Source organism: Muntiacus reevesi, chromosome 12, assembly GCF_963930625.1.
Source record: "Muntiacus reevesi chromosome 12, mMunRee1.1, whole genome shotgun sequence".
Taxonomy (NCBI): Eukaryota; Metazoa; Chordata; class Mammalia; order Artiodactyla; family Cervidae; genus Muntiacus; species Muntiacus reevesi.
Window position 1 is genome coordinate 41,057,691 of NC_089260.1, and position 72,089 is coordinate 41,129,779.

The window sequence follows — 72,089 nt, forward strand, 5'->3', positions numbered from 1 at the left end:
CTATTTCCCATGAAGTGATGGGACCAGATGCCATGATCTTAGTTTTCTGAATGTTGAGCTTTAAGCCAACTTTTTCACTCTCTTCTTTCACTTTCATCAAGAGGCTCTTTAGTCCCTCTTCACTTTCTGCCATAAGGGTGGTGTCATCTGCATACCTAAGGTTATTGATATTTCTCCCGGCAATCTTGATTCCAGCTTGTGCTTCTTCCTGCCCAGCATTTCTCATGATGTACTCTGCATATAAGTTAAATAAGCAGGGTGACAATATACAGCCTTGACGTACTCCTTTTCCTATTTGGAACCAGTCTGTTGTTCCATGTCCAGTTCTAACTGTTGCTTCTTGACCTGCATACAGGTTTCTCAAGAGGCAGGTCAGGTGTTCCGGTATTCCCATCTCTTTCATAATTTTCCACAGTTTATTGTGATCCACACAGTCGAAGGCTTTGGCATAGTCAATAAAGCAGAAATAGATGTTTTACTGGAACTTTCTTACTTTTTCAGTGATCCAGCGGATGTTGGCAATTTGATCTCTGGTTCCTCTCCCTTTTCTAAAACCAGCTTGAACATCTGGAAATTCATAGTTCACATATTGTTGAAGCCTGGCTTGGAGAATTTGAGCATTACTTTACTAGCGTGTGAGATGAGTGCAATTGTGCGGTAGTTTGAGCATTCTTTGGGATTGCCTTTCTTTGGGATTGGAATGAAAATGGACCTTTTCCAGTCCTGTGGCCGCTGCTGAGTTTTCCAAATTTGCTGGCATATTGAGTGCAGCACTTTCACAGCATCATCTTTCAGAATTTGAAATAGCTCAACGGAAATTCCATCACTTCCACTAGCTTTGTTCCTAGTGATGCTTTCTAAGGCCCACTTGACTTCACATTCCAGGATTGCCAAATTCAGACTTAAATTGAAGAAAGTAGGGAAAACCACTAGACCATTCAGGTATGACCTAAATCAAATCCCTTATGACTATACAGTGGAAGTGAGAAATAGATTTAAGGGACTAGATCTGATAGACATAGTGCCTGATGAACTATGGACAGAGGTTCATGACATTGTACAGGAGACAGGGTTCAAGACCATTCCCATGGAAAAGAAATGCAAAAAGGCAAAATAGTTGTCTGAGGAGGCCTTACAAATAGCTGTGAAAAGAAGAGAAGCAAAAAGCAAAGGAGAAAAGGAAAGATATTCCCATTTGAATGAAGAGTTCCAAAGAATAGCAAGGAGAGATAAGAAAGCCTTCCTCAGTGATCAGTGCAAAGAAATAAAGGAAAACAACAGAATGGGAAAGACTGGAGATCTCTTCAAGAAAATTAGAGATACCAAGGGAACATTTCATGCAAATATGGGCACAATAAAGGACAGAAATAGTATGGACCTAACAGAAGCAGAAGATATTAAGAAGAGGTGGCAAGAATCCACAGAAGAACTGTACAAAAAAGATCCATATCTTAAGTTAACCATTTAGACTGCATGGATCTATTCCCCAAAAGACATTAATTTATTTTTTTTTTTTTTAATTTTATTTTATTAGTTGGGGGCCAATTACTTCACAACATTTCAGTGTGTTTTGTCATACATTGACACGAATCAGCCATAGAGTTACACGTATTCCCCATCCCGATCCCCCCTCCCACCTCCCGCTCCACCCGACTCCTCTGGGTCCTCCCAGTGCACCAGGCCTGAGCACTCGTCTCATGCATCTCACCTGGGCTAGTGATCTGTTTCACCATAGATAATATACGTGCTGTTCTTTTGAAACATCCCACCCTCACCTTCTCCCACAGAGTTCAAAAGTCTGTTCTGTACTTCTGTGTCTCTTTTTGCTTTGCATATAGGGTTATCATTACCATCTTTCTAAATTCCATATATATGGTTAGTATGCTGTAATGTTCTTTATCTTTCTGGCTTACTTCACTCTGTATAATGGGCTCCAGTTTCATCCATCTCATTAGAACTGATTCAAATGCATTCTTTTTAACGGCTGAGTAATATTCCATGGTGTATATGTACCACAGCTTCCTTATCCATTCATCTGCTGATGGGCATCTAGGCTGCTTCCATGTCCTGGCTATTATAAACAGTGCTGCGATGAACATTGGGGTGCACGTGTCTCTTTCAGATCTGGTTTCCTTGATGTGTATGCCCAGAAGTGGTATTGCTACAAGTGGTGCTGGGAAAACTGGTCAACCACTTGTAAAAGAGTGAAACTAGATCACTTTCTAACACCATACACAAAAATAAACTCAAAATGGATTAAAGATCTAAATGTAAGACCAGAAACTATAAAACTCCTAGAGGAGAACATAGGCAAAACACTCTCCGACATAAATCTCAGCAGGGTCCTCTATGACCCACCTCCCAGAATATTGGAAATAAAAGCAAAAATAAACAAATGGGACCTAATGAAACTTAAAATCTTCTGCACTACAAAGGAAACTATAAGTAAGGTGAAAAGACAGCCCTCAGATTGGGAGAAAATAATAGCAAATGAAGAAACAGACAAAGGATTAATCTCAAAAATATACAAGCAACTCCTGAAGCTCAATTCCAGAAAAATAAATGACCCAATCAAAAAATGGGCCAAAGAACTAAACAGACATTTCTCCAAAGAAGACATACAGATGGCTAACAAACACATGAAAAGATGCTCAACATCACTCATTATTAGAGAAATGCAAATCAAAACCACAATGAGGTACCATTACACGCCAGTCAGGATGGCTGCTATCCAAAAGTCTACAAGCAATAAATGCTGGAGAGGGTGTGGAGAAAAGGGAACCCTCTTACACTGTTGGTGGGAATGCAAACTAGTACAGCCACTATGGAAAACAGTGTGGAGATTTCTTAAAAAACTGGAAAGACATTAATTCTGATTTTAGCTTCAGATTTTTTAAAGTCATTTAAGAGATAAAAGATATTGCTTTTCTGAGACAATGGGGTTGGTTAATTGCTTTCGTGGTAAACTAATTATGTTAGCACATACTTGCTAGGGATAGAGAACCCATAGATATTTTGTCATGTTTAAGAACACCATGAAAAAATTATAGTGATGGTCAAATAATGATTTTTTTTGTTTATTCCTTATCAGGAAGAGTGTGCATGCAGTTCTTTACATAATTACTTCATTTAACCTTTACAACTGCATTCATTCATTGGTCTGCCTAAAAAATATTTATTGGTCACTTACCTAGGGTCTGGACATACATCAATAAATATAGCAATAAACAAGCAAGTTTCCTTCCTTCAAGAGGCTTACATTCTGTTGGGAGAGATATGGAGGGCAGAAAAGTGTCAATTGAAAGGGGCCCCATATTGAAGTGAGAGAGAAAGAAACCCTTGTGACTGTCTGGGAGAATAATGTCCCAGTATGTTGGTAGAACAAGAGGAGTCTGAGGTGGGGATGAATTTGGCCAAAGGGAAGAAAAGTCAGTGCAGAGTGAGCTTCAGGGAGAATAGGAGAGAAGGATGTTGGAGAATGAGGTAGAAGCCAGCCAAGTCAGAAGTGGTGATAAAGCACTGTGTTTTATTAAATGCCTGGGATGTCTTTGGAAGGTGTTGTGTAAGAAAGTCATTAGATGTTCTTTATTTTCAAAAAGAGCAATGCAGATGCCATATTGTGGTGGGCTATCAGAGAGAAAGGTAGAAACAGAGAAACATGCTGGGAAGTTGCCAGCCTTTAGACCTGTTTCCTCCAAACTGTTTGGTTGTGCACCCTTATTTGTAGAAAGTTCTGGATCTTGCACTCCCACTATATACAATATAAATACACCACATGCTAATAGATATTAGACAGTTTTCTATGCACTAGTATGTGTGCACTATGAAATAAAGATAAGTAAAATATTTAAACAAAATAGGGACCAGAAATCAAGTCGCCAACATTCGCTGTATCATGGAGAAAGCAAAGGAATTCCAGAAAAACATCTGCTTTGTTGACTGCACTAAAGCCTTTGACTGTGTGGATCACAACAAACTGTGGAAAATTCTTAAAGAGATGGGAATGCCCGATCACCTTACCTGTCTCCTGAGAAACTTATATGTGGATCAAGAAACAACAGTTAGAACTGAACATGGAACAACTGGTTCAAACTTGGGAAAGAGTACAACAAGGTTGTATACTGTCACCCTGCTTATTTATTAATAACTTATATGCAGAGTACATCATGTAAAATGCTGGGCTGGATGAATCATGAATCACAAGCTGCAATTAAGATTGCTGGGAGAAATAACCACCTCAGATATGCAGATGATACCACTCTAATGGCAGAAAATGAAGAGGACCTAAAGAGCCTCTTCATGAGGGTGAAAGAGGGAAGTGAAAAACTTGGCTTAAAATTCATCATTCAAAAAACTAAGATCATGGCATCTGGTCCCACCACTTCAAGGCAAATAGAAGGGGAAAAAGTGGAAGCAGTGACAGATTTTATTTTCTTAGACTCCGAAATCTCTGTGGATGTTGACTGTGACCATAAAATTAACACACTTGCTTGTTGGAAGGAAAGCTAGGACAAACCTAGAGAGCATACTAAAAAGCAGAGATATCACTTTGCTGACAGAGGTCCAAATAGTCAAAGCTATGGTTTTCCCAGTAGTCATATATGGATGTGAGTGTTGGACCATAAAGAAGGTTGAGCGCTGAAAAATTGATGCCTTCAAACTGTGGTGCTGGAGAAGACTCCTGAGAGTCCCTTGGACTTCAAGGAGATCAAACCAGTCAACCCTAAAGGAAATCAACCTGAATAATCATTGAAAGGACTGATGCTGAAGCCTAAGCTCAAATGTTTGGACCAGCTGATGAGAAGAGCCAACTCGTTGGAAAGACCCTGATGCTGGGAAAGAGTGAGGGCAGGAGGAGAAGGGGGCGGCAGGGGATGGGATGAGATGGTTGGATGACATCACTGACTTGATGAACCTGAGTTAGAGCAAACTCCGGGAGACAGTGAAGGGCAGGGAAGCCTGGCATGCTACAGTTGAGGCTGCAGACTTAGCAAGTGAACATCAGTGGTGAACTGGCCTGGGAGCTCTCCCGTCTCACCAGAGGGAAGATTTGCCTGCTGCAAGGCAGAACCATCTGTAAAACACCAGCCTTCTTGGTCAACTAGTGACCAGACATGGTGCATCCCCCTGCAGGAATGCCTATGGTTTCTCTTCTTGCCCTCAGTATGAAACATGGAAATATTTATGTTCAACTACTGCAGTTTTTCTCAGCCAGAACTTCTTAACGTAGTGTTATTCTCCTCTTTCTCCATGAAAATGTCTTTTACATTGGGATCTCAAAATATTTTGTGGAATTAAATACAAAAAGAATGGAAGAAGGAAGGAGGCAGGGAAGGCAAGAAAGCTTTACTATTGTAAAACTATTGAAAATCAGGAAACAAATTCATCATTATTAATTAAAATATTAAACACAAAACAATTAATTATAATATTTTATTGAAGGAAAAATAATACAGTGGGGCTCAAAAAGCTACACTTGTTATGCTTTATAAAGTCAGAGGTTTACACAGGCTTTATGTATGTACATATTCATGGCATTATATCACAACATCAAAGGCACCTTCTACTGCCACAGTATTAGGTAATGAATAAAAAATATGAAATTAATCTTTTAAAAAATCTAAAATGATACAATCTATTTTAGGATTATGTACATATTTGAAACATTCAGATATTTTTAAACACGTTCTATGTGCATCACAATTATCTCTAATTCTCAAAATATTATGGTACCAAAATTCTGTTTGTCAAATAACAAAGCACAAGTTACTGTAGTCTATAACCAAGCACCAGTTAGAATCAGTGTTAAATGCTCCACCAATTAGTTTGACTTCTAACACATGCAAAGTGAAGTGGGTGATTAATAATTTAGATAACCATTGCAAAACTTTTAGGGTCTCCATTTTTTTTTTTTTTGTCTTTAATTAGTTGATTTCTTTTGAGAAAATGGGGAGAACTGGATGACTTTGATCAATGTTTTCCTAGTGGTTTTATGGAATCCTAGGGCTCTTAGAAGAAACTTCCAAGGCACTGGAGAAGGTTTAGTCCATGTTATGCATATTATATATTGGAGCTTTGTATAGGATTGAGATCATACAAAGGGTTTATTGCTTTAAAATAAATTTGAAAATACTAATATGGGAAACTGCTTTAAAGTATATTTCATTTGGTTATGCTAACACAGTTTAAGAAATATCTTTGTCAAAACAGATTATCACACTTAGTCAACTGCACAACTCAAGTGAAAGGTTATCTAAAAATGCTGCCTTCATTAGTTACAGGGGATATAATCCTAAGTTTTTAGGTATATTTTTAAGTCCAAAAGGAATTTGAATGGAACAATAAAATGTCATCATTAGCTCAACAGTATGACCAAAGAGCATTATCAAATTATAGATCAACAAGTAAAAGTGGAGAGAGAATCTTTTGATATATGAAATTGTTTTAATATATAAAAATAAATGATCACTTCTGAAAGTGAAACACAGAGTTCTGTTCACTAGTTTTACCTATTATCATATTTATGATGTAAACAAAATTAAAAATATATTTTATTAATACCTAGTTCAAAAAAAGAACACTAATAAGCACCTCAGGACTAGAATGCCATAAAATATTATTATTATTTAGGAAAATGGATGTCAAGATATATGTATTAGTCTCCTAGAAAATTATGTAAATAGAATCAAGCATCTTTAATGCCATCAGGGTTACAGAGTATCCAAGAATTTAATATTATGCAACTTAAATTTTTATTGAACTGAAGAAATGGTTTTATTGGCAGGCCAAGTTGCCATCAAGAATTTGTCCTTATAACCACCAGAGGGCGCCAGTGCCTGAAGCACGCTTGGTGTAGGTGTAATCTAACCTTTAGTTGATAACTTGAATTTTACATTCCAAGGTTAAAAGTGCTTTTTAAAAAGATGGATAACTTCTAAGAAATACATTTAGATTCTTTAACACCCAAATGATGTTGGGTTATTATATAAAAACAGAGCGCACTGGTTTATTTTGTTTAAGATTCACTCAACAGGACGTTATTAATATTTCTAAATCAGAAATTGAAAGGACAACATTTGTAACTATGAATAAGAAGAGACTTCTTAACCTACTAACACTAACAATTCATTTAGCACCACATATATAGCACCAGAATAGATACTGATAGTTCACACTTATTAAAAACTTTAATTGCAAAGAAACTTCAAAATTAAAGCAAGTATATGGTGGTTGTAATGACTTTTCAGCACCATTAACCAGTGAACTGTGTAACTTTCTAAGTTGTTGACTGACCTCTCATAAGTCAAAGTTAGAAGATAAAATAATTTTTAAAAATCATTTTGCATGTGTTTAAATGTCTTCCCTCACACATATAACAATACAAAAATATGCAAGTATAAAACAAAGATAATATTAGATGTTGATAGAAATCTAATTTTACTCTCCCTAAACACCCGTAGGAAACAGCCTCCTCCCATCCAAGATTGGCGTCCTATGCTCCTGCAGAACATTGGGAATGTTGTTATACAAGGGGAGAAAACAGACCCCAGTGTAAGCTTGACTGTTCCTTCCCGAACACACTCAGATGATCTGTTTAACTTATGTATTCACTTAATAAGCAGGATGTGAACACAGAACACTTGAACTGGCCTAAATATGTTTTCGATTGCTTATGTAGGTGTTATAAGTTGATCTAACACAAGCATATACTAATGAGAAAAATATATATTGCTTCAATTCAAATATTCTGAGTAAATTATACTGATTGAATTTTCCCTACTGTTTGGTCAGCTCTGTGCTAAAACTTCATGGAACTTTCAAATGAGTATTTCCACGAAAGTTTCAGATGAACTGCCAAGTGAACTTGGTAGGGAAGTCCTAACGGACCGCGGAAGTGATGCTTCTTAGACTACTGGACAGGAAAAAAAGCAACAAAACATGATAACAATGAAAATTGTTTCTGCCACATTTTAAAAGCAAACTTACCTACCATAACCAGGAACATTAAGAGTGTGCCTACACAACTCAAATACAATTCTGTAAAGGAATCCATCAGTTTAACAGCTCAACTCGTAATTTTTCCAGTCTTTTGATGACATGGAAGCCAAAAAACTGATGTTATGACAGATTTTTAAAAAAATTTTTCTACTGAATAAAGGATGTAATGAAAAATCCATACCAAAAATAAAAATCAATGCTGTAGAATATGTATGCCAATCACCATTTCAAATGAAACCTATTGAAATGAAAACCTCATTACTATTTAAAGCTGCTCTTATGAAATAGCTTATGCCCAGACCCTTTTTCCCTCTGGGAGTTACAGTGAGAAATAGCTATCCTAGCACCATTGTTGCATGCTGTGAAAAGTATGACACTATGGGTTGATTCAAGCAAATGTTCATTTGCTTTAGCCTAGAAAATAAAACATTTCACATGGCCACTTTATATTACTAACTTTAAGAAGCACAGATAGAATAACAAATATACCCGTTACATTTTCAGCTGAGTTGTTAAGTTATAAATAAACTTATATTTGGAAAGGACTGTTGTGTACAAGTTTATGAGTATATGGTTCCTAGTCTTAATCTGTTATATTTGGAGCTTTATCTGGATTGTTGATGCACTCAAAGCTTTGTACTTAAGACATTTTTGTCTTAATGAAACATGGAAAGGTGAGGTTCTTCTAATTCTTGCAATACTAGACTGTTGTGTTAATTCTAAAAACCCATTCATATAAAAACTTATTACACTGTAGCCATTATATAAGAAGCTGGTATAAGCCCACAAAGATAAGACAGAGTTTCTGCCAAAGAGGAGCTCATGAAAGACTTAATTTTATCGCAAATAAAGGCTTCACAACATTAATGATAATTTTAATATTCTTGATTTTCTATTAATATGGTAATTTTACCTTCAAATGAACTTCTGTGAATCATGTGGCAAATATCATCATTCTTTTTCAGACCTGAGAAATCAAGCCACACAGGTAAACCAGCAATAGATTGGAACTGATCATAGCCTTTTCTTGGTTTGATAGTTATTTTAGTACTTCTGTAGAACTAGTTTAGGAAACTCAAGAAATACTATCTAGATAAAGCAAACAAATATCTCACTAATGAGCTTTCTCTCCAATTGCCTGTATATATTAGCTAAAAGTTGATTTGAGACCTGACTCTTCCTGTTGTTTCTGTTCTTCACATTAGTCTCCAAAATTACTTATTTTTAATAAAATCTATATATGTTACCACAAAAGCCAAGTCATTTTATAGGAAAACATTTGGTCAGATTCAATGTGTGAAAGAAATCTGGCCAATTATTTGTCATCATGAAAACCTGAACTCCAGATGCTGGATAATCCCCCATTGGATTTAATTAATTATCTGTCATCTTTCAATGAATCTACTCTAAGCAACTGCAAATGTGTGTGGAATTTTAAACAAGTAGCTTCCTTCTGTTATTTGTACTCTGGAACTAACTGTGTTTACTGATTCTGTAATTCTAGTGCAGCATTATATAACTTGAAACACACACACACACACGCACACGCACGTGCGTGCACATGTAAAATGTAATGTGTTAAGTGTCTTGATCCATGTGTTGAATTTCTCCTCTCTGAAAGTGATTTGGAAATAAGCATTTCCAAAATCACATGAGTGAAATTTTCACAGTGACTTTGACTTGCTTTCCACCATGCTTCACTTTTGGGGCTTCCCAGGTGGCACCAGTGGTGAAGAACCCGCCTGCCAATGCAGGAGACACAGGAGATGCAAGTTCAATCCCTGGGTCAGGAAGATCCCCTGGAGAAGGAAATGGCAGCCCACTCCAGTATTCTTGCCTGGAGAATCCTATGGGCAGAGGAGGCCGGTGGGCTACAGTCCATAGGGTTGCAAAGAGTCAGACACTACTGAAGCGACTGAGCATGCACACATGCAAACTTAATGGAGAACTGAAAAATATTCTTCTACTTAGATATGGTAATAAACTTTGGTAATTAGTGCTTAGAAAATCATCTGAAGAGGCCCCTTTCACAAAACCATAGCTGTTTGTGGTGTGTACATGGGATTTTCCACATGATGCTCCAGGACCACCATGCTGAATAGACTGATTCTCATCAAATAAGGACAAGCAGAACGATGGAGAGCAGGAGATATCCTTGGAACCTGCACTGTTTCTTTCTGGTATCCCTCACCTCCTGCTCACAGGCTTCAAGGTATATTAAACCTTCAGGATCTGCCTTTCTGAGGCTCTCCGTGTGTGTGTGTGTGTGTGTGTGTGTGTGTGTGTGTGTGTGTGTGTGTGTGCGCGCGCGCGCGCGTGCGATAATGCTATTTCCGTGGGTTTGCATGCCTGTCTCCTGAATCTTACTTCTCTTGGACCTTGTCAGTTCACTTAGGCCTTGCTTTCCACCTCCCAAAACAACTCTTTACACTCACAGTTGTTCATTCTTCCCTGCCTCATTTAGTTCCAAACACTATAGCTACAGTTCGTGCTAACCAGGAGACTTACATATTACATGGCGTGGCCTATCACCTATTCCACCTACATGTGAACATCGTTGGGTTCCCTTCCTCAAATTTACATGAAAAATCAATTTGTTAACAAATAACATTTTTACAGCAAGATATTTGAGTTGGCCACAGAGTTCACTTGTTTCCCCGTAACATCACAGAAAAACCCGAACAAACTTTTTGGACAACCCAATAATTAGGCTGCATTATTTCCTGAATATTTTTGTGAGCTTCTTGAAGACAGAAATTTTGTCTTATTATCCTTGCATGATCAGAACGTAACTAGCAGAGTTCCTTGCCCATCATAACCACTCCACACATGATTACTGGTTCAATAAAAGAGGTTAAGCAAAATAAATGCGTTCAACCTTACAAAAATTGAGAATATCTTTTGGTGGACCCAAATAAAACAAAATATTTCCAGAATGAAATCTGTGGTTCTTAATTAAATTATTAAATCTAGATATCATGGAGTTTTATTAGTAGTTTGCAAATGATCAGTTTTGGGTTATTAAAGAAATGGGTGCAGGAGATGTCCTACCACCTAACATATTGTTTAGGATTTTAAAAAAATTCCTCCAAGATAACTACAAAATCATATTATCTATGTATTACATCATCTATGTATGTGTATTTATAGGCCAAATATATGTTCTATTTGCTAGAAATGTAAGATAATTTCTTTGGAAAACAAGCTTTGGAATTGGATGCATCAACTATGTCAATACTACATACACAGTATTTTAATTTAGACTTAGAGTTCAGAAAATAGACATGGATGTTTGATTACCTCAGAGGATTAAACAAACATACAAGATAAACACTAATCTTTACAATGAATAATAAAAGGAAAACAAGATTATGATAAAATATGTATAATATGTGCAAAACTCAATATATATATATGCCTATGATTCCCAGAAACCATTGTATTTCCTGGAGGAAAAGATAAGCTTATTTAAACCAATACAGGTAGTTTGACGTTACACCTGGAAAGCAGAGATTGTCAGTACAAGACCCTCCGTAACTTGGAGGGCAAGCTGAACATGGTACTCCTACTTTATACGGTGCTTCTCCGATCCAGTTGCCCCTAGGAAAAAAAGAAGACAGCATAAGTGTTACTTGCTCATTTTTTAAAGTTTGATTGTCCTTAAGCGCATGATCACACATTGACGTGTGATGACATTTTCAGAAGTGTGTCATTTTTAGAAAAGCACTGAAAGTTACATCCATTTCTTATTTCTATAGCAATTTATTCTATATATCTTACTTTTAAAATTCTTTCTTTCTGAGTAAGTTACTATCATGTTAATTTACAATAATTTACAAAGCATGGCAACCTTATTTGTCAACCCACATCTGACTTGATGCTCTATCCATCACCACCGCTGCCTCTTTCTTACCGCAGCCTTCCAGAACACATACGCTGTGTCCTCTTAAATGTACTTTTAAAAAAGTCATGCTAATACTATTATAAAGATGGTAAAATATATACAAATACATATATATATATACACACATATATAGGTGTGTGTGTGCTCAGTCACTCAGTTGTGTCCAGTTCTTTAGGACCCCATGGACTGTAGCCCACTAGGCTCCTCAGTCCCTGAGATTTTCCAGGCAAGAAAACTGGAGTAGGTTGTCATTTCCTTCTCCAGGGGACCATCCTGATCCAGGGACCAAACCCTCCTCTCTTATGTCTCCTGCATTGGCAGGCGGGTTCTTCACCACTGGTGCCACCTGGGAAGCCCATATACAGTATATATACAATTCGGGGAGGCTTAGAAACGGTGACATGAGCAAGAAGTTGTCATAAGCACAAAAAATAGGTTTTAAGTGTTCAAAGGATTTCTATCTAAAGTTGAATAGATTCTCAATATTCATAAAATGAGACACAGAAAACTCAGTAAGAGAATAATGGCTTACAGAAACAACCATTAAAGATGATTCCAAAACATTTTCCCATATGTAAACTCAGTTATAATTTTTAGCGATACTGTTAATTTTTTAAAATAATGCTGAACACATTTAACTGAATGTTGTCAATATTTTCCTTCATCTTGATGGCCATAATGAAACACCAAATTCAGCATTTAGGATAAAAACAGTCACAACCTCTTACTGTTACTAAGCTCTTTTAGTTATGACAGAGGAAGCAATGAATTTATTTTCCATAGCATGGTGACTAGTAACTACAGTGCTAACAGATAACCACAGAGCCAGAAGTGTGAAGGAAACTGAATGGTCAGGAGAAAATGCGGTGTGTTGATAGTAAAAAGTCAGGGTTGAAGATAAAACAACAGTGGAAAAGCTAAAATACTGAGCCATTGGGGAAGCCCCGTATTCAATAGTAAATCAGTCAATGGATAAATATATTATTCGTCCTTTTAATTTTTATCCTTTCAGGCTAATTCATTTTCATTCTCTCATTTCTCTCTCTTTCCCTCCACCACCTCCCCCCGCCCCTCCACCACCCAATCCTGTGTTTCATTTTTCCCTGAGAAACAGGGAGGCTTGAGATAACTTCAGGCTGGTATTCAACTATCAGTCAGAATTTTTAAACTTTCTCCACTGCCTGTTTCAAAAAATGGTTCTCTGTTACAGCAAATACACTATACTAACACAATATCTTAATCTCTTAGACATAAAACAATCAGACATCTCATCAATAATATTGCAAAAATCCCATCATTGGCCAAAAACAGAACAGCCAAATGAATGTAATAAAAGCCTCTTTCACTATTTGAGTACTGCCTGGCCTATTTATGTCAGAAAGAAGAGTTAGAGTCTTAATAGGAAAATATAAGGTGCATAACTGAAAATATCAAACAAATGCACAGTTTTAATGCTTTTCATGATGCAGTCACATTTTACTTTCCAAATATTACTATTCTAATAACTGTGGAGAGGGGACCATTGGGAAAATCGCTATTTTTCTAACTTTGCAAAAACACTGCCCCTGGCATACGACCATATGAATGAGTAATGCAGTTATTTGTGAAACGTTTTCTCATTCCCTCCCCATACTGGCAAAGCTGGAGAAAAATCTTTGTTTGGGACTGACTTTGGAAGACACCAGGCGTGTCATAAATCCTTTGCACATTTTAGTATTTACTCCAAAAGGGAAAAGACTCATGTATAAATAATGGAACACTTTATCCAAGGAGTCATTGTTATCAAAAAGGCATTTTATCAAATGTTAACAAATGTTTGTTTATCCTCATAATATAAAGAATGCTCACAAATATAAAATGCAACTATATTTTATAATATTTGATCAGTTTTCACAATATGAAATATATAATTTTATGTGTGCCACAGGATGAAATTACTGAATTTTTTTGTACTGAAGTTTAGATCATGGCACAGCTTTCATTAAGAAGATGTCATTGCATTTAAATTTTCCCTTCTGATTCTCTATGCCTCCTTAACCACCTATGGAAAAAAAATAAATTGTGATTTTAATTCTACCTCTAAAAGAAAGAAGAAGGGCTTGTTTTCTTTTCCTAGTGAAAAAGTTAAGCCAACATTCTAGGAATGATTGATGAGAATACTGTGGTGTTGATAAATTCCCTAGAAGATCCTTGCCTGAGACTTTTATATAAGCTATCAAAAGCCTGGAAGTACATGTTTATTTTATAATTACCAGGTCTAAAGAAAGACGAGGAGGAGAATTTAGTGAATCTCCAAATCACAAATTGTCTTGCCCCAAATTTTAATTAGAATCCTTGTGAAAAGAAATCTTTCAGCTTTTAACTTTTCAGATAATATAAGACGGAAGATTTGAGGATCTGAGCTTGTTAGTTAAGTCTTACTCATATTATTTACCTGTCAAAAGTATCTATCAGACTGAAGATATTTAACATCATTAAAGATTCCAGGAAGTAGAAGCCAACCATATACTCACTTTGGGGCATAGTTGCATACCAAATAAACTGCACGGCGCCATACAGCTCCCCAGACGTTCATGTTTTGACAAGTATGAATTGCACATCCTATTCGATTGGAGGTGGCCCAAACCATCTGAGAAAGTAAACCGATATACCATTATTAGAATCAGGAGTTAAGAAAATGCAGGTTCACCAAAATAGAAACAGCATTTTTAAAAAAAGAATGAATCAGAACTGAGCAAGACAAAATAACCTGTGTATAATGTGTGCACATGGGGCCGAAGCATCTCATAGGACATCGGGGATTGCAATCCTGGGGGTATGGAAAGGCATAGTCTTTCACTTCATCATACCATGGCTTGACCAACTGGAGAATAGAGCGGTATCTAAATATCAAGAAACACAATGAGAACTCACAGCACAGCAGTGGCAATGTATGGTGGACTCACATTAAATTACAAGTTAATTGTTCTTTTGCAGTCTATTGATGGCAAATCAAGAGCATATCCACTCCTTCATAATTACCATCACCACCCAGCAGAAGCCTCTATTCCTCCCAGTAGAGCCAAGCATGAAAACGTTCAGGCCTGGAGCGACTGATCCTGTATTTGTTAGTATGAGTCTGGTTGTTTCAAAAAGAGAAATGCAAATCTTTCAGGAAGTATCATCTTTACCTTATTTTACCAATGTCAGAAATGTCTTCCATTGAAATCTTATATGTAATTAAAAATTAGATATTTTAAAAAAAACCTGTGATACTAGACTCAGAGTGTTTTTTCCCCTTAAAGTTGTATCATTTTAATTTAATGAGAATACACCTTATTTTTCTCCCCTATATGGAAGGAAATGAGTCTTTGAATGTTGGATGATGACCTCTCACAGTGTAGAAAAATTATCCTGTTACTGGAAGCAGCTTCATTCACAGTTGTATATACTTGCATATACATATATGTGCATATGTATATATACATAATGTGTAAATACATTGAATTTGTATAACACATATACAGGAATATGCAAACATGGGGAAGCTGCATACACAATAATGGCTTCTGCCACTATCAAGGGATTTTTCTGAGCTAGAAGAGATAGGATAAGGATACAACCTGATTCTTTCAAAGATTCTGTGAGATTAGTGTAGAATAGATTAAGGGATGGTGTTCCAAGGGTGAAAGAGAAAACTGGCAGTTTTTTGGCTCTTTTAAAAATTTAAATAATTTTTGAAGACATCTAAAACAGTCATAGGCCAAGCATCAGTGGCTGACATATAGTGAGTTCTCAATAAATACTTGTAGATATTACTTGAAATTGGTGCTACTAACACTTGGAGTCCACAGGCAATAAAGTTATCTGGATAAACGGTATCAGTGAAACTATCTCTTACCTTCCAGTTCGTACAGATAGATTTTGACCCAAAAATCTCAATAAGTAAGAAGGTCCATGGTCCCAAATGCAGGTAGCTGCCCAAGCCTCTGCAGACTTTGCAAGATTTTCATCCCAAACCTGTATAAGGGGAAAAAACCCTTCAGCTCACTGGGTTTGCTAGTAACAAACAAAAAGAGGCAAGAAAGGATGCTACCATTTCCTGAAGTTCTTTCTCTTCTACTTCTTGACTGAAAGAAAGCAAGATTAGGTCATTGTTATTTCAAGTTCTACAATACAGTATGGTTATTCCTCAAAATCTTTATTGTTTTAACAGTGTCATCTAGACCCAACGTCCAGACATCAATTCTAGTAAAGGATGCGTTAACCAAAATAGTGTATCTAGATGTAACTTGGAGACACTTCCTACTGACAACTAAAATTTGAATCTACCAGAGTGAAATGATTTCCTTGGAGTTTATTGAGAGCTATTAATATACATCAAAAATTGATATGATCAAATTTATTCAAATAATGAACCCAAACTGACGATGTATTATATAACTTTTATTGAGATATAATTGATATGTAACAATTAGTTTCACGTGTACAACTTAATGATTTTTATGTATGTATAGTGAAATTATCATCACAAGAAGTCTAATTAACATTCATCACCACACACAGTTCAAATTTTTATTCTTGTGAAGAGAGCTTTTAAATTCTATTTTTTTAGCAACACTCAAATATATAATACAATAACTATAGTCACCATACTGTGTATTACATCCCCAGGAATTATTTTATAACTGAAAGTTTGTACCTTCCACCCACACCCAACCTCATCTCTGGCAACCACCTATCTGTCCTCTAGATCTATGAATTCATGTTGTTTTTGTTGTGGCTGTTTTTAGATTTCATATGTATGTGGTATCATATGTTGTCCTTTTCTGATTCATTTCACTTAGTGTAATGCCTTTAAGTTCCATCGATGCTGTCACAATGGCAAGATTTCCTTGCTTCTTATATCTGAATAATATTCCATTTATCCACTTATCTGTTGATGATAATTTAGGCTACTTCCTTATCTTGGCTATTGTAAACAGTGCCACTGTGAACACTGAGGTGAATGTATCTTTTGGAGTTAGTATTTTACTTTCCTTCAGATGAATACCTAGAAGAAGAATTACTATATCATACAGTAGTTCTATTTTTATTTTTGGGGAGACATTCTATACTGTTTTCTACAGTGTTGTCACCAATTTCCATTTCCATCTACAGTGCACAAGATTCCCTTTCTCCATATCCTCTCCAACATTTTTTATTTCTTGAGTCTTTGACAATAGCCATCCTAACAGATATAAGATGACATCCCATTGTAGTTTGGATTTGCATTTATGCCAACTTTTAAAGGTCAAACTACATCTAAGTATAATATGATATAATTTGATATGTTGTGTCATTTAAATATTTTATAGTAATAATAATATTAGAATTGCCATGAACTGGAAACATAGAAGTATTTAATATAACAATGTATTTAACTGAAAGGAAATTAATTTAGTGACTTTGAAATAAAATAGGAAAAAGAAATAACTGATGAACGCTTCAAGAGACACTTTCATCCTAGGAAACCATGGCACCCACCCTCAAAAAAGATTTGTTAGTTGTTCAAAAATTGTCTTAAATTAGAAAAATGAAGTTATGTTACATAAATCTATCTAAAATTATACTAAAATATATTCACTCACAAAGTTACACAAATCAGAACTATCAAGAAAGGATCTGGAGTAATTCTATGGTGACAGTGGCCAAATTTCTGCTGTCTATGTAGAAAGAAAGATCATTCAAAAGAACTTTCTTTTAATTATCTAGAATATAATCTGCCCATTTGAGGATTAATTTAAATATGGCAAGATATCACATAATACCCTTTTAATACTTTGGCCACCTGATGGGAAGAGCCAACTTATTGGAAAAGATGCTGATGCTGGGAAAGATTGCTGGGAGAAGGAGAGGCGGGCAACAAAGGATGACATGATTGGATGGCATCATTGACTCAATGGACACGAGTTTGAGCAAACTCTGAGAGATAAAGAAGGACAGGGAATCTTGGTGTGCTGCCATTCACTGGGTGGCAAAGAGTCAGGCATGACTTAGTGACTGAAAAACAACCTTTTAATAGATGAGTAAGCAATGTTACAGAGTACCTGATGAACTATGGACGGAGGTTCGTGACATTGTACTGAAGGCAGTGATCAAGACCATCCCCAAGAAAAAGAAGTGCAAAAAGGCAAAATGGCTGTCTGAGAAGGCCTTACAAATAGGTGTGAAAAGAAGAGAAGCAAAAAACAAAGGAGAAAAGGAAAGATATGCCTATTTGAATGCAGAGTTCCAATGAACAGCAAGGAGAGATAAGAAGGCCTTTCTCGGTAATCAGTGCAAAGAAATAGAGGAAAACAACAGAATGGGAAAGACCAGATCACTTCAAGAAAATTAGAGATACCAAGGGAATATTTTATGCAAAGATGGGCTCAATAAAGGACAGAAATGGTATGGACCTAACAGAAGCAAAAGATACTAAAAAGAAGTGGCAAGAATACACAGAAGAACTGTACAAAAATGATCTTCATGACCCAGATAATCACGATGATGTGATCACTCACCTGGAGTCGGATATCCTGGAATGTGAAGTCAAGTGGGCCTTAGGAATCATCACTAGGGACAAAGCTAGTGGAGGTGATGGAATTCCAGTTGAACTATTTCAAATCCTAAAAGATGGTGCTGTGAAAGTGCTGCACTCAATATGCCAGCAAATTTGGAAAACTCACCAGTCGTCACAGAACTGGAAAAGGTCAGTTTTCATTCCAATCCCAAAGAAAGGCAATGCCAAAGAATGCTCAAATTGCTACACAATTGTACTCATCTCACACACTAGTAAAGTAATGCTCAAAATTCTCCAAGCCAGGCTTCAGGAACTGTGAACTTCCTGATGATCAAGCTGGATTTAGAAAAGGCAGAGGAACCAGAGATCAAATTGCCAACATCTGCTGGATCATCAAAAAAGAAAGAGAGTTCCAGAAAAACATCTATTTCTGCTTTATTGACTATGCCAAAGCCTTTGACTGTGTGGATCATAGCAAACTGTGGAAAATTCTGAAAGAGATGGGAATCCCAGAACACCTGACCTGCCTCTTGAAAAACCTATATGCAGATCAGGAAGCAACAGTTAGAAATGGACATGGAACAACAGACTGGTTCCAATTGGGAAAGGAGTACGTCAAGGCTGTATATTGTCACCCTGCTTATTTAACTTATATGCAGAGTACATCATGAGAAACGCTGGGCTGGAAGAAACACAAGCTGGAATCAAGATTACTGGGAGAAATATCAATAACATCAGATATACAGATGACACCACCCTTATGGCAGAAAGTGAAGAAGAACTAAAGAGCCTCTTGATGAAAGTGAAAGAGGAGAGTGAAAAAGTTGGCTTAAAGCTCAACATTCAGAAAACTAGAATCATGACATCTGGTCCCATTACTTCATAGCAAATAGATGGGGAAACAGTGGAAGCAGTGTCAGACTTTATTTTGGGGGGCTCCAAAATCACTGCATATGGTGACTGCAGCCATGAAATTAAAAGATGCTTACTCCTTGGAAGGAAAGTTATGACAAGCCTAGACAGCAGAGCCATTACTTTGTCAACAAAGGTCTGTCTAGTCAAGGCTATGGTTTTTCAGTAGTCATGTATGGATGTGAGAGTTGGACTATGAAGAAAGCTGAGGGCAGAAGAATTGATGCTTTTGAACTGTGGTGTTGGAGAAGAGTCTTGAGAGTCTCTTGGACTGCAAGGAGATCCAACCAGTTCATCCTAAAGGAGATCAGTCCTGAGTGTTCATTGGAAGGACTGATGTTGAAGCTGAAACTCCAGTACTTTGGCCACCTGATGCAAAGAACTGACATTTGAAAACACCCTTTTGCTGGGAAAGATTGAAGGCAGGAAGAGATGGGGATGACAGAGGATGAGATGGTTGGATGGCATCACCAACTCAATGGACATGAGTTTGGGTAGACTCCGGGAGCTGGTGATGAACGGGGAGCCCTCGCATGCTGTAGTCCATTGGGTCACAAAGAGCCAGACATAACTGAGCGACTGAACTGAACTGAATCAATGTTAAGTGCTCCCTAGGTGGTTTGGTGCTAAAGAATATGTCTGCCAATGCTGGAGATGCAGGTTCAATCCCTGGGTCAGGAAGATGCCCTGGAAAAGTAAATGCCAACCCAATCCCACATTCTTGCCTGGGAAATCCTAAGGACAGAGGAGCCTAACAGGCTATAGTCCATGGGGTTGCAAAAGAATTGAACACAATTTAGTGACTAAACACATACATACAATCAGTGTTAAATATGGTATATTAAATGGAACACATTCATTCTATAATATTTTCATAAAAAGTTAGTGTCTGTTTCTTTATGTACTTGGTTTTTCTTTGAATTGATATAACAGTCTTTTACAATTACAAAAAAAAATTTGTATTATGTTTTTCACAGTTATTTAGCTCTGTAAAATATTATAAGAACACTGATGCTGGGAAAGATTGAAGGCAGGAGAAGGGGACGACAGAGGATGAGATAGTTGGATGACATCACCGATGCAATGGACATGAGTTTGAGTAGGCTTCAGGAATTGGTGATGGACAGGGAAGCCTGGTGTGCTGCAGCCCATGGGGTTGCAAAGAGTCAGATGTGACTGAGCAACTGAACTGAATTGAACTGAACTAATAAATTATTACTTCAAACTTCTTTGTTTTATCTGCAAAAAATCTGCACAAAAATATCAATAATATAAAATAAATTTATATTGGATATCGTAGTATTCTAGGACTGAAATTAACTTTTAACAGTATTTTGTTTCTCTAATAAAGGATTTGAGTATTCCTCTGATATTTTTAATGAAATATGAATTTATAAAGTATGGATTACAGTTCATCAAAACAGCACAATTACCTCATAAATGAATTTTAAATGGAATAGCATCAACAAATTATGTCCCTTGAACTAATTAAAATCACTTTGGGGGAAAAAGAAACACATCTAAGTATTATTTACACATTGAAGTATAGTGCACTCAGAATAATAACTGCCAAAAATGCAATTTTTCTGTTTTTGTACAGTCATTTGAGAAATAATCTTTCTTAGAGTCTTTCTTTTTAAAGATTTTTTTTTCATGTGGACAAATTTTTTTAGTCTTTATTGAATTTATTGTAATATTGCTTCTGTTTTATGTTGGAATTTTTTGGCCTTGAGTTATGTGGAAGCTTCCCCGAGCAGAGATTGAACCCATGCCCACTATAGTGTGGAAGGTGAAGTCTTAACCACTGGACTGCCAGGGAAGTCCCTTTCTTAGAGTCTTGTTCTGCATAGCATAAATAATACTGAAAAAGAAAATATCTTGCATTCTACCTTTTAAGTCTACTGTTACGACCATCTGCAACTGAGGACATATCAGTTATTCTGTCTCCCAGTTAACTCATCTATAAATAAGGAGATTAAATGAAGCCATCTACAGTCTCTTTCCTCTTCAGCATCTTATGATTTAAATACCTGAATAGCCCCAGCATCAGGACCAAGAAGATCTATTATATTGGCCTATGAATTGTTCAGTTCTAGCCTTTTCCACACCACAGAGAGAATAAAGCTAGATTCTTCACAAAATATTAAAATATTTAAGGTAGTGAACAAATTTAATTTAGCATATAATAATTCTATGTGCTAACTCACATACTTAAAATGTATTGTGTATATCAAAGAGAAACCAAAGAGTTCATGCCTCAAAAATATCTTACATGAGCACCATTTTAAAATTATTATAAAGGATTTTAATAGGAAGACCGTGTATTTGGCATTATTGATGCCTACATTTTTACATGTTTCTATGTACAGATATCATAATTAAAATTTTTGAGATTACAGTTGTGAGGGAAGAGGGATAACCATGTTTTTTCATGTTTGCTTTTAGGGAACTGATGGGAGGGATTTCTATCTGACCCTAAAGGAAGTTGCTGGAGAGCCTCACAGACTGGCCAGGTCCCACGCATAAAATGAGGTCACTTTGCCTTCCCATGGCAGATCAATCATCTTTCTGAGGCCCACTGCAGAGATGCCCACCTCTTACACTCATCCTGTAGAGAAGTGAAGATCCAGGTCTTCAACTTAGGAACTACATATCTACTGTATTTTGTTGTCTCTTTGTCCATTGGTTACAACTCCCAGGAGAATATGGGTAAGCAATGTATCCCTTCAATCTACATTGGCACTTGAATTTATTAATATGATGAAAGGTCTTTGAGCTTTGAAAACAACAAATCAAGATAGCCTCTTTCCTATCCAGAAGCTGTAAACTGCGATTAATGTCGGTTTAATCATGTGAAAGAATTCTAACAACTTATACAAGTTTCAGGAATGAAGTTGTAAACACCTAAGCATTTGAGTAATACGTACATTTCTGGATGCTAAATGGGTAATCAATCTGCTGAATTTCATTAAGCATCTGTGATATTTATTTGAAATAATTTTAGTATCATACCCTACAAATGTTGCAAAAGAAAAAAATTCACAAGTGTGCACTTTTTTAACATACTATGAAATAACTAGCAAATATGCAACATGTGATTATCAGGTATTAAACGAAACACCTGATATTTATTTAGCTTTTATGGAGCCAGCCTCAAATTCTGTATTTCTAGGTCTTGTCCCTCTGAAAGTGAATGTGTCAGTCTCTTGGCATTGTCTGACAAGCCATTTAGTTGGTCAGCTTGTAAATTGATTGATATAACTTTGAACTAAAATGTTTACCATAAGCTACTGTGCTTGTAAGTAAATTTACCACCTTGTCTGTGGAAACCACATAGTCTGATGAAGCCATGAGAGACATCCAGAATTCAAATTGATGTTATTTAATTGCTAGAAGAGTGTGGCTCCAAGAGATAGGAGGGACATGAAAAAAATGCAGATCCTCATTAGTCCAGGGGTCTTCAGAGCTTGGGTCAAAGAAATACAAAATTGAGTCAAAGAATGTCTCAGCATGCGACACTGACTTTCATAAACAGAAGAATTAGAGAATGATGTGATCCAGCCCAAAGATGGGGCAGTTTTATAAGCCATTTCCTAAAGTTTTGGTACTCATGACCCAGTGGCCACCAGGACATCCAAAGCTCGCTCCTCAAACCCCAGTCACTATTGCTGGACGGTAAGAAGTGCAGACCAACTGAAAGACAACCCTCAAAACTACCTCAGAATGTGCACCCGACATTGTTGGAGATGACATACTGGTTTTTTTTTCAAGTGGGTAACATATTTTAATTCCAAGCATAAGAATTAAATGTAGAAGCATTTGAAAGAATTAAATATAAGTTGCTAAAAAGAATAAATATTTCTGGGTAAAGAACCTATACATATTTGATACTATTTATAGTGGTTAAAAGAATGTGGCAACAGGTTATTAAAGCAACTAGTTAGCCTTGTAATTGCAATATAAAATGTGTTTATGAATAATTATTTATATTTGTGGTTTTAAGTTAAAAATTGTAAGAATATCTTGATATAATTTTTAAACAGTATTTCAAAATTTAGAACTTAAAAGTCACTGAATGTCCTAGCCTCTTAAGACTTTTAAATATATGGAAATGATTTTTAATAAACCAAGTGAAATACTAAAAGTCAAATATGTTAAATCTATAAATGTAGCTTAAAATTTAAATTAATTAGATTTGTAAATAGTAACAAACACTAAACAGGTGTGATTGCCAAAACTTGCTAGATTTATGCATAGAACAAAAATATGTATAAGTGAAGCTAAAGTAGAAAACCATAAATATTACATTGTAAAATGACCTCTTAAAAAATCTGTTCTGCACATGGAAACCATCTTCAAAGACATAAAATACTAAAAATAAAAATATCACACTGAATTTTTGAAGACATATTTCTAAATCGGTTATTGTCAAGGATACTATGATAGCAACAACACTGGAAACAATATGGCATGTCCTACAGATACTTGTTTTCTTGGACTTTTAAGCAGTCATTTCTCATATATTTAGATAAAACATAAAGGCAGTTTAGATAGACAAGCTTTTGGTGTTTAAAAATAATTCAGCTGAGGTTCTTTGTTCTTTTCCTGGGTTAGATTGGGAAAGGAGAGGTGACTTACAGAAGTGAGGAAGAGCCATTGAAAAGATATTAAGTGATGAAAAAATTATTTTCCCTGAGGGCGGCCAAAAGTTTTTAAAAAACACTTCCTGGGCATGGTTGTGGTTCTGTTTTGAATTGATGGGTTTATTCCCCTTAGGTGGAAATGCTTGTGAGGTGGCCAAAAGGAAACTGAGACCCAGTGTTAAGAATGAGCCCTGGTAAACCCGGAGGGGGTGGAGGGGCAGAAGAAGAGAAAAGGCTTTCACATGGGGAATTTTTGGCACTAGTCAGATTAATTAAATGCTATTAAACTGATTGAACTTTAAAAGAGAAGTAGTTAAAGGAACTTGATTAAAAAAAAATCCCCTCAAGCCTCAAAAATGAACACAGATAGGGGATGGTATCATAACACAAAATATCAAAGTGGGATCCTGAGTGTTTTTTAAGTGTTTAAACAAGGATAACAAGGACTTTCCTCAGGTAAGATGAGTGCTACCTTCCACATAGGTTGGGAAGGTAAATTTTTATAAAGAGACGATGTAAAAGTTTACTTTTTTAGAAGAACTCAGAGGCGATCATTGGCAGCAGCATAAATTTCTTAAAAACTAACAAAAAAGGCCTTTTCTTGACCCCTCTTCATCTTCATATTCCAATGTATCATTCCTCTTCTTCCTCTTACAATGAAATTTCTTGAGTATTGTCTTAACAGAGAATCCTCGATTTTTGCTCTTCTGCACTCAAGCCCACACCTGCAGGCAGGTTTCCCTCTATGTCCACTCTACTCAAACTGATCTCATCAATATCATCAATGGTCACTTCCCAGTCACCATCTTACTTGGTTAATCAGCAGCTTTTAGACTCTCTAGCCACCTGCTCCTTCTGGACTCACTTCCATTCCTTGGTTTCATGACCCCACACTTGCCTCGTTTTTCTCTGACTGCTGTGTCTCCATATCTTTGCTGCTTCTTCCTCATCTCCCTAACCTGTACATGCTGAAGGATTCCCAGGGCTCAAGCCATGTCTCTGTCTCTCTCTCTCTCTGTCTCTGTCTCTCTCCACCACTCTTCCCTGTTTCATCTGTATTCACTGCTTAGCGAATCACATCCAGTCTCATGCATTTAAATACTATTTATAAGCTAGTAGTATTATTCCAAATTATATCGTTATACTTCTCCACTGAATTCCAAACTAATCTATCCATCTACCCACTTTAAATCTTTACTTAACAAGTCCAAAATTGAGTTCCAATATTCTCAGTCCTACCCCTACTCCCTACTCCCTAACCAGCCCAGGCAGTCCTCCTCCCATCAGTGAATGGCGTAACCCTATTTCTTCCAGTTCAGGGGTCACCAAATCTGAACCATTGCTTGCTTATATATTATCTCTGCTGTTTCTGTGTTACGGTGGCAGCATAGACTGCAAGGCCTACAAAGCTAAACATATTTATCATCCAGTCCTTTACAGAAAAAGTTTACCAACTGCTGTTGTAGTTGCTCAGGCCAAAAAATCCATAGTTGTCTTTACTCTTTGTTTGCTTAATAATCTTTATATGCTCTGTCAGCACATCTTATTGATCTTACCATCAAGATCCTGTCTATCCAGATTATACCCACTGATCGTCACCATTATTGGCACCACCTTGAGTGAAGCCACCATCATTTTGTTATCTGAACTATTGAAAAAGACTCCTAGCTCAGAGAATGTTTCATACACATAAAGCCTTAATATATAAATTAATGAAGGCATGGATAAAATAAAAATATTCAGAATTTGAGGTAAGACTACTTATACAGGATTGGTGATTAGGAAATAAAGGAAAGAATTTTTCAGTGCTTTAATTTATGCATGGCTCAATCTATACTTCAGTCAAGTGCTTTGAAAATACCAAAGTGTTATTTAAATGTAATCAACCTCAATGATTGGTTTCAGGGTTGTTCTAGTAATGAAAATGAATAAAGAAATATTGGGTATAAGATGAAAAAGTACAACTGTTGCTTGACATCTGGACAATTATTTGAAAGAGAGAGAGACTTGGAAATGAGTGAATTTTCCTGTACCCAAAGATGCTATTCTTTTTAACCGATTGTTGACACATAGAGAGAGGGCATGTCTGTAAATGTTGCAGCTTTCCAGGATAATGTAAAGGTCCTGATGTGTGTGTGACATGTACCCACCTCTGTGCTGCACTTAGTCACTAAGTTGTGTCCAACTCTGGGATCCCATGGACATCCCAACAGGCTCCTCTGTCCATGGGGATTTTCCATTCAAGAATAATGGAGTGGGTTGCCATGCCCTCCTCCAGGTGATCTTCCCACCCAGGGATTGAACCCAGGCCTCCCACATTGCAGGTGGATTCTTGTTGCCAAATGGCTTTTTTAAATGCAAAATTCTCTGCAGTTCAACACTTGCAGAGCAAGTTAAACATGACTACTAATTGGAATGGTTGATGGGTCTATAGTTTGTGAACTCCAGTGGGAGTTATCATTGTCACCAACACACTTCTGTAGATAAGTGATCTTAGTACACATGAATGGTGGCAAGAAACAATGACCTTGGAGATACCTTGGCCCCAAACCTCCTTATACCAAACTTCCCAGATGGGGATGCTGTTTTTTATCAACAGTGGAAAATGTAAGAAAAGCAAATTTCCAGATCAACCAATAGTATTGGTTGCTCAGTCATGTCCAACTCTTTGCAACTTCATGGACTGTAGCCCACCAGGCTCCTCTGTCCATGGGATTTCCCAGGCAAGAATACTGGAGTGGGTTGCCATTTCCTTCTCCAGGGAATCTTCCCGACCCAGGAAATGAAACCAGATCTTCCACATTGCAGACAGATGCTGTACTGTCTGAGGCAAAATTCATTAATCTAGACAGCTTTTAATTGAGTATTTATTGGGAGGCACTGGGTATTGTGAATTCAACAGTCAGCAAGACTGATACAGACTCTGCCTTATAATTTAGGGAAGAGTTAGGCAAGTTAAAGAATTACTTGTTGTTTAGATTCTAAGTTGTGTCCAACTCTTTGCAACCCCATGAACTATAGCCTGCCAGGCTCCTCTGACCATGGAATTCTCCAGGCAAGAATACCAGAGTGGGTTGCCATTTCCTATTCCAGGGGATCTTCCCGACCCAGAGATTGAATCTGCATCTCCTGTGTCTCGTGCATTGGCAGACAGATTCGTTACCATTAAGCCACCTGGGAAGCCCTACCAAACAAATAAGTGAAAAATCATAAATTACAATACATTATATAAATTAATTAGTATGTAATATAATACATTACCCATTATGCATATACAATGTATGTTATAAAGTCACTTCCAAAAAATGTGCTACTTAGAAGTCTGCTTCTTTAGAAGCATCCTTAGTCAATCATGTGTATTCCCAATTAAGTGTCATTCCACACTGCAGACTTGTAGCTCACCCACAATGACCATAGGATGTCTTATGAAAATGAGTACTGAGTGACTATTCAAATGAAATTTTCTGATAATATAGAAATTATCACTGGAATAATTCTTTCAGTTTAACATGTTCATTCTTCCAGTATATAGTCTCTTGATAAATAAATGGATATTTGAGCCACAAAATCTATTTCTCAGCTCAGTTTTATGTCCGAAATCATGATCTCAGATATTTTCTCTCACCTGGGAAATCACTCCAGGGTCTCCAGTGGAAAGTTTTTGAGAAAGCAGATGCCCAGCTCAATCCTGGACCCAGTGAATCAACATTTCTGAGTTGGAGACCTTGAATGTGTGCTTACAAAGTTGTCTGTGTTCTTCCAATTAGAAATAATAGTTTAAAGCTTATTCAGTGGAGTGTCATTCTGATTGCAGAGGACTTTGGGCCTCCCCTCTTCTATCCCACTCCTACTCACCACACCCTGCTCCCGCACCCCCATACTCACACCACAGAAGAGGTTTGAGAAAAAGGGCGCATTTCTAGAAGTTGGTTTTTACTTAAAAGGACTTAGAACAGTGTCCTTCCTCTCTTTGCAACTCCATGGACTATACAGTCCATGGAATTCTCCAGGCCAGAATACTAGAGTGGATAGCCTTTCCCTTCTCCAGGGGATCTTCCCAACCCAGGGATCGAAACCAGGTCTCCCACATTGCAGGTGGATTCTTTACCAACTGAGCCACAAGAGAAGCCCAAGAATGCTGGAGTGAGTAGCCTATCCCTTCTCCAGCGGAGCTTCCTCACCCAGGAATCGAACCGGGGTCTCTCGCATTGCAGGTGGATTCTTTACCAACTGGGCTATGAGGGAGGCCCTCCTTCCTCTCAGCTCTTGTACATTATTGATCCAAGATTTGATAAAAAATAAGCATAACCTTTAATCAGGAAAATGACTGGTTGTCACTGATACTGACTGCTAAGCTCTGTGAGGTGGTTTGCTCTGTACCTTCATGAAAGGCAGAATTACAAATGAGAGAGGTAATGAAACCATCCTGTTTGCTGCTATGCAAATAAGACAACATCATTCATTCTGAGCGTGACCGTTCCAGGAGGAGGGAAACACATAGTCTGTGGTGACACAGATATGAACAGAGAGAACAGATGAGGCTCATGGGGCTTATTCAGAAATCAAAGGGAATTCTAACTGCCTTTATTAAATGATATATCAGAAGTGACACACACGTAACATTCTGAGAATCCGAAATCTTAGAGAAAGAACAGATAAAAAATTTTAAAAGTAAGGTGATCCTTTTCTGTGATAATAATGTTGACTCTGTATTTAAAATACACATTTGATCTACAAGCAGCTTAGTTCATGAGAATATGAGATGACTCAGCAGGAGCATGTTCTACCTCACCTGCTAGCCTAATGTAAAAGGATGCAGCCACAGAAGTAGAATGAATGAAGACTAACTTGTCATCACTCCTCTGTGCAGGTCGGGTCATGTCACTTCTGCCAGAAGGGCACACAACATTGTAAAGCAACTATACTCCAATAAAAACTAATTTAAAAATAAGTAAACAGAAAGTCAGCCGTCATGAAAAAGGCCATCTATTTATTTAGACATGTTTATTATGCAAATAGATCCATTTCTTACAGAAAAAATAGAGAACACACATGTTGGAACCCAACCAAGGACAACAGCCTAGTAAAAGGCATTCCTTGCTCAGAGTCAAGCTGCTTGCAGACCCCAAGATGATCTAACTGGCAGCATTCCTGTGTGTATGTGTAACATAAGGGGTGGAGGGGAGCGGGGGAGACTTGATTTTCCATCTCCTTAATGGTACAACTCCTTACCTTTTCCAGGATTTTCAGAAGGCAAATATCTTTATGCCACCTTCCCTATGGTGGCCATACTCTGCGTGAAAGAGGTTAGTATGTATAGGTATTTAGCACAAAAAGGCTGGAGGGTTAGAAAGAGCTGGGTGATTGGGGGTCAAGGTCTAATGCATGAATGCTCATAGCCTTCAAAGACTTGAAACACTATCATAGTACAGAGTTTTCCTATGTGGCTGCCAAGGTTAGAAAGAGTACAGGAAGCAAGATTTGAATCCACATGAAGAAATACTTTCTAATATTCACTGATGTCCTCAGATAAAATGCATGTGGAGACATTCCCGAGCCAGTGGGCTCAAGAGCAGGAGATGAACACATGGAGGGGAGTGTGTACTGTAGAGTCTCTTAAAGCATGGGCTTTGCTGTCAGACAGAACTGCGCTCTCATCATTTTGATTTACTTGCTCTGTGACCTTGGGGAAGCTACTTATGCTCTCCAAACTTCAAATTTCCTGTCTCTAAATAAAGAAAATTGTTCCCATTTCACAAGACTGCTGTGAAGGTTAGGCGAGATAGTGACTAAAAAGAATTTAGCACAGTTTTAGCAGGGCAGGTTGTACAGAACAGTAAATATTATTATCGGAAGACCAGACACTGGAAGAACTGTGGTCTGTGAGCTAGAAAGCTGCCTAAAGGGGGAGACAATGTGAGGTGCATTTTCAATCACAATATCTGGCAGCCTAAAGTTTAAGAGACATTAAACTTTAAGTTTAGCAAGCAATCAGATAAGGTGAAAACAGATAAACCCTGAAGCAACTAACTAATCAGAAACAGAAATGTGTATAGATAATAAGGACCTTGCCTCCAGGAAAATAACATCAAACAGTGGAAGATAAAAATTAGAGAATGTTTCAGAGTTTTAAAATGTAATAACTCGCTTCCTTAAATCCCTCTTCAACATATGATTTATCTTTAAATTTTAAGACCACTTACTGATGGATTCTAGCAATGGTCCTCCTTTTGCAGGAAGTTAATACATACCAGCTATCATTTAATACTGTACTTATATGCCTGGAAGATATTTTCATGTGTGGTTAATTTTTTTTTACCAACTCAGTGTTACAATCATCTAAAACCTGACTTCTTCATTGTTCAACTATCTTATGATACTCACGTAAACCCTGTATCTTGCTATTATCCACTTAGTCAGAAGAATTCAAATGCCTTTCCGCCTACCTACTGCTTGCTGAAAACATGCTCTCCCTGGAATGCAGAGGCAGATTGGGTAGAACACTCATATTTAATGAAATTATGAAATGTGAATTTGATGCACTTTGTAGGGTAAAAAAAAGATTGTGCCCTTAAGCAACGTTTCTGGACTGTTTCAGTTGGGAGTATGTGATGTGAAATTTTAAGAGTCATGAAAAGTCTAGTCTAAACACACAACCTTGGGGGCATTCTTCCATATTTGTGTCAAAAAATATGCTTTTGGATGCTAAAATCTATCTGATTTTAGACACTATGGGTAACATGGACTGGAAACATTCAAATCATATCCCTCCAAACCTCAGTCCATGATGTATTTTATGCCAAACATTTCTCTTGACCACTTTAAACTGTTAGTTTTTATCTTCCCTGACTTCCTCCTACACCATTCTTTAGAAATTCTCATAGACAATTAAACATCTCGAGTCCATAACTATTTAATGGTCATTGACGAACTATTAAATCACTTTTAGATACGTGAAATTCAGCACACCAGACTAGCCAGACTAGTCACCTTCTATTTTTCTGAAGTCCTTTGATTAATTTGCCTCCCAAACCTTATGCTGAGTAGGTCAGAAAGGCTAGAGGGACCTGGCACTACCCAGCCCTCTGAAACAGATTTGGATTCATGTTAATTTAAGTCTCAGCACTGATTCTAAAAAATAAAATAAATAAATAAATAAAGATACATGAAACTTTCTTGCAAAAATTCTTGAGTAGATTCCCAGACATAAAATCATCCATCCATGCTGTCTCCATGACACTACCCTACCCTCATTATGTAAAGTGGTCCATTCTGATTACTGAAGCATAATTCCCATCCCAAATTCTTTGTATTGAAAGAATGTTCCCTCCCACACCACACTAGCTACTATTTTCAACCACTCTAGATGTGCACCCTGGATGACAAACCTTCAGCTACCTAATAACTACCAGAAACCTGCACTTTATTTTGTTTTCTCCAACTCAGGGAAATTTAATTGTCTTAGTCAAAAACAGAGGCATCCTCCGTGGCTGCCCCCCAATATAAATCCTCATGCCACTTCATATAAATCCCTCACCCCTACTGATTCAAGGCCCAAACTCATTTTGTCCCTATGACCTTAAGCATCACTAAGGCCAATTCTCTCTCACCCAGGTAATTATAATGGTCTCTTGACTATGCTGTTACTTCTGCCTCTCTCCAGTCCCTCTCTCAACCTAAAACCAGAATGACCCTTCTGAAAGGCAAATTAATTTCATAACTTAAAACCCTCAACCGTTTGCCTTGATCTTAGAATAAAATTCAAATTTCTGATTACTTTCCCAGCCCCATCAAATATCACTTTTTCTTTTATCCTCTACATCCAAGCCACACTGAATTTTATCCTTCAATGTATGTGTACCTTCTCAGAACACCCTTCCTCACCTACCACCCACTCCTTTTTTCCAATTCCTGCCTGCACAACTTTTATTTATTTTCATATTTAATATTTGAAATCATTTCCTCTTGGAAGTCTTCCCTGCCTCTCTAGCCCAGTCCAAGTTTGGGTTAGGTATGTGCCTTGTGATCCCAAAGTATCCTTTATTTACTCTACTTTAGCACTCAGCTCGCTGCTTTGCCCACTTGCTCGTCTGTTTTCACAGTACTTCCTATAAAAATGTGTCTTTTTGCTCCCCATTGAATCCCTCAGCATGTCAGGCACATAAATACATACTGTGGAATGAGGGACTGAATACTGAGCGACTCCCGCCTTGCAGAGTGGAGTGCCATACTTACACGCTGTTTACATGGATTGCCCAGCAAGGCTTAGAAGATGTCACTTAGTTGTTCCACAGGTTCTGACTGAGTGTCCTCTGTGGGACAGAAATGATTCTAGGTTCTACAAACAGTCAAAAAGCAAAAGGAGACGGGAGCGGCAGAGGATGAGGTGGTTAGATAGAATCACTGACTCAATGGGCATGAACCTGAGCAAACCCCAGGAGGTAGTGAAGGGCAGAGGAGACTGGCATGGGGTTGCAAAGAGTCAGACACAACTTAGCAACTGAACAACAACAACAAGTAGCAGAAATATAATGAAATTATTTCCTATACCATGGCATGTAGTCAAATATTATTTGCCACCAGAAAAAGCAATGTTGAGTACTAGGAAATATGGTCCACGCATATGTAGCCTATGTGTGATCCAAAGCTCTTCTACCAAGCACAGTGAGGCTCTGAATCACATCATGATAACGTTTTCACATTTGCACTTCTTGGAGCCTGTATTCAAAACAATCACAAACAAAAATGTCCTTGCCTTCAGCTGGCTACACAAGTGGAGAGCTGAACATTCATATATAAGCAGTACTAACTTAGAAATGCTATGCAACATGCACCTGGGGAAAAAATTCCTATAAAATGTGCCCGGTCTCCCATTTGAAGCCAAGACACTTAAAAGGTTCTACATGTAGGAGAACAGGAATGTGGAGTTTCAAATGTGCTGGAGAAATGCCTTCCTGTCAGCAGTCTTTCTCACTTCCCTGTTGGCTGGCAACATTCTCAGGAGGCTTTCTAGTGGTCAGAAAAGCATTCATTGAAAAAAAAAATTGGTTAGACACATCAAGTTACTCATGTTTATAAAAGAGAAATTGAGTTATCCTTCCCAAATGAGAGGAAATGTGCCATCTAGTACAGTATATGATTTCATTTAAAAAAAAAAAAGATAAGGATAGACATCGCAGATGTTTAGTCAACTGTTGAAAAAAGGGGAAAAAGTCATTTATATTGTCTACATTCTCTTCCACATGAAGCCCAAATAAACAAAACTTGAGTTTTTCCTTATTCTCAAGACATAAATTACTGTAGGCCAATGCTTCACTGTGCTGTTTCTGAGGACAGATTAATCTCTTCTCCATTCACTCGTTTGAGTCATGCTTTCTGTAACTTTACCACCTGCTGTGACTTGGAAACTAGTATTTTTCTCTTCTCCAGAAAAATATAGGAAGGCTTATTCCCTTAGCTCTACAAGTAATACCTGCAGGCACCTAACAAACAAAATTGGCCATATTATCAATGGAGCGACCTTGGGTTCTTGAAATTACATTATGCTTTTTTAGTTTTAGCTCGTATCCATCATCATCTTCACGCTGTCCCCTACCTGTCTTTCCACCGTTCTCTGCCATCTATTTAGACTGCTATCACATGAGCCTATGAACTACTCCCATTAGCTGTTCATACCTGTCAAAGCGTGTAGGTGTAGGTGTCTGGCTTCTCCTTTGCTGTTGTTTTAGTCACTGAGTGATGTAGGATTCTTTTGCAACCCCATGGACTGTAGTCTGCCAGGCTCTTCTGTCCATGGGATTTCCCAAGCAAGAAGAATACTGGAGTGGGCTACCATCTCCTTCTCCAGGGGGTTTTCCTGACCCAGGGATCGAACCTGTGTATTCTGCCTTAGCAGGTGAATTCTTTACCACTGAGCCACCAGGGAAGCCCAGCTGCTCCTTACCTTTGCTAGAAGAATGGTCCCACTGAGTCAATGGTTGCTAATTCTTGGCTGATCTTCACAGCCAGTCTAGACTCCCTCAATTGCCAGGTGCCACCCTTCTCTGCACCTTTGATCCAGCTATAAGGCCTCCATGGCCTCCCTAATTGCTCTTGTATTAAGTGATCCTCAATCTGTTCTCAAAATCCTTGACAACATGGATAATGTGCTATGCTTTTTCTCTCCTGGTGATTTTGTTCATGTATTGATTTATTTACTATAACAGTCAATCCTGCCCCTTCCTGAGCATCTATTTCAAATACCCTTCCTCCAAAGAGTCTTTCATGATTTTTCCAACTATAGATTACTTCTTCTTTCTGTGACTTCTCCATGATATTTTGGTATTTGTCTGTACTGTTTTATTACATCAACCTTACACAGCAGTGTCTTACGCTGTGTTATAGTGCGTCTTACAGTGTGCTTAGGGTTTTCTTTTTTTTCCTCCCTACTTATTTTTCCTGTTTTGTTTACACTTTAAATACAAAGATTTCTGTTATTTTTGGCTCTTATCCTCTCACAAAAGGGCTTCACATTTTAAAAAATTCATTCAATTGACTTAAATTCAAGAAGTATCTTACAAATTTTACTCCATGTGTGAGTCTTGTAATGTTATTCCTTTAAGGATGATTCGTATTCTGAGAAACTAGTGTGGTTTGTGGTTTAGAGTCACAGTTTAAGTTGCCCTTATGAAGAATGAAAAACAGCTGGTGTCCAAGAAGCTCTGGAAATTTGTCAAGAAACTAATTGTAGAATAGAAGCCAAGAGTTTGACTTGCATATCTTAAACTCTATCTATTATTTTTTGACAGGATACAGTGTTTGGAAAACTAAATATTTCTAAGTATGTGTTTTTCACTAAAATCATGACCAATATACCCAAAGAAAATATTATACACTATAATATGAATGTCACCAGTCTCATGTTCAAATTGTGTCCACTTAATTGAATCAAGCATATATGAACATAATCATATATTCATATGAAGAAGATAAGAAGAAGATAAAATCAGTTAATTTTAAGGGGATTTCTTTTTTCAAATTTTAAAAACTTTTGTATTTTAGATGCACAAGATAAAATATTATTATAAATGATGAGTGAACTTTAATTATAAATAATAACATCAAAATTGATCCAAGTTATAAACATATAACAATTCATAGGGATTTCAGATAAACTCACCAAATAATGCTTGATTTCTGTCTGTACACAAGAAATTTCCCAAGAAAAGAGATATACAAAGGTGAATAAACAGATTTAGCCACTCTGAAAGCTTAAAATTAGGAAGTTTGCAGGAAATATACAAATAACTATAAATTGGATCTAATTTTGATGAGAGCAGTATGATAGACATAAGAGGTTACAGTGACTCAAAGGAGAGATCAAATATGACTGTGAATATAGGAAGTGTCAATAAAGAACAAGACATTCTTAAAGAACACAGGAGATTTGGGTTTGATTCCTGGGTCAGGAAGATCCCCTGAAGAAGGAAGTGGCAACCCACTCCAGTATTCTTGCCTGGGAAATCCCATGGACAGAGGAGCCTGGTAAGCTACAGTGTATGGGGTCACAAAGAGAAGGACACGGCTGAGCACGCACACACAAGTTAAGGAGAAGACAGTAGAAGGTGAGGAAATAGCATGGGAAAAGTCTTAGAAAAGTTGTGAATGAAGGTGATTTCAGGTCAGGCTGCTGCAATTAGAAAAGAGCCTTGAGCTGCAGAACATCCTCTGTGAGGGTCCCACACTGCTATCACCCACTGAGGGGGACAGTTTGAACACAGAGCTGGGAGCAACAGTGAGATAAGTATCCTCAGTTTCTGAGGCCTATATTTGAGATTAGGAATGGAACTTACTTTCAAATTGTTCACAATCCAAAGCAATGTTAAAGGAATTAAAAGTATCTGTGTTCAACTGAGATTTGTATTTTTCACCTGACCTGGGGGTTAAAGTCGCTTACATTCCTGCCCTGACCTCAAAGTTGTACTTCCCTCAAAGTTTCTCTGAGTCTGCATGAGGGATTATTTCAGCTGGGTCCATTTACTCCTAGAGACTTTTGTTGCTATTTAGTTGCTAAGTCATGTCTGATTCTTTTGCGACTCCATGGACTGTAGCCCACCAGGCTCCTCTGCTCATGGGATTTTCCAGGCAAGAATACTGGAGTGGGCTGCCATTTCCTTCTCCAGGGGATCTTCCCAACCCAAGGATCAAGCCCACGTCTCCTGTGTTGGCAGTGGATTCTTTAACACTGAGCCACCTGGGAAGCCCCACAGAGATTTAGGAGTTCACTAAACTGACCATGTTTTCTAACTGAACTAATCTGCTCCCCTCCCCCCAACCTTAGGGGCTTTACTCAGGTTCTTCCCTCTGTCTGGAAGAGTCTTCCCTCATCTATACATGTGTCTCCCTCCCTCCCCTTACTCCAGCACATTCTAAGGGAGCCCTTCACTGATTACACTATGAAATATGCAAACTTCAACCTGCTTTATTTTTCTTCATAAACTTATCACTTTCTGACAGACTATTTAATTTGTTGATCTTGTTTATTGTCTGAATCCTCACCCAGGGGACCAAGGATTATCTATTTTATTCACAAATTTATCCTGGGTGTTTAGAATAGTGTCTCACATATAGTAAATGCTCAATAAACAGTAAGTGAATAAATATATGTGTGATGAACTATATGGAGTATTTACATGACAATTTGGACCATGTTACTTTACTTTATAGTATAGTACTATACTACTGTTTTTCATTCTTTACTAAGTGAAGAGGAAGTGGAAGTGTTAGTCTTTCAGTTGTGTCTGACTCTTTGTACCCCTTCGGTAGACTATAGCCCACCAGGTTCCTCTGTCCATGGAATTCTTCAGGCAAGAATACTGGAGTGGGTTGTCATTCCCTTCTCCAGAGGATCTTCCCAGTCCAGGGATCGAACCTGGGTCCCCTGCATTGCAGGCAGATTCTTTACCATCTGAGGCACCAGGAGCGCCCTTACTAAGTGGAGGAAGATTTATAAAGCATTTACCATACAACTAGCATTGTATCTGGTTCTTACAAAATAAATCATATATAGTGGCCCCCATAGTTCAAAAACAAATAATAAGAAAGGGATGTCAAACAGAATATGAAAACTATATGATTTCAGCTGGCATCATTAAGGAGGAAACAGATATCCTAGCATCTCCAGCAGTTCCCCCAATGTAGTATTTGCTCAATCTAACAAATGGAAAGATGCCCCCCAATACAAGCATAGGCTTTGAAATTGTACAGACCTAAATTATAATTCTGGTGATACTATTCATTATCCAAACCACCTTTGCCTAGTCATTAACTTCTCTGGGCCTATGTGATCTCATTTGTAAAATAAGGATCATAATCTTAACCTCATAGGGAGACTGTGAGCTATCAAATGAGATCATCTATGGAAACAATTAACCAAATCTTTGGCTTATAGAAGCAATTTAATAATTGCATGTGGAATCAATTTGTCATCAGTGGGGAAAAACATAACTGGAAAAATATGGCTTTTTAAAATGCATTTCCACTGTGTTGTGATATTATTCATGATCATTCCTCTTCCCTCCATATTATTGAAATAATAAATTACACTACATATTGATTGGCTATTGTATAAATTCTTGTTCCCATTTTACAGAGAAGGAAGTTCAGTCTTATGTATATTAAGCAACTTGCACAAGGCCACAAAACAGGCAGCACAGTTAGGATTTCAACCAAGATGAATTTTCTCTCCAAAGCCAGTTCACTTGTCTTGATCCTCACCTTAGTCTGCATAGTGATGTAATCACCATCAAGTAGTACTCCCTAAACCTGCAGTCTGAAGAGCGTACCTTTTTGAGCTTGCACAGAATCTTATGTATCATAAAATGTATGATTCTTGAAAACACATTTATTCCTCTCCTTTCTATATCTGGACGTCACTTCTAGAAACACCTGTTCAATGTGAGTAACTGCTCCTATTTTTAGATCTTGAACAGGTTTTCACTGGGTACTTTTCTCAGTAAGTTCTCAGGCACCCATAAAAACTAATGTTTCTTGAACATTATTTTTCTGTAGGATCTAGTCTAATTGTTCTACCCCTCAGCTATTCATTCCCCATAATAACCCCTTGCAGCAGATAATACTTTTATCCTCACATTAGAGATGATGAAAATAAAACAGAATTAGGTAATGAACTCATTCAACTTATAATTCCAGGACTGAGGTTTGAACCCAAGCATTTAGATTCCAGGCTCCACAGTCTTAATTGTGAGACTATATTGCCCCTCACACACAAGGAATGATATCTTCTTTTCCACTTTCATTAAGAAATCCTAGAAAAATGCCTTTGAGTCTGAAATCGTACTTCTATGAACCATGACTCTCTTACATTTGGCAAGTCTTTATTTTTCTTGTGACAGTGATATCTACAATTAAGAAGCTTAATTAAATAAAAGAAAGAAATTTAAAAACTGAAAGAAATCCCTAAATTTAGGTCAGCACTTATAAAAAGTTGTTAGTGATACCACCTCCCCCACCCCAGCTTAGAAATACCATACTGGTGGTCTTCATCGCCTTAAGCAGGCTCCAAGCTGTGCTCTTGGGAGATGCTGGAAGTTTAACCATAACCTTGTATAAATTCAAAACCAAATATTAAGAAACTTTAAAAAGACATCTACTCTTTTAATGTCAACTTAAAAAAAAACTTTCTAAGTAAAACAACTTAAACACAGCCTGTTTTTTGTTTTGTTTTTTTAAGAGAGAGCAGAGAATGTGTTCAAGGCAAGTTGGAACAGTGCACAAACGTGCTGGCTTCGCTGTTATCTGAAGGACATAGCATTAAATCACAGGGAGGAAAAAGTCAGCATGTTCTCTGAGAATACAAATAGATTAGTGTCAGACGCAGCTTTGTCCAAGAAAGGGAAGAGACACCTACCCAGAGAAGAAATCATGCACACAAAACCTATAATTTAAAAAAAAATTATTTTCAAGAAATATTTTAGTTGATAAATATGACTATTAGATAAACAAAGCACAGAAAAAGTTCCCTGTGACTTTTTTTTTTTTTTTTTTGAGGAGGAACTTTCAAATGTGATCAGTCAACATACCCCACTCTTTATCTCTTTCTCACATAAGATCTGTTTCATCAAGGGTTATGGAACTCACACAAAACTATTAGATACTTTCCTCCCTTTTAATTCTATGATAGAACAGGCACTTCAGAACCTTCCCTAAGATAAAAGGTGCAAAAAGCTTCATATCCTTTAACACACAAACTCTTTAAAGCCTCTCAACGTACACTTTAAAATAAAGCGTCCTCCCTCAGAATTCAAAGAAAACACATTTCTCTTACCATATATTCCATGTTTGCTGCTGGTGGGAACACTTTGCCCCGAACTTGGTTATGATAATCAAGAATGGCGATCATGTCATTCTGCGAAATGTAGCGCTTCCGCCTGGTTTTGGGGATATCCGCAGAGTCTAGTTGTGCTTCCAGGGCTGCTTCAATATCAGTGAAATTATTGGTTGGCGGGGATGAGTCAGTGGAATTGAGTAAGACGACGGCACTGGCTTCACAGAGAAGGGAGAACAGGAGTGCACTGCTGACTGCAGAGATTGCTATCATTTTGAGAGGTGGAGAGGAAGAGGCCACCAGTTTACTTTGCCTTAAAGCAGAAAAGTAGAGTTAGGGTCAATGAAAGGGAAAAACAAAACAAAACAACAATAGGGCCAGAGGGTATGACTTTACAAAATCAGTGCTTGATTTGACTGTCTTCAAAAAATCCAAACAAATGTTGAAATCAAGCCTAGGAGACAAACTGTAGTGGTCTCTATACATTTTCCTTGGTGTTATGAGGCAAACCCCTAAGAGGAACTTCCTATAGCTAGAGAAAAATAAACAGCATGACTTACTCACCCTAAACTGAATGTGAGCCATTTACCCCAAATGCCTGAGTCACAGAATGCATTACTGCATATTTATTTTCAGAGGGAAAACTTAAGGAATTGAAACTCATCTTGAGAGTGAAAGGAAAACTGCATCACAGGTAATAACAGAGAATGTGCTGATAATGTCCCCCAAACATATATGGACACCAAGTAATAGAATAGATACAAAAAAAAGTTATAATAACCCAATCTCACTTCTAAAAAAGTAAAAATGTGAGCTACTTTAAAAGCAATGCATGCAAAATAAACTTGTTGAGCTAAATAGCTTACCTCTGCACAAAGCCAAAATGAATATAGTATTCTTCCAAAAATGTAAAGTTCTTTGCTAGGTTGTAGCATGAACTCTTGTGAGAGGAGTGTGTCTTATTACAAATCTCAGAGCAAAACTCTACAAGGTTTGAGTGCTGCTGGCTACAGGAGCAGCTAACAGCTTTTATATGTCACAGTCTGCAGCGGTCCAGAAAGGGCAGTCTTTCTTAGGGTCTCTCCTAGCCAAAATCAAAGGGGAGGGGTTTTGGATAGAAAAAACAGTGATTGGGTGGCAACCTTTTTATGTGGGTGGTGAGGAAATTGAGTCACACCCACAGCTTACCAAGTACAAACCATAAAAGACAAGCCTTTTTTTCTCTGGGTTTCCACCTTTTCTGAGTGGTTAATTTTCCTCATTTAATGCTTTCTAGTTCCTGGTTCCCATACAAAAAGGAGAAAAAAAAGGGGACTGTGAGTTCTTGAAAACACAGAAGGTTGAGTAACAAGCAGTACATTTCTTTTAGAAACAGTAAATGACATGGGAGCTGAAAAGAGCAAGCTGATATTAAATCAAAAGAACAGCTCACAGAGTTAATCTGGGTGGCCACAAATATGATTCAAAAGAGATGCCAGGCAAATCGGTAGTAGCCAAACTATAGCATATGATATTAGGATAATAGATGTTCAAGTGGTTGTACTTTTCTGTCTCCATGTGGCTTTATTCCTCTAATTTATATATTTAGTCTCTCTCTATCTCTTCCTCTTGTTTCACTCTCTCTCCCTTTTTTCCTTTCTCTACAGAGTGAGGCAACAAATTACCTGCGTTTTATCTATCTTGTATATAATACAAAAAGAGACGCTCATGACAAGTGACAGCAGCCAAGATAACATCTGTTTCAGGTTTAGAAGCATATAGTTGAAATTTTAAGCTAAGAGTAGCTTAGCTTCTCAGGAAACATATTGGAGGGCACAGCTTAGAGGCCATGAAGAATTTAAAAGCAGCAGTAGCTGCTGCCAACAGTCAGTAGTGCCTTCTTAGAAAGATGCCATTGGAGCAAAATCTGTCTGGCAAGACAAGAGCCAAGAATGTGACTACTAATGCAATTTGTTTTAAAAAGACCCTCACAAATACCCTATGTCATGATAACATTAACAAAATGTGGACCATTCTGTCCACGGCAACAGGAATCTTGTAAACCACACATTATTCAGTCAAGAAATTTGCTTAACATACACTGACCAGTCTACTTTGCCAACGTGTGTTGTCTCCTGCATGTTTCAGCAGGAGGAGTACTATGTGAATTTATATTTGTCAGAAATGATGGTCATGTGGTAAGAAGCACATAAGACTGCGAGCCAGGTTTCCTGGGCTGTCCTCCCAGTTGGGTCTCTAACAGTATATGTGACCTGAAGCACATAGTTTAACTCTTCATGGGTGCATCTAAAAATGGGAGAGAAAAGGTGTGCATCTAATGGTGAGATGAACTTCATCAAATTCCTTATGAGAGCAGTACAGTGTTAGAAACTGGAAGTGCTTCTGAAGTTCAAAATTCAGTGGTGAGATACAGTCTTTGATGTTAATAGCATGAGTCAAAGTTCAGGTTTTTCTCTATTTTGGTATTAAGTTCCTAACTAAATTTGAGTAATTTGAGAAGACTTTAAGGTGCAATACTAAAAGCAGTAAATAAGAATTAATATGGCAAAATTAAAAAGACAAGAACATCTAAAACGAGCACAGAAGGTGAGAGCGGGAATAGTATGATGCATCAGAGCAGCTTCAGGAAATGCTCATGACTGCTCCCAGCTGCAAGTTTAACAACTGGAGCTGTCCAGCTAGGATCTCACCCCTACAGAAAATACTCGTGGCACCTTGACTGAATCTCAAAGATGCCGTGTTAAGGATTCCTAAATCAAATAGGTTAAGCAACATATTCTCTGTGGGCCATCCAACTCGAAGATTTCCAAGAACTTTTGAGAAATTAGTACCACTACTGATTAGCCTATCCTTTACAACATATCTCTTATAGCTATCTGGCAAAGAGGAGGATAAAGGACTTACAATGCCTAAGTCCCCCGATGGCTCAGTGATAACCAATCCGCCTGCAGTGCAGGAGATACAGGAGTCATGGGTTCAATTCCTCAGTGGAGAAGACCCCTGGAGGAGGAAATGGCAACCCACTCCAGTGTTCTTGCCTGGAAAATCCCACGGACAGGGGAGCCTGATGGGCTACAGACCACAGGGTCACAAAGAGTCAGACATGACTGAGCATGTGTGCACCCACACAATGCCTAAGTAGCAGACAGGAGACTTTCTTTCTCTAGGGTGACTGAGTTCTTGCTTAGAATCTCATAAAAATCAATCATTGCTTTCAAGGTTACTTCTCTGTCGATGTATACAAAGAGCCATTGTTCATCCATTGAAGTTTGACTTGAGGTACTTCTGCGGGGATAAAAATGTGTACTTTGAAAAACTTGTCTGAACCATGAATGGGTTTCCTATAAGAGAAAGCGGAAGGAGAAAGAGAAAGAAGGAATTTCTAAGATGGACCTAAGCATGCCCAATTACATGAGGACAGAGCTGATAGTTGCTTAATGCTGAGACCCTGAGGCATGTCAATGATTAGAGATGTCTTTCAACACTCATGAATTATATTGTGGAATTCATACTATTAAGAGAACCCACAAGGCTATGGAGTCATAAAAGAAGAGACCTGTGGGAGGAGAGTTAGAATTCTGCTTCCAAGCAGATGTTATTGCCAGAAGTATTTGAAATGCTTTGGAAGTAATTTTAATTTTAAAATACTTGCAAAATTAAGAGGCATATGTCCAAGTTGTCAGTAAAAGAACTACTAATGAACAGCTAACAATGAGGTGGGTCTTTATGGAGCTCTTCTTGAAAAAAGATCATTGATGTGTTTAGAAACCTTTAGGGGAATGCTTGCCAACACAGACAGAAATGGAATGCAGTTATATTACTGAGAATAAACACATAGACAATTGGCAGCAACTATTGTCTACCTTGAAACCTGTGCAAAAATGGTTGCTGTTTTAAAATTGAAATCAGATATATAATGTGTCCCCAAATGGCACAACTGCTTAAGCACTTTGAGTGAGTATGTGGGGGTACAGATACACATATGGCTTTAGTCTAAAACATTTCTAATCAAAATGTATTCCATGGACTAGTAGCATTGACATCACAGGGAGCTTGTTAGAAATGCAGGATTTTGGACTCAGTTCAGGACCTGTTGAGTTAGAATCTGCACTTTATCAGGATCCTCAAATGACTCATAAACTCGAAGTCTCAGAAGTACTATCTAAATTGCTTTTTTTTCAGACACACAGAGGCTCAACCCACTATACACATGCCCACTGAATAACCTGTTTTAAAAATCCATTTATGTATAATAGTAACATGGGAGAATCAAAGATAGATATAGACAAATATGTTTAAAAAGGTGAACACAAGTCAACTTTTAGTTTATCAGGAGAAAAAGTTAACTGGGAAAAACTAAGTAGAGTGTCTTCACAAAGAAATGATTTAGTAGTGGTCAGGGTCTTTTTAACATTCCTATACTAACCCTATTTGTTATTTAATACATAAAATTTATCACAAGGTAGTTGAAATAACTGACTGCAGTGGACATGAGTTTTATTAATTGTGACATGCCATGTAAATAGAAATTATAGCTTTATTCTGCCATCCCCAGGACAGAACCCCAGATCATCCTTTCCTTATTCATTCTCACCTTGCATTGTACATCCACTAGCTTTACAAAGCATGTGGATTTTTTATCCCTGAAAGGTCTTGCCGATATACTCCCCTTTTATCATTATTATGTCTGCTTGAAGTTAATTCCACAGTCTGTCCCTAGTATTACTCTAGTGTCACTCCTGTTGTTCATTATCAACTTTGCCTTCTTAAAAAGTGAACTGAATCATTTCACCCATTTGCGTGCAACTCTCTCTTTATTCTTATTGCCCATAGAATCAAATTCAAGTGACTTGATCTGCCCTACCAGTATCTTGAGAATATAAATCAGTTTACGTTTTAAGCTCTATTTTCTTCAACCAATGGTTTCAATTTCTGTACCCTGCCCACACTTTATGTCCCAACGACACTTAACCACTGTTGTTGTTTTTTTTTCTGTTGGCTTCAGTAAGTTAATGCTGTGTGACTATGCTATGAATAATTATTTATACATAATATGGACAATGAATAGTGTTATCAAACGGGGGAAGAAAGAAGTGTGTATTTGTATGTTTATAGGGAAGGAGATTGGGGCTTGAAGGAGAGCTAAACACTCACTTTCTATTATAGTAAATATATAACATCAGCTACTGCAAAACAAGTTATTCCAAAGCTTAGATATTAAAACAACAGTAAATATTTATGGTCTCATACAATTTCTGTGGGTCAGGAATTTGAGAGTAGCTTAGTTATTGTTCTAGCTCAGGGTTTCTCATAAAGTTTTAGTCAAAATGTTGGGACCAAATGGGGTCATATGTGGCTGGAAGACTTAAATGGGGCTGGAGGATTAGCATCCAAAGGGGCTCGTTCACTTGGCTGGCAGGTTGATGCTGTCGGCAGGAGGCCAGCCTATATGGACCTCACCACAGGGACCGCTGCACAGAGCTGCCTGAATGTCCTCACAGCATCGAAGCTGGTTTCCGCAGAGTGAGTGATCCCTGAGTGAGCAAGGCAGAAGATGCAGTGTGTTTTACAACCTATCTGTGGCGCTCCCACACCAACATTTCCACGATGCCCTGCTGGTTACACGAGCCACTCAGACCTCTTCAAGGATGAAGGAGTCTATACACGACCCTGACGCAGTAGACGAGAGTCACTGAGGGTTCTCTTGAAGGCTAGCTAGCTACCACAGGAAAATTTTGGAGAATATCTTATTTTTTTTAAAATCAAGGAGTATGTATATTAATTGAAAATATGGAGTAAACTATCAAGAAGAAACTATTAAAAGTGGTAAATGTGGGAAGCAACCTAAATGTCCATCAACAGATGAATGGAAAAAGAAGTGGTTCATATTTACAATGGAATATTGCTCAACCATAAAACAAGAATGAAATAATGCCATCTGCAGCAGCATAAACATGGAGATCATCATACTAAGTGAAGTAAGTCAGACAGAGAAAGACAAATATTACATTTTATCACTTATATGTGGAATCTAAAAAAATGGTACAGATGAATTTATTTACAAAACAGAAATAGACTCACAGACATAGAAAACTTACAGTTTTCAAACTTATGTTACTGAAGGTGAAAGGTAGGGGGGTGGGGAGAGATAAATTAGGAGTTTGAGATTAACATATGAAAAGTGAGAGTGTTAGTCGCTCAGTCATGTCCAACTCTTTGGGATCCCATGGATAGTAGCCCACTGGGCTCCTCTGTCCATGGAATTCCCCAGGCAAGAATACTGGAGTGGATAGCCATTCCCTTCTCCAGGGAATCTTCCCAACCCAGGGATTGAACCTAGGTCTCTTACTTTGCAGGCAGATTCTTTACTGGCTAAGCCACTAGGGAAGTCCACTATGTATTAAATAGATCATCAACAAGGACCTACCGTACAGCAGAGGGAACTCCACTCAGTATTCTGTAGTAACTGATATGGGAAAAGAATATAAAAAGGATTGGATCTATGTGTAACAGAACTACTTTGCTATATGCCTGGAACTAACATGACATTATAAATCAATTATACCACAATATAAAAGAAAAATTAAATTAAAAAATAATAAAAGAGGTGAAAGTGGTTGCTTCTGGGGAGCAGAAATATAGCGGAAGTGAAGTGCTGAGACTAATGTATTTTTATTTTAACTTTATAGAACTATTAAATTTTTTAAAGTATATACATTTATAACCTAAAGTGAACATTAATTGATTAATACAAATTAATTTGGTAAAGAGTGTAGATTAAAGTATATCTACTGAGCAAATAAACAGATGACAAAAGTGAAGATGGAGATCAAAGTGAAACCACATTTGTGTTTGCTGGGCTCTCTCACTGGATTTGGTTATGTTACAGGAGCTTCTAACTTACTGGACCCCTTTATCTTAATAATTCAGTAGTGCCACTCCTCAAATACCTCGCCTGTAGATCCTCGTCTACCTTCTTGTCTGAGTTTGAGGCTGTGTTTTTGTCTTTGCTTCAATGCAGAAAATGAGGCCCTGAAAAAACATAAATGTAGTAGTTGCTAGTATGCGTGTTTCATGGCCCTGGATAAAGAGGAGGCAACAGCAGCTCTCATCTCAGGGATTGTGGTGTCATTTTAAAACAAAGTGTGTCAACACTACCCCTTGGTTTCTTTAGGGTCAGTACAAAAGGAAGGCACCCCTTCACTTTCTAATCAATCCTTAATATGGGTGCATATTTTTCTCTACCTCCTCTAGATATCCTTCAGAAATCTTGAGTAATAATCTCAAGATTCTTAAGCCCAAAGTGTCTGGTGAGTCAAGAAGAATCTCATAGCTTAGCTATACTACATCAATTTAGAGACTTGGGAAGCCACCTGGGAAGCCCTAGGGTGTGAGTATTGGTTATTTAGTGAAAGAAAAAAATGACTTGAATGTTTGGATCACCCAGAAATTGTGTGCTTATCATATAGAGATGAAAAACTCTTAAACTTCTATTCTATTCTCTCTCTCTCTCTCTCTCTCTCTCTCTCTCTATATATATATATATATATATATATATATATATATATATATATACATACATATATATCTCCCTAATGTTTAAGATAAAGTTGATTCTAGAAAAAAAGAACTGCACAGTGACTCAGTGGCAGGACATTTATTTCCATGTGCCAAGAATATATCAAAATAAAGGCCAGAAGGTCTGTCTGTGCTGTGGGTCAAGTACACTGAGAGATTTTAATGTACTTATTCATGCCATCATTTCAAACTTTGCCTATAGTTGGCATTCAAAAGATGTTTGTTAAATTTGACAAACAAATGCTATATCAGCATGGTCTTTTTCTAATCCAGGCCCTCAGCACACAGCCAGAAAAAACTTGCACTCTCCAAAAGCCATCTGCACTCTGGCCAGAGTCATCAATTCTGTTTGGTCTTTTCACTGTGAAGAAGGTCTGGATAAACTTTGTGGGAAAGTCTCATTAGTTGCCCAGTAAAAATTTAGAAATGAGCTTATGAGATGGTGGTATCAGGATGCCTTGAGTCATTAGGCAGATTATATCTCACAAAGCCCATCATCTGTCATTCACAGTGACCATGATTAGAGGTGTGCATGATTAGAGGCCCTTGTGAAGGGCAATGGTAAGAGTATTAAAATGTCTTGAGTATGTACCATTCCAGACATTTGATAGTAACCTTCTCAGACTACTTGGTAATCAACAGTCATGAAAAATTCTGTTGAGTAAAATTATGCATAATGGGTTAATATTCTGAAAATAATAAACTGAAATCATTATTATGCTTCCCATAAATCATGCTCTCACAAGAAAAACAAATATTGTATATTAACAGATATATGTGGAATCTAGAAAAATGGTACAGATGAACCTATTTCCAGGGCAGAAATAGAGATGCAGACATAGAGAACAGATATGTGGACACAGCAGTGAAGGGATGGAGGGGGTGGGGTGAACTGGGAGATTGGGATTGACATAGATACATTGCCACGTGTTAAACAGGGAGCAAGTGGGAACCTGCTCTATAACACAGGAGCTCAGCTCATTCCTCTGTGGTTTCCTGGAGGGGTGGGGTGGGGGAGTGGAGGAAGGTGCAAGAGGGAGGGGATGTATGTATACACGTAGCTGATTCACTCTGTTGTGCAGCAGAAACTAACACAGCATTGTAAAGCAATTATATTCCAATAAAAATAAATAAACCGTATCCTCACAAAGTCCGATTGCCACATGGCCCCAAGGAAGGGAATGGGTTAATGATGCCTCAGGGGTGAAGATCTTATCACATAGCACAAGTCCCTTCTAGATAGAAGAGGAAGAAAAAGAAAGGATTCCTTGTTCCAGAGAATATAATAAGAAGAGAAACAGGAAGATAGATACAATAGCAGTAACTCATCATTCCAGGTGACAGTCTTAGAAAATGAAGCATGAGGGGCAAAGGCTGGATAGTTCATGTATACAAAGCTGAGAGAATCGAAAGTAGAAGGTCTTTAACTTACTTCTAAACAAGGTTTCTAGGAGGAGAACCACTGCAGGGTACCCCATACCATTATGCCATTCCCACAGCTGAATGGAGTGGTGGCATTGGCAACATGGCTGGCATATTTGAGCAGAGGAAAGAGCAGATACAGTATAGACCGAATCTCTCCCTGATCACAGGTATCTCAGAAAACAATCTTCAGCATGCTTCAGTGGGGGAGAGGATTGGGGACAGAAAGGCAATAACAAAGAGTGAGGTAATCTTTGTAATAGAGGCTGCAGATGGAGGGAGGGCCCAAAGAAAGATTGGGGAAGAACAACCTAATTGAAAGTCAGAAGCCCTGCAGTGCCAGTGAGAGCGGAAGCAGGGCATGCCAGCAAGGGAGGGCCACTGGATTCTCACTCTTCTAAGTGAGAGAGAGACTCTGAGTTTCAGCACTGCAATTTCAAGAGCAGATGTTAACATAATGCCTACCTACAAGACACTACAGAGAGTGTCGACACTTGAGCAACTTAACATCCAGGGGTGATAGGCACAATTAAAAAGCTCTATCCTCATGAAATTATCCCAGATTTTCTCTACTCTCTAGTGTCATCTTGAGAAGGAGGGTGAAGGAGAAATCTGAACTATTGGATGTTTGCTGTAGACAGCTTGAGTTGAGATTTCCTCTTTTGGAATTTTTTTTTTTTTTTTCTGTTCTTGGAATATTTTGTTCTTTTATTAATTAAAAAAAAATTTTTTTTTAATTTAACTAAGTTCATTTGCAATATTGTGTTAGTTTCAGTATACAACAGTGACTCAGATAAGAAAGAATATCTTCACCTCCAAATCCCGGCTTCCCCCATGGCGGTAGTGGTAAAGAAACTGCCTGCAGGAGACACAAGAGATGCGGGTTTGATCCCTGGGTTGGCAAGAACCCCTGGAGGAGGAAATGGCAACCCACTCCAGTGTTCTGGAAAATGCCATGGACAGAGGAGCCCTTCTAGGGTCACAAAGAGTCAGTTACTACTTAGAGCCAGAGCTTACATGCACATCAAAATCCAACTAGCTGTGTGTGGGCTCCTGAATTGTGATGTATCAACTTTCTGATACACTGTAGATGTTTACATAGATAGAGTTGTTTGGAGGACCTATCTAGATTGCCTAGGTGTTATCTCTGGATTAAGCCAAAGGGGAACAGAGAGCCACACTTTTGGACCACATTTCTTTTAGTGCTACAAGAGTGCCATCACTGACTTGTGCATTGATACTGTGCCTCAGATGTAGGGGAGTGGTGCTGGTTCAGTAATTCCAGGGATATTGTTAAGGGTTTTCCACATCACTTAGTGTTTCCACTTAGAAGTCTGAGTATGAAAACTTTATTTCCTATAGGTAATAGGAAAAGCTTCATTTCTCTACCAGAATTTGTATCTTTTTCCTTTACGGCCATTTCCAACCCTAGAATTGATTGTGTTTTCTTTTCTGCTGTGCTTAACAGAACCCAGATAGTCTATTTCAGTGTCCAGTGTTGACTGCAGATTTGCATAACTACAAATTCATCTGATTTTATGTTCCTTACCTATTTGTGTTTTTGGTGGCCATGATTTTAAATTATTATTTTTCCTTTAATATTGTTCTGTTTCTTTCTTTTTTTTTTTTACTTTTTATTTTATATTGGAATATAGTTGACTAACAATGCTGTGATAATATCAGTTGGACAGCAATTATACATATACATGTATCTATTCTTTTTCAAATTCTTTTCCCATTAGGGTTTTTACATAATATTGGGCAGTTTCGTGTGTTATATGGCACATTCTTGTTGGTTATCCTTTTGAAATATAGCGGTGTGTATATGTAAATCCTATTTTAAAATGCCATTGAATATTCTTTAATGACAACAAATGATAAAAATAATAGTTGTCATGATATATTGAGACTTTCTATGATAGGAACTTTTCTAAGATAAAATTTAATTCTCCCAGAAGTAACTTATGATTTCTCAGTTAGAATGGAAGGATGGATCCACACTCAAAGCTGGAACTTCTGGTTTCTATGGATATATGTTTTTTTCTAGCAGTATACTCCATATTATGTGCTCCTTGAAAAGTACTAAAAGTAAATGAATAAGTCAGTGACTGGGTGAATAAATGAGCAAATGGATAAAACTAAAGATGCAAACAGCTTTGGAAACTTTAAAAGATAGTTCTGCAAGTTGTAAACTATATCTTGAAAGAAAAATAAGAAATGCAAATCTTAATTTCTACCTAAAAATAAGGTACTTGTCAACTCAAAAAATTTAATTCTCACAACAAACGATAATCTTTGAGAAAGTTTCCACACATCTCTATTTCACTGCAAAGAAAATAGGCTTATTAGATTAGGTAATTTACTCAAGTATTAAGCTAGAAAATGCTAAAGTTGAGATACAAACCTATATTTTTCTGAAGACAAAGCATGATTTCTTAGTTGCTATAGTACACAATCATTTTGGAGTAAAGTGAGATTTATATAAATACATATCATTTATGAAACAATTATTATAAATTTACTCAATTTTCAATCCTCTGTTGGGGCACTAAAGAACAATGGAAATATTAATAAAAACTCAATGACCCTGTGCTCTTAAATGTCTTCAATGTCAGTTGCAGAAATAAGACATACGTACTGAATTATTTAAAATTATAGAAAAAAATTATCTGGAAAATTTTAAATGGAGAGAAATCTGCAAATTTTAACTGTGGATTTCTTATCAAAAGATGAAAATTAGGCTGAGTATAAAAGATGACTAAGAATAAATTGATGTCGGTGAAGACAGAGACTTCCACATTAAAAGAATAGAAATTAGACACAGATATAAAAATAAAAGATAGCACTCTTATAGGACAGAGCAATTACATGTAGTCAAGGAATAGGGTTTAACAAGTAGATCAGTAATAAAACTTAAATGTCCCAGAAGTTCTAATCCTAGAAGCTTGGAAAAAAAAAACAAAAAAACTCTGCCCAAGAATTTGTTAAGAAAATCCCATCTGGGGAATAAAATGAAAAACTTAATTTGCATGTGTTGAGTTTGAAATGCTATTCAGTTGGAAATATCATGCTGTGGAGTTGGAGACATAGTACTGGGAATTTGGTAATGGTCAGGATTTATGGCACTGGGACAAATGGGAGTAGGATTTAGAATATATTGCAGGTCAGGTTCTGTCCAGAAACCAATCAACACTAGAGAATTAGTTAATATGTGATTAAGTACCTTAGTATAACTTCTTAGTTCAGGCAAGGAAGCAGGAGTAAAGTTTAATAAGTCAATATAAATGAGAGGAAGAAGTCGAAATAAATCAAGGGGGAAAAATGCAAAATCAGAATATACAATCTCAGGTGTGAGGCCCTATTATATGTTGCTAGCTATAGATGGGTGGTCAAATAACAGTGTGTTCATTTGGAACTAGATGAAGACTGAGTCCCATGAGACTTAGTAGGTTATCATTATATTAAAAGTATTACTAACCTTCAAAAATATTCTTAGGAGACTAGAAATAAATATCATCTTCAAAAGCTAGATGTGAGTGAAATCCATGAAAATATACTAGCTCTTTAAGGTAGTGATGGTAAAGGGAACAAATATACAGCTCAGAAAACAGTCCTTGGAAAATGACAGGTGTTAGGAAATAAAAGGAAGAAAGTCAAAGAGTAGAGATGAGGAATGGTTAAGACAAGAAGAAGAAGGAACTATCCTGGGATGCTTTTAACTCTGGTTATAGACATTAAGTTTCACCCTAAATTATCTGCATTTAAAGATTACATGAACATGAGTAAGTATAAGCTATAATGTTGCTGTTGCTTAGTCACCAAGTCATGTCCAACTCTTTGCAACCCCATGGATGGTAGAGCACAAGGCTCCTCTGTCCATGGGATTCTCCAGGCAAGAATACTGGAGTGGGTTGCCATTTCCTTGTCCAGGGGGTCTTCCCAACCCAGGGATTGAATCTGCATCTCCTGCATTAACAGGTGGATTATTTACTGCTGAGGCACTAGGGAAGCCCATAAGCTATACAATCTAATGCAATAGAAAACAAAGGCCTTGACTAATTTGAAGATATCATTGGGTAGGGCTAGATTTCCATGAACATATAGAGACTGATTATAGTATATTTTGAAGAAATTTTAAAGCTTTACTTATCACTTAATCTCCCCACTCTCTACTTCAGGGTAACCTCTTGGCTGTTAATACCCAAACTAGTGTTGCTAACAAACTAGGTAACAAATGTGAGGCGAATGTCTCCATGGGCCCATGGTAACATGCATTTATGATACCTAAAAACAACATTTAACCTTCTTTCCCAATCAGCACACACATACAGTAGGTTGATTTTGCTATATAATCCTTGAAAAATGTAGATTTTCTGCCACAAGGACCCCTCAACTCCCCACTGCATCCTACCCCTGGCTTGTAATTTGCATATTCCTAATTTTCTCAGAACGGAGGCTCTCAAACTTTAGCGATATTATAGAATCACCCAGAAGGCAGGTTAAACCACAGAATATTGGGACAGAGTTTCTTAGAACAACTGGAATAGGCTCAAAAATTTGCTTTTCTAATATATTCTCAAGTCATAGTAATTCTGCCTTTTGGGGGAACCACTGACTTAGAAGATTATAGGTATTTGTATAATTAGAGTTGCTAGTTAATTTCATGTTGAGCTTTCTCACAGGGTAATGAGGTAAGGGGAGGACTGTCTCTGGTTCATCTCTGCACTCCCACTGGGCTGGCACCCTACCCAGTACAATAACAAACATAGATTGAATGGACCAATTCAGCCTCTCTATTTATAAATTTTGATTACTCCATCTTAGACACTCATGATATGGATGCTCAAATACATGCTTAACTACCTCACTTAAGGTTTTCCTAATGCCTATATAACTAGCCCATTGTTTACCAGAACTTTATAAACATTCTTATTTATTATTATTGTTAATTTCACAAATACTCCTATCTTATTATTCACCTATTTAAAATTACAAAAGTCCTTTACTCTAGGAATATAAATCTGTCTTTCTCCTTCATACTATCTATTCTATACTATCTATTCTATTTATAGATAGTATACTATCTATACTATCTATTCCTATTCACCATTAGCATTTTGTTAGTAAAGCCAGTTGCTTCCTTATGAAATGATACCTGTGTTCATTGCAGGTTTGCTCAGAATTTGTCCCCAGTGGCATAGACTCACTCCCTCCTCACCTCTGCAAATCCTCTCTATGGGCTTTCTAAAGTACTTCAACAAATTGTCTCAGATACTTCCAGAGACAAGATAAAGAAGTACAAGCTAACATTTACCTCACCTGTAACTGATGCCATTTTTATTCTGTATTAGATTATCTCTTTCATTATTCCTTCTGTGTCTAACATACATTAGTCTTCTAACTACCACACAATCATAAATTCCTTATGGACAAGGACTATATCATCTATAGCCCCAGAATACCTAGAAAAATAATTTGTATTTAACAAATACTTTTTGGCTGTTGAATTGTTTAGACATATGAAAGTCAAGGAGCTTAGCCAGTGCCTCCGTGGTAAAGAATTCATCTGCAATATAGGAGACACAGTTTCCATCCCTGGGTTGAGAAGATCCCCTGGAGGAGGGCATGGCAACCCACTCCAGTATTCCTGCCTAGAGAGTCCCATGGACAGAGGAGCCTGGTGGGCTATAGCGTATACAGTTGCTAAAGGTCAGACACGGCTGAAGTGATTGAGCACTTAGTACATGAAAGTCAAGAAGAATATGTCTTACCTTAATGAAAATTACAGATCTTAATATGAATGGGAAAAAAAACTGTGTAAAATATTTTAAATTGTGATGAATATATACCCTTAAAAACTAAGTAAAAGTTATCTTTCTTTTTTAAGTGACTGCCCTTTAATATTTGAAATGAAATTGTCTTGCACAAAGTACTATGTGCAATCTCTATCTCTGACTAACAGTAACTAAAACAAAAAGAACAATTTCCCAACTTTGTGGTGGGAAAATTATCCATAATACCCACTGTTTCTGCAATTTTCTGTTGTTTATTAAACAGGTTTTTTTGATGTGTACATACTCCGACTACAGTATAACGTCAGCCATGTAATCTCTTAACTCCTCCAAGTTCATGTTCTTGGCCTAGGGCCACATCTTCAAGCCAACTTTTCAAAGATCTGAAAAGTAACAAGTGGTACTGAGAGTTGGAAAGCCCTGTGACACAGAAGATTATATTTTACTGTTCCAGAAAGTGGTGGGAATTAATTAGTAAGACAGGCAGCAAGGCTTCTGCCTTTTTATCTCTTCCTCTTCAAACTCTAAAAAATCTCAACATTGTACAATGTCCACATTTACCACAAGTTTTCCATATATTATGAGGGGAAAAACTAGACAATACAGTGGGCAGTTGAGAGCATACAGCCTAGAAATACAGAGCCACACTCCAGGAGACATCCTCCTATACGACTTCCCAGCTCTAGGATTGTCAGCCAAATACCTAATCTTTCCTAAGACTTTCTCCTTAAGGAGGGATAATAATCTACCTTACAGTATTGTTATGAGAATTAAAAGAAGAAACCTAATAAAAGCATTTAGCACAAAATTTTATACACATGCACACACACATATCCCATAGCACATTTAGGGCATTTCTGCTTATGCCCAAGAACCTTGAGAAGAGGACAGATGTGGTGGGGGTGGGCAGGTGGAGATGACAAGGGGGGAAAGAAGGGAGAAAACCCAAACTGTTGATTAAAGGAAAAAAGAATCATCTCAACATTTTTTTTTAAATTTCTTCAAATAGTATGGAGTTGAGAAGACAATAATAAAGGATGTAAAGAATTAAAGCTTGAGTTGAATGTGTGTGACTATAAAGTGTGAATTTAGTGCAAGAAAAGAAAGAAGGTCAAAAGGATACAGTGATAACTAAGGAACACAGTCTCCCACAGCTGTTCATAAGAGCAATTCTCAGCCTCAGAATGAGGTACTCAGAGCAGCTGCCAATGAAGCATGTGCCAAATCTCAACAAAGACTGAGATGGGAAAGGTAAAGAGAGAAATAATAGGGAGAAAGTGAGCAGGAATGTGTAGTAACGGGCAGTGGTACAACTCATCAGGATGTCTGGGAAAAGCCTGGATGAGCACATGAGAGAAGGCTTGATGTCACACTCTCTCAGCACACTGAGTAACAGCTAGGACAGGACAGACTCAGACGTCCTTTGGGTTTTCCCCTTGTTCCATTTTCCCATCATAGTGATGGCCTGTGTGCTAACAGAATATCTGTGCATCATCTGAGCTACATGAGTCCATTGAATGATGCACTTGTTCAGAAAGAGATACATGTGACTGTCCAAATGTTTGGGCCAACTTTAGAGGGCGCCAAGCAAGATCCACTTCAACAGATCATAATTTATACTGGCAGCTGGACAAACAAAAGCAGAGTGACGCATGAACCAGCTTAAGAAAATTGCCAATCCTCCACCAACTGCCTGTTATATTACTCTTAAACGTGTCTAAATAGGTCAGTTAGAATAACATCATGCGGGCCATAGTAAGTCAGAAGAAAATAAATGTCACTTTTAGCAAGTTGAATTCTATCTCTAACTGCCTTCCCTTTGGTCCTTTTATTTAACCATCATCTGGCAAAGGGTTGAAAACAAAATTGTCATGGCTTTGTAGTGGTCAGCACTTCCAGCGATTCACATTTCAACATGGCCCAGTGACAACTGTGGGTCTTTTCCAGGTGGTTTTTGGCATTACCTACATGGTTGGTCACACGATGTATTTTGCCTTGGAGACTGGAAGAATAATAACAATGACCCCATCTCTCGGAGAACCACAGCCTCACTCTGGCAGAGATTCTGAGGCAAAAGCTCTGACATTGTGAGCTCTAGGATAATAAGGAGTTCCAGAGTCTTGGGTCACCCAACCTCTCCTTCCTCAATATTCAAAGGACAAGATAATCCCTGGAAGCATCCCAAATTAGTTCTTCTGGCTGAGGTTGAGTCTCATGTTAGAAGTGATCTCGAATAAGATTTTAGCCAAATGAAGTTCAGTTGATGGTTAAGCACATCTGGAAATGCAAGCAGAGGAAATCTGTCAGCATGATAGCTCGAAAAGGGCAGCTGACTTCTTTTTGCTTGTCTGTGATATTGGGGGCAGAAAATTATCAGGGTCCATCTTTGAGGTAAGGAAATGGAAAAGCTGAAAAGGAGGAAAGAAGACTTGAAGTGGCGTTTTCTTTTTCTTTTGATATATTAAGATGGTGTGTGGTAATCATGCCCTCCTTTCAATGTGGGAAGACAGTGCTCTTTAACCATTCCTGAATACCACTAACTCAAAAGTTTTACCAACAGTTGTTAAGTGCCAGTTTTCACAGTGTAAACTTCTTTATTCTGTATGCTATATTTTTGCTAAAAATTCATATGTAAACAAGAGCTAATATAAACCTACAGAATTAATTTAAAACTATGCCTTGGGCCCCCATTGCCTTACCTATAGTAAAGCAAGCAATATCAATAGTGCAATAGACTAGGAATAATTTGTCCTTCACAGAGCCTTTTAGGTCAAGCCAAACTTATTAATGCATCTGCTTTTCAATAGAAAAGCTGTTCTTCACTATATTTCTGATCAAAAACTTAATGAATATTGAGATTTGGATACCTTTGAAAAGTATGGTTTTGAACCGTAATTGGAAGCCTTCAGCAAACATGCATTGATAGTCTTCTATGAATCATAAATAAGTACTGACCACTCGAGGTACCCTTGTGGATAGACCCAGGCTATTCTTTTAAGACACTTATACTCTAATAAAGCAAAAGGTCGTAACACTGTAGTCAAGAGTCAAGCAGAGGTCAGTTTATGAAATGGTAAAAGTACTAACATAATATTATCAAAAATATGAATGATAATTTCTGACTAGCACAGTAGGGATATTTCATAAGAAAGAAGAATTTGATCTGAATCTTGAAAGAAAAGTAAGATTACAATAAGTAAGGGTGTAGACCAATGGCATTAACAAAGGTAAGAGGCTTTAAAGAAGTTTCAGTGTTCCGGGCATAGAAAATAGAATTGTGTGATTAGAATGTAAGGTGTATAGAAAACGAGAAGGTGAGAAGCTGAAGCTGGAAAGTTGTAACAGGTCCAAATCACAGAGGAACTTTCTGTTTCACTAAGACATTTGAACTTTATTCTCTACTAAATGAGGAGCCACTGATGGTTTTGAGGAAATGGCATGATGACAATAATGTTAAAAGAAGATAACTCACGTGACAACATGAACAATAGATTGAGAGAAAGACAAGCAAGAAGACATTTTAAAAAATTGTTGTAATAGTCTGGGTGACAGATCATAAATGATTAAACCAAGAAAGTAAGAATGTGCTGTTCAGAGGGGCAAAGTCCAAAAAATTTGGTTAACAGTAGATTTGATATAACAAAAAGTTACCTGAATGAACAAAGTGAAAATTAAGGAAGAGTTCAAGGAATAGCTGAGTGAGAAGACAGTACTTCTTAGATGAAGTGCAGGAGAAGCCAGTTGGGGCAGGGGCATCAGAATTTGGCTTTGATCCAGTTGAGTAAGATTTTTAAAAGACAGTTGTACTTAGAAATAGCATCAATGAATTAGTGGACAAAAACCAGACTGCAGTGAGTACAAAAAATGAAGAATAGATGTCAAGGCAACAGATATAGGCTTCTTTTGAGAAATGTACAAGTAACTGGTCTGGTATTGCATTCTCAGACCTGCTTGTCAAATATATTTTGCACTGTTTACAATAACCAAGACATGGAAGCAACCTAAATGATTATCAGCAGAGGAATGGAAAAAGATGTGGTACATATATACAATGGAGTATTACTCAGTCATTAGAAAGAATGAAAAATGCCATTTGCAGCAGCATGGATGGACGTAGAGAGTGTCATACTGAGTGAAGTAAGTCACTCAGTATGAATAAGGAGAAGTATTGCATGACATCCCTTATAGGTGGAATCTAAAAAGAAATGATACAAGTGAACTTACCTGCAGGACAGAAAGAGATACAGATTTAGAGAATGAACTTATGGTTGTTGGGGGGAAGGGATAGTTAGGGACTTCGGGAAGGTCATGTATGCACTGCTATGTTAAAATGGGTAACTGACGGGAACCTATTGTATAGCACATGGAACTCTATTCAGTGTTATATGCCACCCTGGATAGGAGAGGAGTTTGGGGGAGAATGGATACACACACACACACACACACACACAAGGCTGAATCCTTTCAGTGTTCACCTGAAACCACCACAACATTGTTGATCAGCTATTGTTGTTGCTGTTTAGTCTCTCAGTTGTGTCTGACTCTTTGTGACCCCACAGACTGCAGCACGCCAGGTTTCCCTGTCTTTCACTTTCTCCTGGAGTTTGCTCAGACTCATGTCCATTGAGTCGGTGATGCCATCCAGCCATCTCATCCTCTGCCATCCCCTTCTCCTCCTGATCAGCTATACTCCAATACAAAATAGTTTAAAGTTTGATAAAAAAAAAAAAGAATAATAAAAATATATTTTTTATATTCTTTTATCTTAAAATCATTTGAATTGGTTTTATAGGGATTAAGTCCAATAAAATATTAGAAAAAACAATGAGGTTAAATTAAAAGAAGGTAACAGACAAAATTAGTCGAGGATATATATCTATAGCTTAGGAAAATGGTGATATCAAAGCCATAACTGCTTAGCTAATGCTCCTGAGCTTGCTTACATGAAATTAAGAATGGAAAAGCATTGTACTCTCAGAGAAAAGGAAAGGAAACCTACTTTGCATTCTCCTTAAACATTTACATGTGAGAACTGGAAATTCAGTTCAGTTCAGTCGCTCATTCGTGTCCGACTCTTTGCGACCCCATGAATCGCAGCACGCCAGGCCTCGCTGTCCATCCCCAACTCCCGGAGTTTACTCAAACTTGTGTCCATCGAGTCGGTGATGCCATCCAACCATCTCATCCTCTGTTGTCCCCTTCTCCTCCTGCCCCCAATCTCTCCAAGCATCAGGGTCTTTTCCAGTGAGTCAACTCTTCGCATGAGATGGCCAAAGTATTGGAGTTTCAGCTTCAACATCAGTCCTTCCAATGAATACCCAGGACTGATCTTTAGGATGGACTGGTTGGATCGCCTTGCAGTCCAAGGGACTCTCACGAGTTTTCTCCAACACCACAGTTCAAAAGCATCAATTCTTTGGCGCTCAGCTGTTTTTATGGTCCAACTCTCACATCCATACATAACCACTGGAAAAACTATAGCCTTGACTAGACGGACTTTTGTTGACAAAGTCTGCTTTTTAATATGCTATCTAGGTTGGTCATAACTTTCCTTCCAAGGAGTAAGCATCTTTTAATTTCATGGCTGCAATCATCATCTGCAGTGATTTTGGAGCCCAGAAAAATAAAGTCAGAGAAATTACTCCATCTCATCTTACTTGGGAAACCTGAGGTGAACAAACATCTCTACCCAGTGCAATGTAAATTTCTCTCCATAATATAAAAGAACTGCATGTAATACATGTTCAATAAATGTTAATAAGTAGGAAAAATCAATGACACAGAGGTTGCTGAAGATTTGTTCCACTTTTATCTGTAGATTGGATAAAGTGACAAGAAGACAATCAGACTTGTGCTGTATCTTATGGAGAGAGAAGGAAACTAGACACACCTCCGGTTATACACTCCAAAAAAGCAGCAGCTTCAGACCAAACGGTATGACTTGAGAAAGTGAGAAATCAAGATACTGAAAGGAAGCTACAGTAATTTGGATGACCAGAATTTGTTTGATATCTTATGGTGCTGAAGTTTAGTGTAGAAATACTTTAATAAGGATGTTAATTTATATACAGTTTAGATTAGTGAATTAGATATGATTTAGTAATAGGTTAAGGAGACATTCCATACAGAGAAGATGGAATGCTCATGACCCAGGTGGATGGAAAAGGTGAAAAGTGAGCAGTCTTGGTTCTAGATTAGAGTGTGGAATGGAATGTTATAAGATGAAAAGAAATCATTGCTATAGTGTCAGCATATAGAAAGTTGCTAAGCATATTATTGGGTTAAAATTGGATATGAAAGTTGCTCATAAATTTTTAGCAGAATCATGCTTTTTAATATAAAATCATGGTGAAGGTGGAAATTTGCTGAGTGTGAAAGGCTGCAAAGGAAATCAGTATAAGACAAAGGAAATGTTCTATAGAAAGAGGCAAAACTAGAAGAATATCTCACTCTTAGAGGAATCCCCAAAAGTAATTATAATAAGTCAGTTAATAAAGAAATTATTGAAAGCTAGTGATAAAAATGCGTTTTCAGTAAAGGCCAAGAAATCTTTGACTTCCCCCAGCACTGTCACATTCTGACCTTCTGTCAATTCACCATCATATACTGCAAAATTGGTACCTGATTTATCATCTTTTTTTCCATTCAGATTTCTGATATATGTCCTAAGAGAGTCTATCATCTTCATAGAAAATTTGTCCCGGTATTTTTGCTTTGTAAAGCATCTTCACCAAATCTAATGTCTTTACTCCTTCATGTTAGTGTCTTTCACCCTTATTTCACATTCCGTCACCTCCCATTCCCAGAGTTACATTTGGGTCTTGTCATCAAGAGTAACTGTTGCATGTCAAAAATCGTAATCTCCAAATATCATTTTGTGACAACTGTTCACATAGTAAAAACCTGCAGATGTGTGAAACAGAGGGGTTTCTGGGAAAACAAAGTTGAAACAATCCTGGATTGCACCATGAATAAAATGATGTACAGACTAAGAAACATAATAGCCTCACCTATTCAGTAATAAAATTATTATCATTTTGTTTGCTACTGATGATGGGAAAGATTGAAGGCAAAAGGGAAGGGGTAGCAGAGGATGAGATAGTTATATAGCATCACCAACTCAATGGACATGAATTTGAGCAAACTCCGGGAGGTAGTGGAGGACAGAGAAGCCTGGTAGCAAACTGTCCATGGGGTAACGAAGAGTCAGACATGACTTAGTGACTGAACAACAACAAGTCATTTATTTTTATTATGGTACTTATGAAACCAGATTTTTAAGGATTGAAGTTTAGTTTACTTCTAATATTGTATTAGTTTCAGATATGAAGCATAGTAATTCTATATTTTTATCAATTATAATTCTATTTTTATGGAAAGTATAAAAAGTCATTATGCCAGTGCTGTGCGTCTTTGTAACTTATTTCATACCTAGTAGCTTGTACCTCTCAATCCCTTCACTTATTTTGCCCCTTCCCCCCAACACTCCCATCTGTCTCTTCTGCTAACCACTATTTTGTTCCCTATACATGTGAATCTGTTTCTTTTTTTTTTATAACTGTTTATTTTTTAGACTTCACATATAAAGCACAGTGTTTGTATTTCTAAATCTGATTTGTTTCACTAAGCTCTATACCTTCCAGGTTCTCCATGTTGTCCAAATGGCAGGACTTTGTTCTTTTTTAGGCCTGAGGAATATTCATTATAAATATATATCACATCTTACAAATAATGCTGCTGGGAATATTGGGGTGCATGTATCCTCTCTTTTCGTACTTTACTTCCTTTTGATAAATACCTAAGCCTGGCATTGCTGGATTGCATGGTAGTTCTATTTTTAACTTTTCAAGGAACCTCAATACTATGTTCTGTAGTGGCTACACCAATTTAGATTCCTACCAACAGTGCATGAGGATTCCCTTTTGCCACATCCTCACTAGCCCTTGTTTTTTGTTTTTTTTTTTTCTTTTTTTTTTCTATCTTTTTGAAGATAGCCATTCTGCCATGTGTGAGGCATTGTGGTTTTGATTGCGTCTCCCTGATGATTAGTAATGTCGACCAAGAACCTAGATTTTTATGCCTTATTCTGGGAAACATTTTGGTACTAACAACATCCTACTGATTATCTGGAGGAGGGGACCAAAATGGTTAGAATGTACTCTGAAAGAGACACAACATCAAAGACCCTCAAGGATAAATATAAAAAGAACCACACATAGTCATAACATAAACTGATGAAAATGAAGATAGGGAGAAAAGTCTTAAAATCAGAGAGAGAGACAGAGAGAGAGAGGAAAAAAGACAGTATTACTTAAAGGGAAAATGACAACACTAATAGACCAAAAGAGAAGCAAATGATGTCTTTAAAAGTGCTGGGGTGAAATTTATCAACCCAAGATTCTATATTTAATAAAATCATCCTTCAAATATAAATAGGAAAACATTTTCAAATCAAAGATACAAGAAAATAAAACACTAGTAGACCTACACTATAAGCAATACTAAAATAAATTATTCAACATAAGAGGAAATAATACCTGATGGAAGCTCAGATTTATAGGAAGGGATAAAAAGCATTGGAAACCCAACATTGTAATTCAACTATACTTCAATAAAAAATAAATAAAAGCAATGGAAATATTCAATAGGATTCCTGAAGTCTAAGGTCTTGTGAACAGCAATGGTAGAAAAATCATAACATTATAAAATAATTATCCTTGGAGTTAGTAGAGTTGAGAAGGTTTCTCTTATGGATAGATTACTTAACTAATAAATTTTATATGCAGATGTTCCACAAAAATAACTATGAAATTTAAAAATAGATATTGAAAGTCTATGGGAATTTCTTTCTACACAGATTGGTACAAAGCCAATCAAAATGATTCAGAAGCTCAAGATGGTCAAGTTAAAGAGGATTTGACTGTTACCTTCTTAATTTTTGTTTAGATAATATTTGACGCTTTCAGAATTCAAGCAACCACCAGAAATGGTTTATACATTATGCCAACCTCAAGGACCATAAAATATTTTGTTTTGTGGTGTTTGGACAACAAGATTAACCTAAGTGACCATCAAGAGTCTATAGGAAAAACCCAGTTTCTAGTACAGAAACAATAGCAACTATGTGTGCTTTGAAATGAGTGCAAAAGATGCTAGAAAATGTTACAATGACCTTTAAGGAAGCCAACTTGACGAGTCCTTGATACTTAGAGCAGGTGGTATTTGGTAGACTGTTAATCTACTAAATCCTAAACCTAGTTTATCATATGCATTGACTGTTACAGTGTATTCTAACCAATTCACACATACATGCCATGTCACTATGAAAGGGGATTATAGAATACAATCTGCAGAAATGTGCTATTTACTAATATAAGTAAACTAAATTATATTGTTGCTTCATTCATGGGTGGGAAAGAGAACATCAGCTTACCAAATAATCTATTTATTGAATCACAGAATTTCATTTTGAGAAAGTTTAGAGTGTCTAATGGCAATAACTTTAATTATCTGATCAGAGAGTTAACAATAATAGAGATAACAAAAGTAATTATTATTTTAAAAGACTAATATCCTAGAAAAGATAAAAAGAAAGAAACCACAGCACACTCACTTTTAACAGTGAAAGGAAGGGTTATGTTTGAATTTTGTGTAGATGATTTAACAGAAAGGTCATTGCTGGGTGCGAAGGCTCCTAACTGGATTTTAGCAAGCCTATCAGGGCAGGTGGTTTTCATAATGCAATAATTGTCAGAGAAACTCACAGCTCACTTGCTAATTATCTCTTTCAATTTAAATGAAATTAAATTTCATTTAATTCAGGCTACTCCCACGAGTCTAATCCACTAATGGGAGTTCATGATCATCTTTGTTTGCATTGTTTATACTTTTGAATCATTTCATAAACTGATCATTTAGAAAATTTTTAGAATATGAAATATAGGATAAACACCTAGATGTGTCGCGCTGGTTAAGAACATGTTTATTATGTACCACTCCAGTTCATCTCAACAACTAGGAGGGAAAATAGGATGTACACAGGTGCACAGTTTTCTGTCCCACCTTCCTTCTCTGCCTCACTTGCTAACTTAATCCCTAATGTTGATATTTAGTCTTGCCTTCCCTCCACTGGGAAATTACCTCATGCCTTTTCTGACTCATGAGCTAGTACACAGATACTATAGGTCATTTTCCCTTAAAGTATTATATTTTGAGAGCAGAATACTAAAAGGTTTAAAATAACACAGGTACAGTAGTCCAAAAGTCTGAAATTATCCTTGGAAAAGTCTGTGATATTTTATATTGCAAAAGTAGAGTGAGCACATTTACCATTTACTCAAGACTCATGTTAAATGTTTACATCTACTATTAAATTGTATGTAAGAGGAGAAAAGTCAACAAACGCGAAATAATAATGCATTGTTGTTCAGTCACTATAAGTTGTGTCTAACTCTTTGCAACCCTATGGACTGCAAAATGCCAGGCCTCGCTGTCCTTCACTCTCTCCTTGAGTTTTCTCAGATTCATGTCCACAGAATTTCTAGTGGCTCAGTCGGTAAAGAATCTGCCTGCAATGTGGGTAGACCTGGGTTCGATCCCTGGGTGGGGAAGATCCCCTGGAGAAGGAAATGGCAACCCACTCTAGTACTCTTGCCTGGAGAATTCCATGGACAGAGGAGCAGAACAAGCTGCAGTCCCTGGAATCACAAAGAGTCGGACACGACTGTACAATTAACTTTCACTTTTCTTTTCATGTCCACTAGGAAATACATGACTGAGGGCCAAATGAGCCAGGTTATAAATGCAATGAAAATTCAGACATGGCTGAGAATCTAAGTACTCAAAGTTTTCTTTGAGGAAGAGAGAGACTGGCTTTAAGTAAAGGTGAAAGTTAAAGTGGATACAATTTTTGAATTGGAATTAAAGAGGAAGGACATGGCCAGAAAGTGGCTTCAACAATGACATGGGCAGAAAATCACATAGTGGGGGTAGAAAGAGAAGCTGAGAGAAAAATTGTGAAGACTCTATTAAAAGTTTAAGTATGGAAAGAAGAAAGAATAACCAAGATCTGGTTTTACAGAAACTCAAAAAAATGTAATGAAAAGATTAGACATGCTATGATGGGTCAATATGAACCTTTTTTTTTTTTTTCCCTGGCGTCAAAAGACTACAAGAAAGAATTTGTGTTTCAGGAAGTCTGGACTGAAAGGTAAATAGATTGGAAATGAAAGAAAATAATGACACAAGGTTGAATTTGGGTGTTGTTGCAATAATCCAGATATAGAATTACAAAACTGTGACCCAATATGATGGAAGTGTGAATAAGTGAGTAAATACAATAGACATTGAAAAGCAAACCTTAATTGATTGGTTGCTGAGATAATAAAATTACTAGTATGTAATGTCAGAGTAGTTTGTAAAGCCAGCAAGATAAAAGGTTGTGTTAGTACCTCTGTTGTGTCCGATTCTTTGTGACCCCATGGACTGTACCCCTTTAGGCTCTTCTGTCCGTGGAATTCTCCAGGCATGAATACTGGAGTGGGTTGCCATGCCCTTCTCCAGGGGATCTTCCCCACCCAGGGATCAAACCTGGGTTTCCCACATGGCAGGCAGATTCTTTACAGACTGAGCCACTAGGGAAGCCCCAATAGTGGCACAGATAAAGACATTGACATGGAATGGAAAGTGATTCCAACATTTTTATTCTTTTTATTTGAACATAAGGAACTTATGGTGAACAAATAATATGCCCAAAGAGGTATGTTATAGGAGGTGAAGAATATAAGGTTGAAAATGGAGTAAGAAATCAGGGCTGCTGATGTTGATTTGAGCATCATTCCCTGATAGCTCAGTTGGTAAAGAATCTGCCTGCAATACAGGAGACCTGGGTTCAATCCCTGGGTTGGGAAGATCCTCTGGAGAAGGGAAACGCTACTGACTCCAGTATTCTGGTCTGGAGAATTCCAGGGACAGTATCGTCCACGGGATTGCAAAGAGTTGGACATGATTGAACAACTTTCACACACACTACCCAGAACTAATACTGGTAAACAATTATCTTCCCTGGTGGCTTAGATGGTAAAGACTCTGCCTGAAATGCATGAGCCTCAGGTTTGACCCCTGGGTCAAGAAGATCCCCAGGAGAAGGGGAATGGCTAACCACTCCAGTATTCTTGCCTGGAGAATTCCATGGACAGAGGAGCCTGGCACATACAGTCCATGGGGTCACAAAAGAGTCAGACATGACTGACAAACACTTTTTACTTTAATATTGGATGATACGCCTCAGCTCATGCCTCATTTCTCCCTATAATGTGATGTGATGCTTAATTTTATTGTCAACTTGATTGGCCCATGTGGTACCCAGACATTTGTGGGTACGTCTGTGAGGGATTCTCTTAATGAGGTTAATAATGGAATTAGTAGATTGAGTAAAATAGATTGCTCTTGCCAACAGAGGGGAGACTCATCCAGATCAGTTGAAGGTCTGAATTGAATGAAAGAGACTGTCCCTCCTCCTGCCAATGAAAACTCCTCCTGCCTGAATGCTTTGAGCATCAGTTTTTCCTGCCTTTGGTCTCATTGAAACATTGGCTATTCCTGGGCTTTGAGCCTGAGGGCATTCAGACTGGACTTATACCATCAGTGCTCCTAGGTGTCCAGCTTGCTGACTGCTTGTGACTTGTAAGGCTTCCTAATCATATGAACCAATTCTTTGTAATAAGTTAACCTCTCTCTCTACTTATTATTTATCTATGTATATAGAGAAATAATAATATACAAATTAATATGTTATTTTATATAAAATATATAGAGAAAAATGATATATATGTATGTATACATATATATTGAGAGAATATATGTGTATATATATGTTCAGTTATTTGGGTAAGATGCTTTATTTTCCCTATTGGACTATAAAACATTGACAAAATCTCTTAATCTTGTCTCTGACATTGCTTAGCATGGTAGTAATAACAAATGATCAAGCCAGTTTTGGAAAATAAGTCAACCAATGAAGACTCAAAGTTGAGTGAGTCCTAAGGAATGGATATAATATAAATAAAGATAATATAAACATATGCCATAAAAGTCAGTACACTATAGAAAGTTCTGTGTATTTATTTTTGAAAAATTAGAAGAAGTATGAAATTAACAAGAAGGAGAAGGGCAGAGAATAATAAGGCTGGTTGATTATTGGCTTCCTTACAATTGTTCATTTCTTTTAGTACAGAGGAATAATACTGCAGTTTTTGAAACAAAGGAAGGGAATGGGGGAAATGTGTGAAGCAGAAAACTTAAATATTTGGATATACATTAAAGTCATTAACATTTTCCTATTTGCATTTTAGGCAGGCCTGGATCTAAGAACTTCTTTTAAAATGGGTATTCCTTCTTTTTAGTCTCAGTAAATAAAATTGACCTGAGGCTGTCATGATTCCCACTTTATAATGTTATATAACTATCTTATTAATAGTCTTTTTTTTTCTATTGATACCACAGATGTAAGAAAGAGAAATTATTTAAAAGCTTCTGGAATTCTGGAAAAGGTAATGGAAAGGTTTAAAACAATAGAGATACTTAGTCATCTATCCAAAACTCATGGGTTTAGATAAAGATCAAACAAATGTTCACTATCTTTAATTTTCCAAACCAAACATGAATAAATGTTAATTTTGGAATCAAAACAACTTGGAGTATGTTTATATTTATTAAACTGAATATTCCAGATGACTCAAAGTAAAGAATCATACTACACAAAAAATGAGATTGCCTAATGTCAATCTTATTGGTTATTTCCATATCAATTTGACATCAGACTAAGATTTAACTACTACATATTCACTATCTAATGCATGATAAGCCTATACCAGGAATGTGTTGAAAATTTCCCTTTAAGGAAAGTATTGTTATCCTACATTTAAACTCTAGTATTCTAAAGTTTAAAAAGGTAAATTAACTTGTCATAGATTAAATATGCTAATAAGTTTGAAGCTGGGACTTCAGCCAAGTTCTTTTGACTCCAAGTTCAGTGCTTTTTCTGATTGTACTTTGCTGGATTGAGTATAACTGGAAAACTTTTGTAGATAGCTAGGTCTTTTGTGATGCCAGAAAAATGAGATCGTTTTGATATGTTTTAGATAAAGTATGAGAACCTTGCCTGCTAATGTATTACAAAAAAACATCTTTAGAACTCTGCACATTAATAATCCTAAATCTCTACAATTGGGAAGCAACATCTCCCAACTGGGATTTTTGCCTGTGAACACAGATACAAACAACAGCAGGGTTACAGCATACCGGTTGCCCCTAGACAAACTGTTGGTCAAAGGATAGTTAGCTATTTGACAAATAATTCTTGCCAGCTTTCAAAAATATAAGTAAGTTATGAAGTATTGACAATATTTGCGATTAATTTAGAACTAAAATGTCTGCATAAGCTTAATTGTACAGGGGTTTAGAAATAAAATATTAAGGACAAACATTTACAATTTGCAGGGACTAACTGTACCAACTTTACAAACTAGTGTAAAGGAAGACTTTTCTTCTTGGATCTTTTATAGAATTGATTGTCATTATATTCAACAAAATCTGTAAGAGTAATGAGATCAGTGTCCAAAAAGCAGACATGATGAATAAGACACCAATATTACCTCAAAATTCCCTAATAGAGAATCAGAACAATCAAGCTTATCATAGTTATTTGTGTGCATGCATGCTGTAGATTCAGTTGTGTCCGACTCTGTGCAATTCCATGGATCCTGTAGCCTGACAGGCTTCTCTGTCCATGGGAATCTCCAGGCAAGAACACTAGAGTGGGTTTCCATGCCCTCCTCCAGGGGATCTTCCCGACCCAGGGATCGAACCTGCATCTCATGTCTCCTTCGTTGGCAGGTGGGTTCTTTACCACTAGCACCACCTGGGAAGTCCCCATAGCTGTTTAGATATGTCAAATTAATCAATTCATGTTGTTTTTCTGTAGATTCTATTGAGAAAACTAAATTGGCTTTTTAAAAAATGCAACTCAGGGGCTATAGGAATAAATGACTCTGGGAAAATAAATGGTTGACAGATAAATGTTTCTTTACTTTTAAAACCATCTTCACACACGAATGACCAAATGATTAAATTCTTAAAAACAAACAAAACTCCTAATGAAATAGATAAAACCAACAGTACATTTTGTTAAAAAAATAAAACAAACAAACAAAAAACACCCTGTTCTACATTTTTAAAATTGGAGTGTCATTGTTTTACAATGTTGTGTTCGTTTCTGCTGTATGATGAAGTGAATTCGCTGTAAGTGTACACATGCCCCCTCTCCTGGACCTCCTCCTCACCCCACCTCCTCCCACCCATCTAGGTCATCACAGGAGCTGAGCCCCCTGTGCGGTACTGCAGGTCCCCACTGGTCATCTCCTTTACACGGCGGTAGTGTGTGTGTGTGCTCAGTCATGTCCAGCTTCTTGTGACCCTGTGGACTGTAGCCCACCAGGCCTCTCTGTCTACAGACCTTTCCAGCCAAGAATACTGGAGTGCGTTGCCATTTTCTACTCCAGGGGATCTTCTTAACCGGGTATTAAACCCACATCACTTGCCTCTCCTGCATTGGCAGTCTGATTCTTTACCACTGTGCCACCTGGGAAGCCCAGCAGTGTATATAAGTCTATCCTAATCTCCCAGTTTGTTTCATCCTCACCTTCCCCCTCTGTGTCCACATGTCTTTTGTCTACATCTGCATCTCTATTCCTGCCCTGAGAATAGGTTCATCTGTATCATTTTTGTAGATTCTACATATATGAGTTAAATGGTATTTGTTTTTTCTCTTTCTGATTTACTTCACTCTGTATGACAGACAAAAATTAGTTCATGTTCTACTAATGCAAATCCATTAATGATATTATCTTTGTATTATCTGAGTATTGAAATTTCACTGTATAAGTCTCCTTTAACCTTTTTCTTGTATTCTCTTCCCTCTCTCTCTTTCCCTTCGATTGACTTTTTTCTTGATACTGTGTGCTGACAGTGCTTTCTGGCAGCACTTGAAGAAAGCCACATTTCTTCTATACAAAAGCCATTCAGGCAACATTAGGAATTCTCCCTCTAAGAAATATTTTCTTCAAATGCATGTGATTAAATCAAGGGTGACACCACCCTTATGGCAGAAAGTGAAGAAAAACTAAAGAGCCTCTTGAAAGTGAAAGAGGAGAGTAAAAAAGTTGGCTTAAAGCTCAACATTCATTGGCATGAATCAGTTATGGATTTACATGTATTCCCCATCCCGATCCCCCTCCCACCTCCCTCTCTACCCGATTCCTCTGCGTCTTCCCAGTGCACCAGGCCCGAGCACTTGTCTCATGCATCCAGCCTTGGCTGGTGATCTGTTTCACCATAGATAATAACCACTACAATATTGTAAAGTAATTAGCCTCCAACTAATAAAAATAGATGGGGAAAAAAAAAGTTCAACATTCAGAAAACTAAGATCATGGCATCCGGTCCCATCACTTCATGGCAGATACATGGGGAAACAGTGGAAACAGTGGCTGACTTTATTTTTTTGGGCTCCAAAATCACTGCAGATGGTGATTGCAGCTATGAAATTAAAAGACATTTACTCCTTGGAACGAAAGTTAGACCGACCTAAACAGCATCTTAAAAAGCAGAGACATTACGTTGTCAACAAAGGTCCATCTAGTCAAGGCTATGGTTTTTCCAGTAGTCATGTATGGATGTGAGAGTTGAACTATAAAGAAAGCTGAGGGCAGAAGAATTGATGCTTTTGAACTATGGTGTTGGAGAAGAGTCTTGAGAGTCCCTTGGACTGCAAGGAGATCCAACCAGTCCATCCTAAAGGGGATCAGTCCTGGGTATTCATTGGAAGGACTGATGTTGAACCTGAAACTCCAGTACTTTGGCCACCTGATGCGAAGAGTTGACTCTTCGCATTTTTGATTTGGAAAGACCCTGATGCTGGGAAAGTTTGAGGGCAGGAGGAGAAGGGCACAACAGAGGATGAGATGGCTGGATGGCATCATTGACTGAATGGACATGAGTTTGGGTAAACTCCGGGAGTTGGTGATGGACAGGGAGGCCTGGCGTGCTGCGGTTCATGGGGTTGCAAAGAGTCGGACATGAATGAAAACTGAAATAAAGGGTTTCAGGTGTACATAACTTTTTCCTAAGGGGAGAATCATATATTTCATTAATTTGAAGGTAAAGTAGAGATATAATTCAATATATTTAATTCTGAAATATTCATATAAAAGAATTGAGCTATAGGATAGCTAATTCAGGCTTCTCAGGTGGTACTAGAGGTAAAGAATTCGCCTGCCAGTGAAGGAGATGCAAGAGAGGTGGGTTCATTCCCTGGATCAGGAAGATCCCCTGAAGGAGAATATGGCTACCCACTCTAGTATTCATGCCTGGAAACTTTCATGGACAGAGGATCCTGGTGGGCTATAGTCCACAGGGCCACAGAGATTCAGACACAACTAGCAACTGATCAAGCAGAGTAAATAGTTAACCCAAAGAGTGACTAGTACAAAAATAATCTACATTGAGCTAATAATTGATATTTGTTTTTAGTTTGGGGGTTTTATTGTCAAAGTTTGTTTTCTCATTTCTTATTTCTTATGCAAGTAATTAAAATTCATGAATTAGGATTAGTTCAATAAAAATTAAGATTTTCCTACAGAAGAATTTATCCAGTGAATAACTTCACATACTGGAGTTGAGTGTGACACTTTAATGTAACGGTGGTTGCAGAAGCTCTCAAGAGCAAATCGTAACTTCAGGAGAAGCATTCAAAGACAAAGCCAAAGAAGACCTGTAACCTGTAAAGCAAGGAAAACAGAGTCAAGAACTTTATGAGACTATAGAAAACTTCAAGGAATAATCAAAATTAAAGACTCTTAAGAAAAACCATGAATTTGTAACTATTTTCAAAATCTAGCATGCTCATTTTCTCCTGAGCATTATTGAAAATACA

The 72,089-nt window shown here is 37.4% G+C and overlaps 1 protein-coding gene across 1 annotated transcript; it reads right to left on the reverse strand.

The window, feature by feature from the left end:
- Positions 1-5,443: 5,443 nt before the first annotated feature.
- PI15 (peptidase inhibitor 15) lies at positions 5,444-40,293 on the reverse strand. The gene is made up of 6 exons (XM_065903225.1): positions 40,172-40,293; positions 39,306-39,618; positions 15,783-15,901; positions 14,652-14,784; positions 14,416-14,531; positions 5,444-11,598 (listed from the first exon to the last, which is right to left on the reverse strand). Exons 2-6 carry the CDS (start codon positions 39,576-39,578, stop codon positions 11,463-11,465), a joined length of 777 nt encoding a protein of 258 aa, XP_065759297.1. The 5' UTR covers positions 39,579-39,618; positions 40,172-40,293; the 3' UTR covers positions 5,444-11,462.
- Positions 40,294-72,089: the final 31,796 nt, after the last annotated feature.

Excerpts from the sequence above, each read along its gene's own strand:
- PI15 (XM_065903225.1), bottom strand. The coding sequence starts at position 39,578 with ATGATAGCAATCTCTGCAGTCAGCAGTGCACTCCTGTTCTCCCTTCTC. Across the intron at positions 14,785-15,782 it reads CTATCTGTACGAACTGGAAG|ATACCGCTCTATTCTCCAGT; the intron begins GTAAGAGATAGT and ends CTTGATATTTAG. Across the intron at positions 11,599-14,415 it reads GTATGCAACTATGCCCCAAA|GGGCAACTGGATCGGAGAAG; the intron begins GTGAGTATATGG and ends TTTTTTTCCTAG.